The sequence below is a fragment of the Arachis ipaensis genome, chromosome B6, assembly GCF_059453495.1.
Source record: "Arachis ipaensis isolate K30076 ecotype BB chromosome B6, ASM5945349v1, whole genome shotgun sequence".
Classification (NCBI taxonomy): Eukaryota; Viridiplantae; Streptophyta; class Magnoliopsida; order Fabales; family Fabaceae; genus Arachis; species Arachis ipaensis.
The window spans coordinates 145,496,746-145,568,834 of NC_142441.1; the positions used below are offsets into that span (position 1 = coordinate 145,496,746).

The 72,089-nt window shown below is 34.3% G+C and overlaps 4 protein-coding genes and 3 pseudogenes across 4 annotated transcripts in view; 4 read left to right on the top strand and 3 right to left on the bottom strand.

Annotated features, from left to right (window-relative positions):
* The window catches only part of LOC148563052 (wall-associated receptor kinase 2-like), a 3,877-nt gene extending 1,560 nt beyond the window's left edge, over positions 1-2,317 (bottom strand). Inside the window, exon 1 of the mRNA XM_088490928.1 lies at positions 1,321-2,317. Coding sequence (XP_088347054.1) covers positions 1,321-2,200 — 880 coding nt within the window. The 5' untranslated portion in view covers positions 2,201-2,317. The remainder of the gene's footprint in view (positions 1-1,320) is intronic.
* Positions 2,318-2,755: 438 nt separating this feature from the next.
* On the top strand, positions 2,756-3,403 carry LOC148563053 (putative arabinosyltransferase ARAD1 pseudogene; annotated as a pseudogene).
* Positions 3,404-16,124: 12,721 nt separating this feature from the next.
* On the bottom strand, positions 16,125-19,873 carry LOC110263599 (wall-associated receptor kinase 2-like). Its single transcript, XM_088490929.1, has 3 exons — positions 18,994-19,873; positions 17,450-17,611; positions 16,125-17,335 (listed from the first exon to the last, which is right to left on the bottom strand). Exons 1-3 carry the CDS (start codon positions 19,871-19,873, stop codon positions 16,125-16,127), a joined length of 2,253 nt encoding a protein of 750 aa, XP_088347055.1.
* A 556-nt stretch (positions 19,874-20,429) lies between these two features.
* On the top strand, positions 20,430-21,077 carry LOC148563054 (putative arabinosyltransferase ARAD1 pseudogene; annotated as a pseudogene).
* A 12,701-nt stretch (positions 21,078-33,778) lies between these two features.
* LOC107647494 (wall-associated receptor kinase 2-like) lies at positions 33,779-37,654 on the bottom strand. Its single transcript, XM_021105698.2, has 3 exons — positions 36,658-37,654; positions 35,113-35,274; positions 33,779-34,998 (listed from the first exon to the last, which is right to left on the bottom strand). Exons 1-3 carry the CDS (start codon positions 37,535-37,537, stop codon positions 33,788-33,790), a joined length of 2,253 nt encoding a protein of 750 aa, XP_020961357.2. The 5' UTR covers positions 37,538-37,654; the 3' UTR covers positions 33,779-33,787.
* Positions 37,655-38,093: 439 nt separating this feature from the next.
* LOC148563055 (putative arabinosyltransferase ARAD1 pseudogene) lies at positions 38,094-38,741 on the top strand (annotated as a pseudogene).
* A 10,863-nt stretch (positions 38,742-49,604) lies between these two features.
* On the top strand, positions 49,605-54,332 carry LOC148563056 (uncharacterized). The gene is made up of 3 exons (XM_088491136.1): positions 49,605-51,884; positions 52,140-53,228; positions 53,496-54,332. Exons 1-3 carry the CDS (start codon positions 49,605-49,607, stop codon positions 54,330-54,332), a joined length of 4,206 nt encoding a protein of 1,401 aa, XP_088347262.1.
* The last annotated feature ends 17,757 nt before the right edge of the window (positions 54,333-72,089 follow it).

A 72,089-nucleotide genomic window follows, 5' to 3' on the forward strand; every position in this document is an offset into this window, starting at 1 on the left:
AACTAAACATAGAGTTCAAACTTTGTTATTTAGTGAATAATTATCTAATTTCATCCCCCCCCCCCTTTTTTTTTTGTAATTGAACAATATAATAGTTTAAGAGAAGTATAATACTACATGCACAATAGGAAATAGTATATACAATGAGTTATAGGACGGGTTTTTTTAGAAGTTATGTGCTTGTTGTTTTGTGTAAGATTCTCTATTGTTATTAGTATTAATGGAAATTGTTCAAAGAATAATATTTTTCGGGTAAAAAATGAGATAATTAATAAATAATATTAATTAATTTAAATATATATAAGATAAAAACAAAAAAAGTATTAATTACCTAAATATTTTTTTAACTTGTTGTGTACATTTATTATTCAATTCATGTGTGATTAAGAACTCTTTGTACAATAAATAATTCATTATTGCATATAAAAAATTGTTTAATTTTATTTGTAAGGTCTTTTGTAACAAAAGAAAAACTACTTTTGTAATAATAATAATAATAATATTAAATTTTCAAGTAAAAGAATTGTTAAACATATCAGTTTGAATTAAATATTTTTCTACAATTATATGAGTGTGATATAGTCCAAACTCTAGCTAGATAAGTTGAATAACTTACTAAGAAAAACACATCTTATGTCTTCTTTTAAATTTTGCCTTTCCTCAGTAAATTCAAAACACTCGACCCGTAAAATAATGGGAGCATGAGTGCATTAGGGTTCACATAATTAGTCAAAAATGAAAAATCGGATCACTGTCCTATCAAATGGTCTAAAAGTAATCGTTTAGACTATTAAAGATAGGTCAAAATCAAATTTAAAATATTTTATCTATTTTTTATATCAAAAAGAAAAAAAAAATTAGTTTATATACAATCTCATCTGATATAGAAGTGTGAACATAACATTAAATCAAAACAAGTCACGGAACACCAAAAATGATGATGGTATAAAAGACATTTGGGATCAAGTAAGTATTAAAAAAAAAATAGAGCTTGACGACAAAAAAAAAGTTTTGGTTATTTTAAATATATTCAATATATAAAAATTTTAAAAACTAACATTTACTTTACTTATAAATTTTTTTTATTAGTGTACTTAAAATAATTATTAGCAAGACTTAGAAAAAATTATACATTAAGAATTAAAAATAAAATTGATGATGAACTTAAAATTAATCCGAATAATAAACAATAATTTGTTAACAATGTATAAATATTAAATTAAATAGTCTCTCTCTCTCTCTCATCATCAAGTCTCAAAGTATTATAGCAATCACCAAAATCATTACATAAATAGAGGAAGATAAGTACTTATTAGTTACCTATGCAGCCAAGAGGGTGGTAAGGATTTCCTTCAAAACCTTTATTGCATTGGCATATGTAACCATATCCAGTAGGGACAGAGTCATTACGAGTGGTGTTTCCCTTGCAAGCGTAACTGGTACCTCTTTTCCGAGAAGCTTCACGTGTTTCATCTCCAACACTCCAATCAAACACCACAGGGAATTCCTCAAAAGGCAGGTTTCTCAAGTGTTCCCTGTAAAATGTGTAGTTTTCTTTTTTGACAACAAAAGAATAGCTGCAGTTGTTGAATCTCCAAGTTTGGCTGAAATTGTAAAAGGAAAATGACTTGACAAAGGTCATCCTCATTTTAGGCGGAATATCCACCTGACAACACCCAATCCCAGAACAATGTCCATCCTCAACTTCCATAGAACTGCCATAACATCTTGTTATGCACCCTGTTGAATATGTTGCATTATCGTCGTCTTTGTAGGAGCTATGAAGATAGCCATAGGTGTCGCAACCTACACTAACGAACTTGTTGTCTTCACTAGAAATGGTGAAAGAAGGAATATCTATGGAAACTCCTCTATAATAATGACCGTCACGACAAATCCTTGAGATAGGAATCGACATGTCAACTTTAGCCTGGGAAATTTTTATGTCTAAGACTTTGATATTTCCCCAGTATAAAGTTGAATTTGGGCATGTCAGCTCAAACGAACTTTGCAAGAAACAGCTTTTATGGGGGACGGATGATGAGTTCCCTATGCCAAATGGATATGGAACTCGGACACCACCACAGTCGCTTCTGCATCCTTCAAGGGTTTGATTATTTCCATCATCTGCTGCAATTGTTGCTAGAAGGACTAGTGCAACAACTATTAAGAGTAGTACTACTGTGGCCTTCAACGTCATGATGACTCACACCACTCACAAGACACAACTAAATATTAGAATTTCAAGTGTCAGTAGCCGTGAGGAGAAAATGGCTATGGCCTATGGGGGCTCTTTCTTCTTTTTATACTTCTCAACAAGGCGGGGTGATCAAATTTGTTATATAAAGTTAATTAAAAAAAAACATATTATATATAGCATATTAGCAAGTTTCTAAGAAAACGCCCCTCGCGTAATTTTCACACAAAAATTGACTTAGTTTTGGGTGTTTGCTATGGTACGATGATAAATTCATACGTACTGATACGTTTAAAATATAGACAAATAACAATAAGACATGTAGAATTTATTTTCCACATCAGCATTTAATTTTTTCTTTTTTAAATATATAATATATCACCACTTTTACTAAAATACTCTTTTAATTAAATAAAAATAAAAAAATTATTTATTTAATTTTATAAAAAGACTTAAACATCCCTCCTTTATTCCTAAACGCAAATTCTAGCAACCATCTTCTTCGTAATCTTCGTCACTTGTGCACTCTTCAATGCCTTCCCGAACCGCCACACCACCATGCTAGAATCTGAATCCGACGACAACTCCGCCTTTGACATGACAGTAAATTTTGCCTCTGCCAGTCAACCCTGCTCCGACGCCGCCGCCATAACCACTGCAGATTTCTCGTCCTCCGCCATTAAGGTTTACATGTATGACCTTCCCATTCGGTTCACCTACGGTGTCATCACCACCCGATCCGCCTCCCGAGGCGGCGGCACGCCACAGAATCTAACCTCGCTGAGCTACCCAGGACACCAGCACATGGGAGAGTGGTTTCTGTTCCTGGACATGAACCGTCCAGAGTCAGATCGGATAGGGTCACCGGTGACCCGGGTGATGGACCCGGAAGAAGCGGAGCTGGTCTACGTGCCGTTCTTCTCGTCGCTGAGCCAGATGGTGGCGACGAGCCAACAAGGCGATGGGTCGGAGGCGGCATACAGTGACGAGGAGACGCAGAAAGCGCTGGTGGAGTGGCTGGAGGGGGCAGAAGTACTGGCAGAGGAATGGAGGGAGGGACCACGTGTTCACGGCGGCAGACCCCAAGTCGCTGTTGCATGTGTGGATAAGGTGAAGAATAGTGTGCTTCTTGTGGTTGGGTTTGGGAGGTTGAGAGGTTCTCTGGTGAAGGATGTGGTGGTTTCTTATCCTCATAGGATGTGGTGAACGAGAGGGTTTTTGAACCCAGATGAAGAACAATTTTAGTTTTTTGTTTTTTAATATATTTAATACAGAAGAAGAACAATTTTAATTTTTTATTTTTTTAATATGTTTTTGTTTTGTTGTTTCAATTATTTGAAATTATAAAATTAGGATTAATTGAATTCTAAAATTTGATTAATTTAAAAGAGTATTTTTGTCTAATCAAATAAAGAAAGGATGTTTAAGTCTTTTTATAAAATTAATTAAATAAATATTTTTTATTTTTATTTAATTAAAAGGGTGTTTTAGTAAAAGTGGTGATATACTATATATTTAAAAAAGAAAAAATTAAATACTGACGTGAAAAATAAATTCCACATGTCTTATTGTTATTTGTCCATATTTTAAACGTATCGATACGTATGAATTTATCATCGTATCGTAGCAATCACCTAGTTTTGTCCTTTACTTGTGACAACTGTCCAATAAATAATTCACACTCTATACGTATATGTATGTGGAGACATTTTAATGAAGATTAACGTAGAGTTAAGGGAAAATGTTTAAATAACTAATAATTTTTTTGATTGATTGTTTACGGTATCTCCCAACCCGATAGGTCAAGAACTAATTCGTCGCGGATCAGAGCTCTATTTAAGGGTTTGTCGCTGGCCAATGGAATAACTAATAATTTTGACAATGTTTCTTACCATTAATTTTCAAAGCAATAATCATCCCATGTGTATTCAAAAAGTCAATAATAAAAATTAATTATTCGTATAATGTTGGGACATAAATTCATAGTTCATTGATTTGATGATTATTTTTAAAATTCATATATCATTTTTTTTCCCAAAACGATTTCATATACATCAATACGGTTGTGATGCGGACTGCTATACCGCCTATACATGTAATGATGACAACCATATAATTTGAAAGCTTTCGATCCCAAGTCAAGTCAAGTCAATAACTCCCTTCGTAACTTGTAGCATGGGCAATTGTAATATATATGGACATGTTTAATGGTGAAAGATGAAGCTTCTTTGCGAGATCAGAAATTCAGAATGACCAGGTTCTTTCAGGTATATATATGCATAGAAAAATATGTAGTACGGTGGTAGAAAATTAGAGGGGAAGTGTAGGGGTTGAATATTCATTCTTTTTGGTCGAAATTATATTCTTCGCGTTAGAAAGCTTCTCATTTTTGAAGCTATGTTTGTGAATATGACACGGGGATCTTCTCAAACTTTTTTCTCAATTATTATGATAAGATGTAATTTTTTTTATCATATATTTTATATACAAAATATATATATATATATATATATACAAAAATATTAAATAATAAAAAATTATACTTGACAAAATAAATAAATAAATAATTGAGAAGATTTATTCTTCTATAAAAAATATTTTCATGGATTTTAGATTATATTTGATTTTAAATATAGAATAAGATATAATACTGAGCATAATATACAAAGGACAACAATATAAAAATTAGCATTTTATATTTTATTTGGTGATCAATTAAATATAAGAAATAATAAATTATAAAAGTTTAATTTACTCTATTTTTTCATACAAGAAATTTAAAAAAATATATAATGATAAAAAAAATATAATTATATGATAGAAATAGTAAAACTAAAAAAATTAGAACTTTTGTTAGTGTTTCTATATCCTTATCAAAAAAATATAAAATACACTAATTTAATATTTTTTGATATAATATCTATACTCATATTTCATTTATCAAATATAATTTTATATCTTATATACTTCAAAAAAATTAGAATGGTCTTATCTATTAAATTTAAATTTAAAAAGTTAGAAAAAAAGGTGACAATAAATAAAAAAGGAAAATATTTCGTGTATGGAATAAATAAGAATTTCTCTTTCATAGCTTATAAATGTAATAGTGATACACACAGTTTTTTAGAAAATTTCTCTCATCTAATAAAAATTGTCACTTCCTTTATGTTTGGTCTTTTTTCCCCTCTAGGTCTCAAACACCTTGCTGTAATATTAATCAGTAACTTCCATAATTTTCTGCTTGTTTTTTTCATTCAAGCTAAGATTCTAACTTGAAGAGTTTCAAACAAGCACTCATCTTTCAGGTAAGATAGAAAGTAGATAGCAAGAATTACTTTCTCTTCTGACTTCACAAATGAAAAAAAAAACTTTTATTTTAATAAAAAGTTCTGTCAGCACAACACCAAAGCTATATGCATATCACTTTTTTCAGTTAGTTGACTAATCTGCATGTACTCTGAATTCAAGTAACCAATAGTTTTGATCCTTACACCATTGTAACTAATGCAACCTGATGATCCACTGGAAAAAAATCTTAAAACTCTAAAATTAGAGATTTTGGCAGTGTAATCTTCGTCTAAGAGAATGTTAGCACTTTTAAAATTGTTGTAGACAATTGAAATGGAAGCAACTAAGTGAAGATATAATAAAGTTTCTGCCACTTTTGTTGCGATTCTAAGTGAGTGAAGATATAACAAAGTGGTATCTAGAGCTCTGGTTGTTTATTTCTGTGCTGATTAAAAGGAGGAAAATACTTATGGAACGAATATGGTTAAATTGAATTTCCAAAATTATTCAATTTGGAAGACCCTCATGGAAGACATGTTGTATAGCAAGGACTTGTATGATCCTGTGGACGGGGATAAGTCCAAAGGTACCAAATCCGATGCTGAATGGAAGAAGTTGAATCGGAAGGCAGTTGCTTTGATTAGGCAATGGCTTGATCTTAGTGTGTATCCATATGTTGACACCGAAATGAATGCCGAGAAGATGTAAAAGAAATTGAAAGAGTTATATGAGAGGAAGAATGTGCAAAATAAAGCATTCTTGATTAGGAACCTTGTCAATATGAAGTATATTGAAGGTAAATCAATGCCGGAGCACTTGAGCATTTTTCAGGAGACGGTAAACCAACTGACAAATAATGAAATCACTTTGAATGATGAGTTGCAAGCCTTGTTGTTGTTGAGCTCTTTGCCTGATAGTTGGGAAGTTCTGGTTGTGACACTAACTAACTCAACTCCAAAAGGAAAGTTGACATTAGCAATGGTTAAAGAAAGCATGTTGAATGAAGAAGGTAGAAGAAGAGAGCGAGGTTTGACTAATGCCTCTTCCCAGTCAAAAGCACTTGTTTCAGAGTCACGGGGGAGAAGTCAAAGTAGAAAATCTTACAGTTCTGACAAGTTAGAGAATCGAAGCAAGTCAAGAGGAAAGTACAAGCCGGGGTATATCAAGAGGTATTGTAGGTTCTTGAAAAGAGAACAATCAAGGGGAAGAAACAAAGACAAAGGTAAAGATAGTGATAAAGAAACTGCTGCTATTGTTTATAAAGATGTTCTTATCACATATGATAAAAATTATGTGAATCTTGTCTGTGATGATTCCACTTGGATTATGAATTCTGGTGCCTCATGTCATGTCACTCTGAAACGTAAATTTTTCACTTCTTATACTGCTGGAAATTTTGGCAAGATTAAATTGGGAGACAAAGGAGTGTGTGATATCATTGGTATAGGTGATATGTGGCTTGAAACCAACATGGGATGCAAGTTACAGTTGAAGAACGTTAGGCATATGCCAGATATACAATTCAATCTCATTTCAGTGAAGGCATTGGATCAAGAGGGGTATTGCACTTCCTTTGCTAGTAAAAAATGCAAGATTACCAAAGAGGCTCTCATTGTTGCTAGAGAAGATAATAGTCTCACTACTCTTTACCGGTTGCAAGCAAAGTTGTGCAAAGAAGAGGTGAGTGTAGCTGATGATTCCTCTTTTGATTTGTGGCATATACGTCTTGGTCACTTGAGCGAGAAAGGACTAAGTGTCTTAGCCAAGAAGCACTCACTTCCTGTGAAAGGTACAACTTTAAATACTTGTACTCATTGTTTTGTTGGAAATCATGCTAGAGTATCATTTCATAGTTCTGGACCTCATAGGAGATCACATGTTCTAGATTTAGTTCACACTGATGTTTGCACTATAGATGCTAAGACACTAGGTGGTGCATCGTATTTGTTACTTTTATTGATGATTATTCTCGAAAAGTGTGGAATTTTGTTTTGAAATATAAAGACCAGGTACTCTGTATCTTCAAACACTTTCATGCAAGTGTTAAAAGAGAAACAGGAAGGAAATTGAAATGTGTTCGAGCAAACAATGGTGGTGAATACAGGGGTCTGTTTGAAGAGTATTGTAAAGGACATGGGATCAAGATTGAGAAGACAGTTCCTAAGACTCCTCAACATAATGGAGTTGCAGAGAGAATAAATCGCACTATCAATGATAAAGTCAGGTGTATGAGCTCTCATGCAAAGTTGCCTAAGTCCTTTTGGGGTGAAGCGATGAGGATTGCAGTAGATCTGATCAACCTTTCTCTTTCAGTTCCACTAAATGGTGATGTTCCAGAGAAAGTTTGAAGAGGGAAAGATGTCTCCTATAGTCACTTGCGAGTGTTCGGCTACAAGGCTTTTGTTCACATTCCAAGAGATGAAAGGTCTAAACTTGATGGAAAGTCAAAGCAGTGTATCTTCATGGGTTATGATCATGAAGACTTTGGTTACAGATTATGGGATCCGGTGAGCAAGAAGATAATTAGAAGCCGAGATGCGATTTTTCTTGAAGACCAAACTATTGAAGACTTGGAGAAGACAGATAAGCCAATAATAACTGTTAGACGTTCTGCTGTTGATGAACCTGGTCCCTCCACTAGACCTCCTATTGATGGGGGAGATGTACAAGTTGATAATGATGATGATGATTTGCATGATGAACCTACACCTCAACCTGAGGTGCCAGATGTTGAAGTTCTACCTGAACCACCAGTTGAGCCTGAATTGAGAAGATCTACTAGAGAGCGTCATCCTTCTCAGAAATACTCTCCTCATGAGTATGTGATGAACACTGAGATTGGGGAGCCAGAGAGCTACCAAGAAGCTATGTCTGATGAGCATAAGGAAGATTGGTTGAAGGCCATACAAGAAGAAATAAATTCCTTACATGAGAATCATACGTTTGAATTGGTGATGCTACCTAAGGGTAAGAGAGCATTCAAGAATAAATGGGTGTTCAAATTGAAACGGATGAAAATGTCTCACGGCCAAGGTACAAAGCTCGATTGGTTGTGAAAGGCTTTGAGCAAAAGAAAGGTGTTGATTTTGAGGAGATTTTCTCTCCAGTTGTGAAGATGTCCTCTATTCGAGTTGTGCTTGGATTGGCGGCTAGCTTGAATTTAGAGGTTGAGCAGCTTAATGTGAAGAGTGCATTCCTTCACGATGACATAGATAAAGAAATTTATATAGAGCAACCAGAGGGTTTCGAAGTTAAAGGAAAGGAGCACTTTGTATGCAAGTTGAAGAAGAGCTTATATGGGTTGAAGCAAGTACCAAGGCAGTGGTACACGAAGTTTGATTCCTTCATGGAAGGTCATGGGTATAGTAAGACTTCTTCTAATCATTGTGTGTATGTTAAGAAATTCTCTAATGGTGATTTTATAATTCTCTTGCTTTATGTTGATGACATGTTAATTGTTGGTCATGACACTAAGAAGATTGAAAGTCTTAAGAAAGACTTGAATAGATTCTTTGCTATGAAGGATTTGGGTCCTGCAAAGAAAATCCTTGGCATGAGTATCACTCGTGACAAGAAGAATGAAAAACTGTGGTCGTCGCAGCAGAAGTACATTGAGAAGGTTTTAGAGAGGTTTAGCAAGAGTAATTCCAAACTTGTTAGTACTCCACTTGTTAGTCATTTCAAGCTGAATTCGCAGCAATATCCTACAAGTAAGAAAGAGAAAGCAGAAATGAAGAAGATTCCATATGCATCTGTAGTTGGCAGTTTGATGTATGTTATGGTTTGCACCAGGCCGGATATTGCTCATGCCGTTGGAGTTATTAGTCGGTTTCTCTCTAATCCTGGCAAAGAACACTGGCAAGCGGTGAAGTGGATTCTCAGATACGTTAATGGTACTTCTAGAGTTTGTTTATGTTTTAGGAGTGGCCAACCTGTGTTGGATGGTTACACAGATACAGATACGGCTGGGGATCTTGATTCAAGGAAGTCTACTTCTGGTTATCTGATGACTTTTGCAGCGGAAGCTATGTCGTGGAAATCTCGACTTCAGAAATGTGTTACTTTGTCTACTACAGAGGTAGAATACATTGCTGTTATTGAAGCTTCTAAGGAACTCTTGTGGATGAAGAAGTTTCTACAAGAGTTAGGCATCAATCAAGAGAAGTTTGTATTATTTTGTGACAGTTAGAGTGCTATCCATCTCAGCAAGAATTCGACGTTTCATTCCAGATCGAAGCACATAGAGGTGAGGTATCATTGGATACGTCAAGCGCTTGAGATGAAGTCATATGCACTTGAGAAGATCCATACTGATGATAATGGTTCAGATATGATGACTAAGAGTTTACCTGCAGTGAAGTTTGATTCCTGCAAAGAGAAGGCGGGCTTGGTGGAGTAGTCTATCCCCACTTGAGTTGGTGAGGGGGAGATTTGTTGGTGGGTCCCCAACTAAGTGGGACCCACACATATTAAAAACAAAAAAAAAAATAAATGAAGAAAGCATCAAAAGCCATGGTGAAAGGGAGAGAGAGTTAGAGACTCTCACTTTTGAAAGGAAAAGGAAAAAAAAACAAAGAGCATCGGCGACGAAGGGAGAAGAAGAATTTAGGGGAAAAGAGCAAGCCTTTTTTATCCGATTGAATTGGTAAACTTGCTCCATTTCTTATGAAATTTTAGTATGTTATTCCTGGTGTAGAGATGAATATTAGGATATAACTTTCTAGTTGTATTGCCTTCTCTTTTACCTGATTTGAGATACCCACTTTGTGGAGGGTTTATGTTGATTCCATCAGTTTGATAATGTATTTTGTTGATTGTTGAGATACTGGTACACGAAATCATGATCGCACACTTTTCACACAACTCCGTGCAGCTGACCAGCAAGTGCACTGGGTCGTCCAAGTAATACCTTACGTGAGTAAGGGTCGATCCCACAGAGATTGTTGGCTTGAAGCAAGCTATGGTCATCTTGTAAATCTCAGTCAGGCGGATTCAATTGGTTATGGAGAATTGATAATTAAAAGATAAACAAAACATAAAATAGGATAGAGATACTTATGCAATTCATTGGTAGGAATTTCAGATAAGCGTATGGAGATGCTTTGTTCTTTCTGAACCTCTGCTTTCCTATTGCCTTCATCCAATCATTCATACTCCTTTCCATGGCAAGCTGTATGTTGAGGGATCACCGTTGTCAATGGCTACCGTCCGTCCTCTCAGTGAAAATGGTCCAAAATGTGCTGTCACCGCACGGCTAATCATCTGTCGATTCTCACTCATGTCGGAATAGGATCCATTGATCCTTTTGCGTCTGTCACTATGCCCAACACTCGTGAGTTTGAAGCTCGTCACAGTCATCCCATCCCAAATCCTACTCAGAATACCACAGACAAGGTTTAGACGTTCCAGATCTCAAGAATGCTGCCAATTGATTCTAGCTTATACCACGAAGACTCTAATATCTCGGACTCGGTCCCCTGTATTAGATATCCAAGAGATATGCATTCAAGCTTGTTTTCATGTAGAACGGAGGTGGTTGTCAAGCACGCGTTCATAGGTGAGAATGGTGATGAGTGTCACTTGATCATCACATTCATCATGTTCTTGGGTGCGAATGAATATCTTAGAACAAGAATAAGCTTGAATTGAATAGAAAAACAGTAGTACTTTACATTGATTCATGAGGAACAGCAGAGCTCCACACCTTAATCTATGGTGTGTAGAAACTCCACCGTTAAAAATCCATAAGTGATAATGGTGTTCATTGGCTTCGGCCCCAGAGGAGGAACCAGAATAACTAAGACGAAAATACAATAGTAAAAGGTCCTATTTATAATGAACTAGTAGCCTAGGGTTTACAGAAATGAGTAAATGATGTAGAAATCCACTTCCGGACCCACTTGGTGTGTGCTTGGGCTGAGCATTAAAGCTTTCACGTGTATAGGCTTCTCTTGGAGTTAAACGCCAGTTCTGGTGCCAGTTTGGGCGTTTAACTCCAGCGTTTGTGAACGCCAGAAAAGGGTCTCTGACCGGCGTTTTGACGCCAATTTGGGCCATCAAATCTCGAACAAAGTATGAACTATTATATATTTCTGGAAAGCCCAAGATGTCTACTTTCCAACGCAATTGAGAGCGCGCCAATTGGACTTCTGTATCTCGAGAAAATTCATTTCGAGTGCAGGAGGGTCAGAATCCAACAGCATCTGCAGTCCTTTTTCAGCCTCTGAATCAGATTTTTGCTCAGGTCCCTCAATTTCAGCCAGAAAATACCTGAAATCACAGAAAAACACACAAACTCATAGTAAAGTCCAGAAATGTGATTTTTATTTAAAAACTAATAAAAATATAATAAAAAGTAACTAAAACATACTAGAAACTACCTAAAAACAGTGCCAAAAAGCGTATAAATTATCCGCTCATCAGATACCCTAGTGCTACTAGGAAGACTTATTGTGTACCCATTATTCTAATAGTGGAAGATTTTACTAGACTAGGTTTCGTGGAATTTTTGTCCCTCTTTTGGGAGTTTTTTCACGTTAAAATTCTGTTGTTTGATTATTTAATTTCTGCCATTATATTTGCTACTTGGAGTATCTTTGGTATTGCCTATTTAATTGCACAGGTTGTGCGAAAATTATTTTTGGTGCTTCTGCTGTTAGACAGCTTCTTGTAGGGGTGCACATGGGCCGGGTGAAGACGGGTTTAATGTAACCCAGACCCGGCCCGAAATATACACCGGGTCTATTTATTAGACCCGAACCCGACCCTAGATCCGATGAAACCAATACACTTTCGGGCCACAATTATACCGAGTGAAAACCGGGCTGTTAACATTACATTACATTGATACCTTCTTGTAAGCTAGCATGTAAAAATATCCAAATTTCCAAAATTCCAACCATTATTTGACATGGTAAAATTTATTTAGAAAAATATAACAAGAACCAACCCTTCTTCAAAATTAAAGCATAACCACAATCAATACTAATATTGTCTAATAACACTAAATATTTAAATCAATACAAATAACACAATATTATGCATTAGTCTAAAGTCTTATGCATTCTAAACATAAAATATTAACTTATAGTCTTATAATGACTACTAATATAAAATATTAAGGTTTACAATACTTAAATTCCACGTAAGAATAGCCATGATCCATCACTAATAACACAAAATATTAATTGTGTATGATGACCAGGCTATTGAGCCGAGTTCGGATGACTCGAGCTATGCCTCGGACCTAACCCGAAATAATGCCCGGGTTTATTTTTGAGACCCTTACCCAACCCTAAACCCAGTGAAATCATACCAAATTAGCCGCTAAAATATTTGAGACCGGACTGAATTTTCGAGTCGAGTCGGACCATGTGCACCCCTAGATTCTTGTTTGAACCTGTGTTGAATTTTCTCAACAGATATAACTATGAAGGTATGAAATTTTAAATTTTTATTTTTAAATATTAAAATAACTTTAATAGTTTTATTATAAATAAAAGGTATACCAGAAACACGTCTAGTTGTCTAAATCTCACTCATTATAAAAATATTATATATTTGTCTAATTGTCTTTATCGTATATATTTTGATTTGTACGGAAGTCAAATCTAAAAGTTATATCTAATATTTTATATTTATACATTAACTACATTGACTTGTGTAAAGAAGACTAGCCTAAAATTTATATCTAATATTTTGCTTTTATGAAAATATTTTCATTTTAACTGATTTTTTCATGTAATATGTTAAATTTATACTTTTTATATGGGTAAAAGATTATATTCCGTAACGGATTTGGTTATTACTTTGTTTTATGTCTCTAACAAAGTAAAACTGCAGCTTTTCATGAAGTTATACGTCAAATTATTTCTTTGTAAATTTATTTCATTTATCCTCTAAAAAATCCATGGGTATATATTTTTTTTGTTTGAAAAATCTATAAATCTATTGTAGAATTCTTTGTAGGGTACTCTTATCAAATGCTCATAGATATTTGTTAAAGTATACGTGGCTGAAAATGTCAAATTTACTGCTAATTAATTAAAATTCTTTTAATCTTTTAAAATATTTTTAAATCTTATTTAAAATATAATTAAATTGAAAATATTAAGAGATTAGTACATGTTTAGTGAAAAAAGAGTTAGTTAGCATTGACTTAAATACAAGAGATAAATATAAAAGAATATTGAACACCAAATATTTCTTATTGCAATAATTAATTATACATAAAATACTAACGCTATTTTAAGAACGAGAGAACTGTAACAAATTTTTTAAAAGAATTATTTGGTTCTTTTTTTAGACTAAATAATAATGATTATACTATGTGTATATTAAAATTAATTATTAGTATAAAATATATATTAAAATATAAATATACATTAAAAATAAATTAAATTACACATATATTTATACACAAATTTATTAATAATTAATTTTAATATAAAAATAATATTTTTAAAACCATCGATATGCTAAAAAAGTATAAGTATATATTTCTCGTTAGTGAAGATGCTAAGTGAATGCTATACGAACCCGGGCTGTTGGGGATTATATAGCAATTAGCAAGTCTATGAATCAGTAATATTAGAGACCCAAATTAATTTAAGTTGGTTAAATAATTAACTCACTCGTATATTTAAATAAGTATTGAGAATTCAAATTTTTCTTTTTAAAAAATATCATAAACAAAAAAAAGTATTAGAGATATAATATCTAAAATTATTTTATATAATACAATATTTATAATTTTATACTTATGGCATTTATAATTATATATTTATTATTTCTAAAATTATATAAGTATTTTAATAATAATTAATAAATATTAAATAAGATAATTTAAAAAAATTTAAATCAATTTTTTATAAACAATTACTGCTATGAATTTGTTTAAGCTAAGAAAAGTCAAGTAAACAAGCGTGAGCGACGACTTCACATCCGACAGTGTTAATAAGTCTGAACGTGTTTTATACTTATTTATTGGAAAATTATGACATGTCCGGAAAACTCTTCTTTGTACGTACAATTATTTTCCCAAACATTTTTTACTGACTTTGCAGCAAGTGAAGGATGATTTTAACCCTTTCCGAAGTGTTTTCTTACAAATGACCAACTTAGAAAGAAGGCTAAGGATTTGGTGACCTCTCTAAGAGAGGAGCACTAATTGCCTTCTCAAAATAAATATAAAATTTATCCCATTCTTCTATTTATTTTTTGTTTTAAAATTTAAACCCATCGCAAAATAATTGGGCTGTTAAAATTAAAAAACAACTCTACATTTTCTTTTCCTTTCATACATCATTTCTTAGTGCTAATATTGGATTGAGAGCCTGCCTTGGTTGACTCGGCTTGCATTGTCATTAGATCCCAACAAATCATTTTGCCCGAAACATACATAAAAAGACAATACATTTATGACTTTTTAGTACTAACTTAATACTGTTCTAGATCCTATTAGACGTGATCATTTTTTCTTGATACGGGTACATTTCATAAAATAAAAAATAAATAGAAGAATTTTAATCCATGCATTGTTACAGAATATCAATACAACTCGTGCATTATTATTACAACTCTATTCACGTTTAGCTCTAATTGTTGCAATAATCTATTCTTCATTTCTTCTCCTTACCTTACTCTTACAAATAGCCACCATATATGGAGACTCTTTTCCAGTCCTTCGTCTCCTATTTGTAGTAAAATATTTTTCGTTTTTGCTTCATTTTTGTCACGAATCTTTGTTTAATTTTTTATGGGAGACAAATATTTGCGATGGCAAACTGCAAACGGAACTGTAGCACGGTGATAGTTGTTAGTTTCTCTTCTCTTTCTCACGGTGAAAGTGTGAATATGATTTTTGAAAAAATAGAATAAAAGAAAAAGAATAAGACTGTGATTAGTGATTACATTATTGGCCAATGAGTAATAGCTCAAATGGTATAGTCTTCCCATACTCAATTAAGAGGTTGCGGGTTCGAGTCTCCTATCTTAAAAAAAAAAAATAGTGATTACAATAGTGACAGTTAAAAAATTACATATATAAATGTCACTATATTAATGAATGGAGACCCTTAAAATTTGGGTCATAAATCAAGTGCAGTTAAATGATTAATTTGGTGTAGTGATTGCATAAAAATAATCCTAAATAAATGGTCTCGCACACTGACCATTGTTTCGATGAAGAAAAAGATTCTTCTATTAGAGTGTTTTTTTTGTAATTGTTATACCTGTAATACAAAAAAATTTTAACTTTGACACTGAACTTTTTTAACACATAAAAATTTTTAAAGTTTTAGACTTGTTATTTGACTTCTTCTTTTAATTCTTTTTTTTTATTCTTAATTCTTCTTTTTGTTATATATATTTTTTTGTTTTTTCTCTTTTTGTTTTTTCTAGAGAGAAAAAAATAGAATAAAAAAGATGAATTCAGTTATTAAAGTTTTTATTTTAGAAGCAGCATTTCTATTTTTTAAAAGATAGAACTCTACACAACAAATCTTAAGCATAATTCTAAAAAAGAAAAACAACCACCAACACAATCACAACCAGACAAAACAAATACCATAAAGGTTTTTCACCGTCATCTTCACCCATCAGAATATCACTTTAGTATGTGTGTGGTAAGCTAGCATTATCACCTTCCATCTGCTAAAGCAATTACCCCTTCTTGATCCCTGATGATACTATCATAATTTATATTTTGATGACTACTACTACTGCTATCACCATACTCATATCCTTTCGACGATGATGATATAGGAAGTAAGTGCTGCGTCTCTTCAAAATTTTTGTCTCCATTGTTAACCCACTGATGCTTTGACATTCTCCTTATTCCCTCCAATTCCATTGCCACTTCCTTCATGTTTGGTCTTTCTTCTCCTTTAAGTCTCAAACACTTTGCTGTAATATTAGCAACTTCCACAATCTCTTGCTTGTTTTCTTCATTCAAGATTCCATCTTGAAGAGTTTCAAACAAGCAATTCTCTTCTAGGCAAGATAGAAAGTAGATAGAAATATTTGTTTTCTCTTTCGACTTCCCCAACAAAAGAGGTTTCTTTCCTGTAAGAAGCTCAGCCAGCACAACACCAAAACTATACACATCGCTTTTCTCAGTTAATTGGCTAGTTTGCATGTACTCTGGATCCAAGTAACCAAAAGTTCCTTGCACCATTGTAGCTAGTGCAGTTTGATCCAATGGAACAAATCTAGAAGTTCCAAAGTCAGAGACTTTAGCAGTGTAGTCTTCGTCTAAGAGAATATTAGCACTTTTAACATCTCTGTGGACAATTGGAATGGAAGCAGATGAGTGAAGATATGATAAAGCTCCAGCCGCCTCTGCTGCAATTCTGAGACGATTTTTCCAGTTAAAATGATTTCTCTTCTTTTCATTATGGATGAAATCAAAGAGTGTACCATTGCTTACAAACTCATAGACTAGCAGAGGAACTTCTGTTTCTAAACAACAACCCAAAAGCTTCACCACATTTCTGTGGTTAATTTTAGAGACAACAATCACCTCATTGATGAATTGCATAACTTGGCCAGGATCAACTATTTTGGACTTCTTGATAGCAACAATTGTGTTATTCTCTAGAACTCCTTTGAAAACCGTGCCATAACCTCCCCTGCCAATGATTAACTTCTCGTCATAGTTGTTAGTGGCTTTCTTTAATTTGTCAGCAGTGAAAATTTTAACATGGGATGACTCTTCTCCTTGTTGTACTAAAATATGACCGCCGTTTTGCTCAAAAAACTTTTCCTTCAGTTTGATGAGTTTTTTCTTTTGGTGCGCTAAGTATAGCAAACAAGTCCCTACGAAAATAGCTATGAATCCTGCACTTGTACCTGCATGTAATCTGTTGGATACAATTCTTCAATTTTCTTTTACAAAATAATTTACGTATTTGAATATAAATATCTGACTAAATTTATAAACGTAAACGTGATTAAATTTCTTACCAATGACAATATGTGGAAGGAAATTTTTCTTGTGGCAACCATCTTCCTTGGTACCATTTCCAGATTGCCCCTTAGGACAGAAGCATGTGTAGGATCCATTTGTATTGTGACAATTATGGTCACTTACACATGAATGTTGTCCTGTCTTGCATTCATCAATGTCTGCACATTCAGAGAAAATAAAATGATCAAATTAAACAAAAGCTATGAGACTTTCACAGATTCAAACTAAACATAGAGTTCAAACTTTGTTATTTAGTGAATAATTATCTAATTTCATCCCCCCCCCCTTTTTTTTTGTAATTGAACAATATAATAGTTTAAGAGAAGTATAATACTACATGCACAATAGGAAATAGTATATACAATGAGTTATAGGACGGGTTTTTTTAGAAGTTATGTGCTTGTTGTTTTGTGTAAGATTCTCTATTGTTATTAGTATTAATGGAAATTGTTCAAAGAATAATATTTTTCGGGTAAAAAATGAGATAATTAATAAATAATATTAATTAATTTAAATATATATAAGATAAAAACAAAAAAAGTATTAATTACCTAAATATTTTTTTAACTTGTTGTGTACATTTATTATTCAATTCATGTGTGATTAAGAACTCTTTGTACAATAAATAATTCATTATTGCATATAAAAAATTGTTTAATTTTATTTGTAAGGTCTTTTGTAACAAAAGAAAAACTACTTTTGTAATAATAATAATAATAATATTAAATTTTCAAGTAAAAGAATTGTTAAACATATCAGTTTGAATTAAATATTTTTCTACAATTATATGAGTGTGATATAGTCCAAACTCTAGCTAGATAAGTTGAATAACTTACTAAGAAAAACACATCTTATGTCTTCTTTTAAATTTTGCCTTTCCTCAGTAAATTCAAAACACTCGACCCGTAAAATAATGGGAGCATGAGTGCATTAGGGTTCACATAATTAGTCAAAAATGAAAAATCGGATCACTGTCCTATCAAATGGTCTAAAAGTAATCGTTTAGACTATTAAAGATAGGTCAAAATCAAATTTAAAATATTTTATCTATTTTTTATATCAAAAAGAAAAAAAAATTAGTTTATATACAATCTCATCTGATATAGAAGTGTGAACATAACATTAAATCAAAACAAGTCACGGAACACCAAAAATGATGATGGTATAAAAGACATTTGGGATCAAGTAAGTATTAAAAAAAAAATAGAGCTTGACGACAAAAAAAAAAGTTTTGGTTATTTTAAATATATTCAATATATAAAAATTTTAAAAACTAACATTTACTTTACTTATAATTTTTTTTTATTAGTGTACTTAAAATAATTATTAGCAAGACTTAGAAAAAATTATACATTAAGAATTAAAAATAAAATTGATGATGAACTTAAAATTAATCCGAATAATAAACAATAATTTGTTAACAATGTATAAATATTAAATTAAATAGTCTCTCTCTCTCTCTCATCATCAAGTCTCAAAGTATTATAGCAATCACCAAAATCATTACATAAATAGAGGAAGATAAGTACTTATTAGTTACCTATGCAGCCAAGAGGGTGGTAAGGATTTCCTTCAAAACCTTTATTGCATTGGCATATGTAACCATATCCAGTAGGGACAGAGTCATTACGAGTGGTGTTTCCCTTGCAAGCGTAACTGGTACCTCTTTTCCGAGAAGCTTCACGTGTTTCATCTCCAACACTCCAATCAAACACCACAGGGAATTCCTCAAAAGGCAGGTTTCTCAAGTGTTCCCTGTAAAATGTGTAGTTTTCTTTTTTGACAACAAAAGAATAGCTGCAGTTGTTGAATCTCCAAGTTTGGCTGAAATTGTAAAAGGAAAATGACTTGACAAAGGTCATCCTCATTTTAGGCGGAATATCCACCTGACAACACCCAATCCCAGAACAATGTCCATCCTCAACTTCCATAGAACTGCCATAACATCTTGTTATGCACCCTGTTGAATATGTTGCATTATCGTCGTCTTTGTAGGAGCTGTGAAGATAGCCATAGGTGTCGCAACCCACACTAACGAACTTGTTGTCTTCACTAGAAATGGTGAAAGAAGGAATATCTATGGAAACTCCTCTATAATAATGACCGTCACGACAAATCCTTGAGATAGGAATCGACATGTCAACTTTAGCCTGGGAAATTTTTATGTCTAAGACTTTGATATTTCCCCAGTATAAAGTTGAATTTGGGCATGTCAGCTCAAACGAACTTTGCAAGAAACAGCTTTTATGGGGGACGGATGATGAGTTCCCTATGCCAAATGGATATGGAACTCGGACACCACCACAGTCGCTTCTGCATCCTTCAAGGGTTTGATTATTTCCATCATCTGCTGCAATTGTTGCTAGAAGGACTAGTGCAACAACTATTAAGAGTAGTACTACTGTGGCCTTCAACGTCATGATGACTCACACCACTCACAAGACACAACTAAATATTAGAATTTCAAGTGTCAGTAGCCGTGAGGAGAAAATGGCTATGGCCTATGGGGGCTCTTTCTTCTTTTTATACTTCTCAACAAGGCGGGGTGATCAAATTTGTTATATAAAGTTAATTAAAAAAAAACATATTATATATAGCATATTAGCAAGTTTCTAAGAAAACGCCCCTCGCGTAATTTTCACACAAAAATTGACTTAGTTTTGGGTGTTTGCTATGGTACGATGATAAATTCATACGTACTGATACGTTTAAAATATAGACAAATAACAATAAGACATGTAGAATTTATTTTCCACATCAGCATTTAATTTTTTCTTTTTTAAATATATAATATATCACCACTTTTACTAAAATACTCTTTTAATTAAATAAAAATAAAAAAAATTATTTATTTAATTTTATAAAAAGACTTAAACATCCCTCCTTTATTCCTAAACGCAAATTCTAGCAACCATCTTCTTCGTAATCTTCGTCACTTGTGCACTCTTCAATGCCTTCCCGAACCGCCACACCACCATGCTAGAATCTGAATCCGACGACAACTCCGCCTTTGACATGACAGTAAATTTTGCCTCTGCCAGTCAACCCTGCTCCGACGCCGCCGCCATAACCACTGCAGATTCCTCGTCCTCCGCCATTAAGGTTTACATGTATGACCTTCCCATTCGGTTCACCTACGGTGTCATCACCACCCGATCCGCCTCCCGAGGCGGCGGCACGCCACAGAATCTAACCTCGCTGAGCTACCCAGGACACCAGCACATGGGAGAGTGGTTTCTGTTCCTGGACATGAACCGTCCAGAGTCAGATCGGATAGGGTCACCGGTGACCCGGGTGATGGACCCGGAAGAAGCGGAGCTGGTCTACGTGCCGTTCTTCTCGTCGCTGAGCCAGATGGTGGCGACGAGCCAACAAGGCGATGGGTCGGAGGCGGCATACAGTGACGAGGAGACGCAGAAAGCGCTGGTGGAGTGGCTGGAGGGGGCAGAAGTACTGGCAGAGGAATGGAGGGAGGGACCACGTGTTCACGGCGGCAGACCCCAAGTCGCTGTTGCATGTGTGGATAAGGTGAAGAATAGTGTGCTTCTTGTGGTTGGGTTTGGGAGGTTGAGAGGTTCTCTGGTGAAGGATGTGGTGGTTTCTTATCCTCATAGGATGTGGTGAACGAGAGGGTTTTTGAACCCAGATGAAGAACAATTTTAGTTTTTTGTTTTTTAATATATTTAATACAGATGAAGAACAATTTTAATTTTTTATTTTTTTAATATGTTTTTGTTTTGTTGTTTCAATTATTTGAAATTATAAAATTAGGATTAATTGAATTCTAAAATTTGATTAATTTAAAAGAGTATTTTTGTCTAATCAAATAAAGAAAGGATGTTTAAGTCTTTTTATAAAATTAATTAAATAAATATTTTTTATTTTTATTTAATTAAAAGGGTGTTTTAGTAAAAGTGGTGATATACTATATATTTAAAAAAGAAAAAATTAAATACTGACGTGAAAAATAAATTCCACATGTCTTATTGTTATTTGTCCATATTTTAAACGTATCGATACGTATGAATTTATCATCGTATCGTAGCAATCACCTAGTTTTGTCCTTTACTTGTGACAACTGTCCAATAAATAATTCACACTCTATACGTATATGTATGTGGAGACATTTTAATGAAGATTAACGTAGAGTTAAGGGAAAATGTTTAAATAACTAATAATTTTTTTGATTGATTGTTTACGGTATCTCCAACCCGATAGGTCAAGAACTAATTCGTCGTGGATCAAAGCTCCATTTAAGGGTTTGTCGCTGGCCAATGGAATAACTAATAATTTTGACAATGTTTCTTACCATTAATTTTCAAAGCAATAATCATCCCATGTGTATTCAAAAAGTCAATAATAAAAATTAATTATTCGTATAATGTTGGGACATAAATTCATAGTTCATTGATTTGATGATTATTTTTAAAATTCATATATCATTTTTTTCCCAAAACGATTTCATATACATCAATACGGTTGTGATGCGGACTGCTATACCGCCTATACATGTAATGATGACAACCATATAATTTGAAAGCTTTCGATCCCAAGTCAAGTCAAGTCAATAACTCCCTTCGTAACTTGTAGCATGGGCAATTGTAATATATATGGACATGTTTAATGGTGAAAGATGAAGCTTCTTTGCGAGATCAGAAATTCAGAATGACCAGGTTCTTTCAGGTATATATATGCATAGAAAAATATGTAGTACGGTGGTAGAAAATTAGAGGGGAAGTGTAGGGGTTGAATATTCATTCTTTTTGGTCGAAATTATATTCTTCGCGTTAGAAAGCTTCTCATTTTTGAAGCTATGTTTGTGAATATGACACGAGGATCCTCTCAAACTTTTTTCTCAATTATTATGATAAGATGTAATTTTTTTTATCATATATTTTATATGCAAAAAATATATATATATATACAAAAATATTAAATAATAAAAAATTATACTTGACAAAATAAATAAATAAATAATTGAGAAGATTTATTCTTCTATAAAAAATATTTTCATGGATTTTAGATTATATTTGATTTTAAATATAGAATAAGATATAATACTGAGCATAATATACAAAGGACAACAATATAAAAATTAGCATTTTATATTTTATTTGGTGATCAATTAAATATAAGAAATAATAAATTATAAAAGTTTAATTTACTCTATTTTTTCATACAAGAAATTTAAAAAAATATATAATGATAAAAAAAATATAATTATATGATAGAAATAGTAAAACTAAAAAAATTAGAACTTTTGTTAGTGTTTCTATATCCTTATAAAAAAAATATAAAATACACTAATTTAATATTTTTTGATATAATATCTATACTCATATTTCATTTATCAAATATAATTTTATATCTTATATACTTCAAAAAAATTAGAATGATCTTATCTATTAAATTTAAATTTAAAAAGTTAGAAAAAAAGGTGACAATAAATAAAAAAGGAAAATATTTCATGTATGGAATAAATAAGAATTTCTCTTTCATAGCTTATAAATGTAATAGTGATACACACATTTTTTTAGAAAATTTCTCTCATCTAATAAAAATTGTCACTTCCTTTATGTTTGGTCTTTTTTCCCCTCTAAGTCTCAAACACCTTGCTGTAACATTAATCAGTAACTTCCATAATTTTCTGCTTGTTTTTTTCATTCAAGCTAAGATTCTAACTTGAAGAGTTTCAAACAAGCACTCATCTTTCAGGTAAGATAGAAAGTAGATAGCAAGAATTACTTTCTCTTCTGACTTCACAAATGAAAAAAAAACTTTTATTTTAATAAAAAGTTCTGTCAGCACAACACCAAAGCTATACGCATATCACTTTTTTCAGTTAGTTGACTAATCTGCATGTACTCTGAATTCAAGTAACCAATAGTTCTGATCCTTACACCATTGTAACTAATGCAACTTGATGATCCACTGGAAAAAAATCTTAAAACTCTAAAATTAGAGATTTTGGCAGTGTAATCTTCGTCTAAGAGAATGTTAGCACTTTTAAAATTGTTGTAGACAATTGAAATGGAAGCAACTGAGTGAAGATATAATAAAGTTTCTGCCACTTTTGTTGCGATTCTAAGTGAGTGAAGATATAACAAAGTGGTATCTAGAGCTCTGGTTGTTTATTTCTGTGCTGATTAAAAGGAGGAAAATACTCATGGAACGAATATGGTTAAATTGAATTTCCAAAATTATTCAATTTGGAAGACCCTCATGGAAGACATGTTGTATAGCAAGGACTTGTATGATCCTGTGGACGGGGATAAGTCCAAAGGTACCAAATCCGATGCTGAATGGAAGAAGTTGAATCGGAAGGCAGTTGCTTTGATTAGGCAATGGCTTGATCTTAGTGTGTATCCATATGTTGACACCGAAATGAATGCCGAGAAGATGTAAAAGAAATTGAAAGAGTTATATGAGAGGAAGAATGTGCAAAATAAAGCATTCTTAATTAGGAACCTTGTCAATATGAAGTATATTGAAGGTAAATCAATGCCGGAGCACTTGAGCATTTTTCAGGAGACGGTAAACCAACTGACAAATAATGAAATCACTTTGAATGATGAGTTGCAAGCCTTGTTGTTGTTGAGCTCTTTGCCTGATAGTTGGGAAGTTCTGGTTGTGACACTAACTAACTCAACTCCAAAAGGAAAGTTGACATTAGCAATGGTTAAAGAAAGCATGTTGAATGAAGAAGGTAGAAGAAGAGAGCGAGGTTTGACTAATGCCTCTTCCCAGTCAAAAGCACTTGTTTCAGAGTCACGGGGGAGAAGTCAAAGTAGAAAATCTTACAGTTCCGACAAGTCAGAGAATCGAAGCAAGTCAAGAGGAAAGTACAAGCCGGGGCATATCAAGAGGTATTGTAGGTTCTTGAAAAGAGAACAATCAAGGGGAAGAAACAAAGACAAAGGTAAAGATAGTGATAAAGAAACTGCTGCTATTATTTATAAAGATGTTCTTATCACATATGATAAAAATTATGTGAATCTTGTCTGTGATGATTCCACTTGGATTATGAATTCTGGTGCCTCATGTCATGTCACTCCGAAACGTAAATTTTTCACTTCTTATACTGCTGGAAATTTTGGCAAGATTAAATTGGGAGACAAAGGAGTGTGTGATATCATTGGTATAGGTGATATGTGGCTTGAAACCAACATGGGATGCAAGTTACAGTTGAAGAACGTTAGGCATAAGCCAGATATACAATTCAATCTCATTTCAGTGAAGGCATTGGATCAAGAGGGGTATTGCACTTCCTTTGCTAGTAAAAAATGCAAGATTACCAAAGAGGCTCTCATTGTTGCTAGAGAAGATAATAGTCTCACTACTCTTTACCGGTTGCAAGCAAAGTTGTGCAAAGAAGAGGTGAGTGTAGCTGATGATTCCTCTTTTGATTTGTGGCATATACGTCTTGGTCACTTGAGCGAGAAAGGACTAAGTGTCTTAGCCAAGAAGCACTCACTTCCTGTGAAAGGTACAACTTTAAATACTTGTACTCATTGTTTCGTTGGAAATCATGCTAGAGTATCATTTCATAGTTCTGGACCTCATAGGAGATCACATGTTCTAGATTTAGTTCACACTGATGTTTGCACTATAGATGCTAAGACACTAGGTAGTGCATCGTATTTGTTACTTTTATTGATGATTATTCTCGAAAAGTGTGGAATTTTGTTTTGAAATATAAAGACCAGGTACTCTGTATCTTCAAACACTTTCATGCAAGTGTTAAAAGAGAAACAGGAAGGAAATTGAAATGTGTTCGAGCAAACAATGGTGGTGAATACAGGGGTCTGTTTGAAGAGTATTGTAAAGGACATGGGATCAAGATTGAGAAGACAGTTCCTAAGACTCCTCAACATAATGGAGTTGCAGAGAGAATAAATCGCACTATCAATGATAAAGTCAGGTGTATGAGCTCTCATGCAAAGTTGCCTAAGTCCTTTTGGGGTGAAGCGATGAGGATTGCAGTAGATCTGATCAACCTTTCTCTTTCAGTTCCACTAAATGGTGATGTTCCAGAGAAAGTTTGAAGAGGGAAAGATGTCTCCTATAGTCACTTGCGAGTGTTCTGCTACAAGGCTTTTGTTCACATTCCAAGAGATGAAAGGTCTAAACTTGATGGAAAGTCAAAGCAGTGTATCTTCATGGGTTATGATCATGAAGACTTTGGTTACAGATTATGGGATCTGGTGAGCAAGAAGATAATTAGAAGCCGAGATGCGATTTTTCTTGAAGACCAAACTATTGAAGACTTGGAGAAGACAGATAAGCCAATAATAACTGTTAGACGTTCTGCTGTTGATGAACCTGGTCCCTCCACTAGACCTCCTATTGATGGGGGAGATGTACAAGTTGATAATGATGATGATGATTTGCATGATGAACCTACACCTCAACCTGAGGTGCCAGATGTTGAAGTTCTACCTGAACCACCAGTTGAGCCTGAATTGAGAAGATCTACTAGAGAGCGTCATCCTTCTCAGAAATACTCTCCTCATGAGTATGTGATGAACACTAAGACTGGGGAGCCAGAGAGCTACCAAGAAGCTATGTCTGATGAGCATAAGGAAGATTGGTTGAAGGCCATACAAGAAGAAATAAATTCCTTACATGAGAATCATACGTTTGAATTGGTGATGCTACCTAAGGGTAAGAGAGCATTCAAGAATAAATGGGTGTTCAAATTGAAACGAATGAAAATGTCTCACGGCCAAGGTACAAAGCTCGATTGGTTGTGAAAGGCTTTGAGCAAAAGAAAGGTGTTGATTTTGAGGAGATTTTCTCTCCAGTTGTGAAGATGTCCTCTATTCGAGTTGTGCTTGGATTGGCGGCTAGCTTGAATTTAGAGGTTGAGCAGCTTAATGTGAAGAGTGCATTCCTTCACGATGACATAGATAAAGAAATTTATATAGAGCAACCAGAGGGTTTCGAAGTTAAAGGAAAGGAGCACTTTGTATGCAAGTTGAAGAAGAGCTTATATGGGTTGAAGCAAGTACCAAGGCAGTAGTACACGAAGTTTGATTCCTTCATGGAAGGTCATGGGTATAGTAAGACTTCTTCTAATCATTGTGTGTATGTTAAGAAATTCTCTAATGGTGATTTTATAATTCTCTTGCTTTATGTTGATGACATGTTAATTGTTGGTCATGACACTAAGAAGATTGAAAGTCTTAAGAAAGACTTGAATAGATTCTTTGCTATGAAGGATTTGGGTCCTGCAAAGAAAATCCTTGGCATGAGTATCACTCGTGACAAGAAGAATGAAAAACTGTGGTCGTCGCAGCAGAAGTACATTGAGAAGGTTTTAGAGAGGTTTAGCAAGAGTAATTCCAAACTTGTTAGTACTCCACTTGCTAGTCATTTCAAGCTGAATTCGCAGCAATATCCTACAAGTAAGAAAGAGAAAGCAGAAATGAAGAAGATTCCATATGCATCTGTAGTTGGCAGTTTGATGTATGTTATGGTTTGCACCAGGCCGGATATTGCTCATGCCGTTGGAGTTATTAGTCGGTTTCTCTCTAATCCTGGCAAAGAACACTGGCAAGCGGTGAAGTGGATTCTCAGATACGTTAATGGTACTTCTAGAGTTTGTTTATGTTTTAGGAGTGGCCAACCTGTGTTGGATGGTTACACAGATACAGATACGGCTGGGGATCTTGATTCAAGGAAGTCTACTTCTGGTTATCTGATGACTTTTGCAGTGGAAGCTATGTCGTGGAAATCTCGACTTCTGAAATGTGTTACTTTGTCTACTACAGAGGTAGAATACATTGCTGTTATTGAAGCTTCTAAGGAACTCTTGTGGATGAAGAAGTTTCTACAAGAGTTAGGCATCAATCAAGAGAAGTTTGTATTATTTTGTGACAGTTAGAGTGCTATCCATCTCAGCAAGAATTCGACGTTTCATTCCAGATCGAAGCACATAGAGGTGAGGTATCATTGGATACGTCAAGCGCTTGAGATGAAGTCATATGCACTTGAGAAGATCCATACTGATGATAATGGTTCAGATATGATGACTAAGAGTTTACCTGCAGTGAAGTTTGATTCCTGCAAAGAGAGGGCGGGCTTGGTGGAGTAGTCTATCCCCACTTGAGTTGGTGAGGGGGAGATTTGTTGGTGGGTCCCCAACTAAGTGGGACCCACACATATTAAAAACAAAAAAAAATAAATGAAGAAAGCATCAAAAGCCATGGTGAAAGGGAGAGAGAGTTAGAGACTCTCACTTTTGAAAGGAAAAGGAAAAAAAAAAACAAAGAGCATCGGCGACGAAGGGAGAAGAAGAATTTAGGGGAAAAGAGCAAGCCTTTTTTATCCGATTGAATTGGTAAACTTGCTCCATTTCTTATGAAATTTTAGTATGTTATTCCTGGTGTAGAGATGAATATTAGGATATAACTTTCTAGTTGTATTGCCTTCTCTTTTACCTGATTTGAGATACCCACTTTGTGGAGGGTTTATGTTGATTCCATCAGTTTGATAATGTATTTTGTTGATTGTTGAGATACTGGTACACGAAATCATGATCGCACACTTTTCACACAACTCCGTGCAGCTGACCAGCAAGTGCACTGGGTCGTCCAAGTAATACCTTACGTGAGTAAGGGTCGATCCCACGGAGATTGTTGGCTTGAAGCAAGCTATGGTCATCTTGTAAATCTCAGTCAGGCGGATTCAATTGGTTATGGAGAATTGATAATTAAAAGATAAACAAAACATAAAATAGGATAGAGATACTTATGCAATTCATTGGTAGGAATTTCAGATAAGCGTATGGAGATGCTTTGTTCTTTCTGAACCTCTGCTTTCCTATTGCCTTCATCCAATCATTCATACTCCTTTCCATGGCAAGCTGTATGTTGAGGGATCACCGTTGTCAATGGCTACCGTCCGTCCTCTCAGTGAAAATGGTCCAAAATGTGCTGTCACCACACGACTAATCATCTGTCGATTCTCACTCATGTCGGAATAGGATCCATTGATCCTTTTGCGTCTGTCACTATGCCCAACACTCGTGAGTTTGAAGCTCGTCACAGTCATCCCATCCCAAATCCTACTCAGAATACCACAGACAAGGTTTAGACGTTCCAGATCTCAAGAATGCTGCCAATTGATTCTAGCTTATACCACGAAGACTCTAATATCTCGGACTCGGTCCCCTGTATTAGATATCCAAGAGATATGCATTCAAGCTTGTTTTCATGTAGAACGGAGGTGGTTGTCAAGCACGCGTTCATAGGTGAGAATGGTGATGAGTGTCACTTGATCATCACATTCATCATGTTCTTGGGTGCGAATGAATATCTTAGAACAAGAATAAGCTTGAATTGAATAGAAAAACAGTAGTACTTTACATTGATTCATGAGGAACAACAGAGCTCCACACCTTAATCTATGGTGTGTAGAAACTCCACCGTTGAAAATCCATAAGTGATAATGGTGTTCATTGGCTTCGGCCCCAGAGGAGGAACCAGAATAACTAAGACGAAAATACAATAGTAAAAGGTCCTATTTATAATGAACTAGTAGCCTAGGGTTTACAGAAATGAGTAAATGATGTAGAAATCCACTTCCGGACCCACTTGGTGTGTGCTTGGGCTGAGCATTAAAGCTTTCACGTGTATAGGCTTCTCTTGGAGTTAAACGCCAGTTCTGGTGCCAGTTTGGGCGTTTAACTCCAGCGTTTGTGAACGCCAGAAAAGGGTCTCTGACCGGCGTTTTGACGCCAATTTGGGCCATCAAATCTCGGGCAAAGTATGGACTATTATATATTTCTGGAAAGCCCAAGATGTCTACTTTCCAACGCAATTGAGAGCGCGCCAATTGGACTTCTGTATCTCGAGAAAATTCATTTCGAGTGCAGGAGGGTCAGAATCCAACAGCATCTGCAGTCCTTTTTCAGCCTCTGAATCAGATTTTTGCTCAGGTCCCTCAATTTCAGCCAGAAAATACCTGAAATCACAGAAAAACACACAAACTCATAGTAAAGTCCAGAAATGTGATTTTTATTTAAAAACTAATAAAAATATAATAAAAAGTAACTAAAACATACTAGAAACTACCTAAAAACAGTGCCAAAAAGCGTATAAATTATCCGCTCATCAGATACCCTAGTGCTACTAGGAAGACTTATTGTGTACCCATTATTCTAATAGTGGAAGATTTTACTAGACTAGGTTTCGTGGAATTTTTGTCCCTCTTTTGGGAGTTTTTTCACGTTAAAATTCTGGTGTTTGATTATTTAATTTCTGCCATTATATTTGCTACTTGGAGTATCTTTGGTATTGCCTATTTAATTGCACAGGTTGTGCGAAAATTATTTTTGGTGCTTCTGCTGTTAGACAGCTTCTTGTAGGGGTGCACATGGGCCGGGTGAAGACGGGTTTAATGTAACCCAGACCCGGCCCGAAATATACACCGGGTCTATTTATTAGACCCGAACCCGACCCTAGATCCGATGAAACCAATACACTTTCGGGCCACAATTATACCGAGTGAAAACCGGGCTGTTAACATTACATTACATTGATACCTTCTTGTAAGCTAGCATGTAAAAATATCCAAATTTCCAAAATTCCAACCATTATTTGACATGGTAAAATTTATTTAGAAAAATATAACAAGAACCAACCCTTCTTCAAAATTAAAGCATAACCACAATCAATACTAATATTGTCTAATAACACTAAATATTTAAATCAATACAAATAACACAATATTATGCATTAGTCTAAAGTCTTATGCATTCTAAACATAAAATATTAACTTATAGTCTTATAATGACTACTAATATAAAATATTAAGGTTTACAATACTTAAATTCCACGTAAGAATAGCCATGATCCATCACTAATAACACAAAATATTAATTGTGTATGATGACCAGGCTATTGAGCCGAGTTCGGATGACTCGAGCTATGCCTCGGACCTAACCCGAAATAATGCCCGGGTTTATTTTTGAGACCCTTACCCAACCCTAAACCCAGTGAAATCATACCAAATTAGCCGCTAAAATATTTGAGACCGGACTGAATTTTCGAGTCGAGTCGGACCATGTGCACCCCTAGATTCTTGTTTGAACCTGTGTTGAATTTTCTCAACAGATATAACTATGAAGGTATGGAATTTTAAATTTTTATTTTTAAATATTAAAATAACTTTAATAGTTTTATTATAAATAAAAGGTATACCAGAAACACGTCTAGTTGTCTAAATCTCACTCATTATAAAAATATTATATATTTGTCTAATTGTCTTTATCGTATATATTTTGATTTGTACGGAAGTCAAATCTAAAAGTTATATCTAATATTTTATATTTATACATTAACTACATTGACTTGTGTAAAGAAGACTAGCCTAAAATTTATATCTAATATTGCTTTTATGAAAATATTTTCATTTTAACTGATTTTTTCATGTAATATGTTAAATTTATACTTTTTATATGGGTAAAAGATTATATTCCGTAACGGATTTGGTTATTACTTTGTTTTATGTCTCTAACAAAGTAAAACTGCAGCTTTTCATGAAGTTATACGTCAAATTATTTCTTTGTAAATTTATTTCATTTATCCTCTAAAAAATCCATGGGTATATTTTTTTTTTGTTTGAAAAATCTATAAATCTATTGTAGAATTCTTTGTAGGGTACTCTTATCAAATGCTCATAGATATTTGTTAAAGTATACGTGGCTGAAAATGTCAAATTTACTGCTAATTAATTAAAATTCTTTTAATCTTTTAAAATAATTTTAAATCTTATTTAAAACATAATTAAATTGAAAATATTAAGAGATTAGTACATGTTTAGTGAAAAAAGAGTTAGTTAGCATTGACTTAAATACAAGAGATAAATATAAAAGAATATTGAACACCTAATATTTCTTATTGCAATAATTAATTATACATAAAATACTAACGCTATTTTAAGAACGAGAGAACTGTAACAAATTTTTTAAAAGAATTATTTGGTTCTTTTTTTAGACTAAATAATAATGCTTATACTATGTGTATATTAAAATTAATTATTAGTCTAAAATATATATTAAAATATAAATATACATTAAAAATAAATTAAATTACACATATATTTATACACAAATTTATTAATAATTAATTTTAATATAAAAATAATATTTTTAAAACCATCGATATGCTAAAAAAGTATAAGTATATATTTCTCGTTAGTGAAGATGCTAAGTGAATGCTATACGAACCCGGGCTGTTGGGGATTATATAGCAATTAGCAAGTCTATGAATCAGTAATATTAGAGACCCAAATTAATTTAAGTTGGTTAAATAATTAACTCACTCGTATATTTAAATAAGTATTGAGAATTCAAATTTTTCTTTTTAAAAAATATCATAAACAAAAAAAAGTATTAGAGATATAATATCTAAAATTATTTTATATAATACAATATTTATAATTTTATACTTATGGCATTTATAATTATATATTTATTATTTCTAAAATTATATAAGTATTTTAATAATAATTAATAAATATTAAATAAGATAATTTAAAAAAATTTAAATCAATTTTTTATAAACAATTATTGCTATGAATTTGTTTAAGCTAAGAAAAGTCAAGTAAACAAGCGTGAGCGACGACTTCACATCCGACAGTGTTAATAAGTCTGAACGTGTTTTATACTTATTTATTGGAAAATTATGACATATCCGGAAAACTCTTCTTTGTACGTACAATTATTTTCCCAAACATTTTTGACTGACTTTGCAGCAAGTGAAGGATGATTTTAACCCTTTCCGAAATGTTTTCTTACAAATGACCAACTTAGAAAGAAGGCTAAGGATTTGGTGACCTCTCTAAGAGAGGAGCACTAATTGCCTTCTCAAAATAAATATAAAATTTATCCCATTCTTCTATTTATTTTTTGTTTTAAAATTTAAACCCATCGCAAAATAATTGGGCTGTTAAAATTAAAAAACAACTCTACATTTTCTTTTCCTTTCCTACATCATTTCTTAGTGCTAATATTGGATTGAGAGCCTGCCTTGGTTGACTCGGCTTGCATTGTCATTAGATCCCAACAAATCATTTTGCCCGAAACATACATAAAAAGACAATACATTTATGACTTTTTAGTACTAACTTAATACTGTTCTAGATCCTATTAGACGTGATCATTTTTTCTTGATACGGGTACATTTCATAAAATAAAAAATAAATAGAAGAATTTTAATCCATGCATTGTTACAGAATATCAATACAACTCGTGCATTATTATTACAACTCTATTCACGTTTAGCTCTAATTGTTGCAATAATCTATTCTTCATTTCTTCTCCTTACCTTACTCTTACAAATAGCCACCATATATGGAGACTCTTTTCCAGTCCTTCGTCTCCTATTTGTAGTAAAATATTTTTCGTTTTCGCTTCATTTTTGTCACGAATCTTTGTTTAATTTTTTATGGGAGACAAATATTTGCGATGGCAAACTGCAAACGGAACTGTAGCACGGTGATGGTTGTTAGTTTCTCTTCTCTTTCTCACGGTGAAAGTGTGAATATGATTTTTGAAAAAATAGAATAAAAGAAAAAGAATAAGACTGTGATTAGTGATTACATTATTGGCCAATGAGTAATAGCTCAAATGGTATAGTCTTCCCATACTCAATTAAGAGGTTGCGGGTTCGAGTCTCCTATCTTAAAAAAAAAAAAATAGTGATTACATTAGTGACAGTTAAAAAATTACATATATAAATGTCACTATATTAATGAATGGAGACCCTTAAAATTTGGGTCATAAATCAAGTGTAGTTAAATGATTAATTTGGTGTAGTGATTGCATAAAAATAATCCTAAATAAATGGTCTCGCACACTGACCATTGTTTCGATGAAGAAAAAGATTCTTCTATTAGAGTGTTTTTTTGTAATTGTTATACCTGTAATACAAAAAAATTTTAACTTTGACATTGAACTTTTTTAACACATAAAAATTTTTAAAGTTTTAGACTTGTTATTTGACTTCTTCTTTTAATTCTTTTTTTTTATTCTTAATTCTTCTTTTTGTTATATATATTTTTTTGTTTTTTCTCTTTTTGTTTTTTCTAGAGAGAAAAAAATAGAATAAAAAAGATGAATTCAGTTATTAAAGTTTTTATTTTAGAAGCAGCATTTCTATTTTTTAAAAGATAGAACTCTACACAACAAATCTTAAGCATAATTCTAAAAAAGAAAAACAACCACCAACACAATCACAACCAGACAAAACAAATACCATAAAGGTTTTTCACCGTCATCTTCACCCATCAGAATATCACTTTAGTATGTGTGTGGTAAGCTAGCATTATCACCTTCCATCTGCTAAAGCAATTACCCCTTCTTGATCCCTGATGATACTATCATAATTTATATTTTGATGACTACTACTACTGCTATCACCATACTCATATCCTTTCGACGATGATGATATAGGAAGTAAGTGCTGCGTCTCTTCAAAATTTTTGTCTCCACTGTTAACCCATTGATGCTTTGACATTCTCCTTATTCCCTCCAATTCCATTGCCACTTCCTTCATGCTTGGTCTTTCTTCTCCTTTAAGTCTCAAACACTTTGCTGTAATATTAGCAACTTCCACAATCTCTTGCTTGTTTTCTTCATTCAAGATTCCATCTTGAAGAGTTTCAAACAAGCAATTCTCTTCTAGGCAAGATAGAAAGTAGATAGAAATATTTGTTTTCTCTTTCGACTTCCCCAACAAAAGAGGTTTCTTTCCTGTAAGAAGCTCAGCCAGCACAACACCAAAACTATACACATCGCTTTTCTCAGTTAATTGGCTAGTTTGCATGTACTCTGGATCCAAGTAACCAAAAGTTCCTTGCACCATTGTAGCTAGTGCAGTTTGATCCAATGGAACAAATCTAGAAGTTCCAAAGTCAGAGACTTTAGCAGTGTAGTCTTCGTCTAAGAGAATATTAGCACTTTTAACATCTCTGTGGACAATTGGAATGGAAGCAGATGAGTGAAGATATGATAAAGCTCCAGCCGCCTCTGCTGCAATTCTGAGACGATTTTTCCAGTTAAAATGATTTCTCTTCTTTTCATTATGGATGAAATCAAAGAGTGTACCATTGCTTACAAACTCATAGACTAGCAGAGGAACTTCTGTTTCTAAACAACAACCCAAAAGCTTCACCACATTTCTGTGGTTAATTTTAGAGACAACAATCACCTCATTGATGAATTGCATAACTTGGCCAGGATCAACTATTTTGGACTTCTTGATAGCAACAATTGTGTTATTCTCTAGAACTCCTTTGAAAACCGTGCCATAACCTCCCCTGCCAATGATTAACTTCTCGTCATAGTTGTTAGTGGCTTTCTTTAATTTGTCAGCAGTGAAAATTTTAACATGGGATGACTCTTCTCCTTGTTGTACTAAAATATGACCGCCGTTTTGCTCAAAAAACTTTTCCTTCAGTTTGATGAGTTTTTTCTTTTGGTGCGCTAAGTATAGCAAACAAGTCCCTACGAAAATAGCTATGAATCCTGCACTTGTACCTGCATGTAATCTGTTGGATACAATTCTTCAATTTTCTTTTACAAAATAATTTACGTATTTGAATATAAATATCTGACTAAATTTATAAACGTAAACGTGATTAAATTTCTTACCAATGACAATATGTGGAAGGAAATTTTTCTTGTGGCAACCATCTTCCTTGGTACCATTTCCAGATTGCCCCTTAGGACAGAAGCATGTGTAGGATCCATTTGTATTGTGACAATTATGGTCACTTACACATGAATGTTGTCCTGTCTTGCATTCATCAATGTCTGCACATTCAGAGAAAATAAAATGATCAAATTAAACAAAAGCTATGAGACTTTCACAGATTCAAACTAAACATAGAGTTCAAACTTTGTTATTTAGTGAATAATTATCTAATTTCATCCCCCCCCCCCTTTTTTTTTTGTAATTGAACAATATAATAGTTTAAGAGAAGTATAATACTACATGCACAATAGGAAATAGTATATACAATGAGTTATAGGACGGGTTTTTTTAGAAGTTATGTGCTTGTTGTTTTGTGTAAGATTCTCTATTGTTATTAGTATTAATGGAAATTGTTCAAAGAATAATATTTTTCGGGTAAAAAATGAGATAATTAATAAATAATATTAATTAATTTAAATATATATAAGATAAAAACAAAAAAAGTATTAATTACCTAAATATTTTTTTAACTTGTTGTGTACATTTATTATTCAATTCATGTGTGATTAAGAACTCTTTGTACAATAAATAATTCATTATTGCATATAAAAAATTGTTTAATTTTATTTGTAAGGTCTTTTGTAACAAAAGAAAAACTACTTTTGTAATAATAATAATAATAATATTAAATTTTCAAGTAAAAGAATTGTTAAACATATCAGTTTGAATTAAATATTTTTCTACAATTATATGAGTGTGATATAGTCCAAACTCTAGCTAGATAAGTTGAATAACTTACTAAGAAAAACACATCTTATGTCTTCTTTTAAATTTTGCCTTTCCTCAGTAAATTCAAAACACTCGACCCGTAAAATAATGGGAGCATGAGTGCATTAGGGTTCACATAATTAGTCAAAAATGAAAAATCGGATCACTGTCCTATCAAATGGTCTAAAAGTAATCGTTTAGACTATTAAAGATAGGTCAAAATCAAATTTAAAATATTTTATCTATTTTTTATATCAAAAAGAAAAAAAATTTAGTTTATATACAATCTCATCTGATATAGAAGTGTGAACATAACATTAAATCAAAACAAGTCACGGAACACCAAAAATGATGATGGTATAAAAGACATTTGGGATCAAGTAAGTATTAAAAAAAAAATAGAGCTTGACGACAAAAAAAAAGTTTTGGTTATTTTAAATATATTCAATATATAAAAATTTTAAAAACTAACATTTACTTTACTTATAAATTTTTTTTATTAGTGTACTTAAAATAATTATTAGCAAGACTTAGAAAAAATTATACATTAAGAATTAAAAATAAAATTGATGATGAACTTAAAATTAATCCGAATAATAAACAATAATTTGTTAACAATGTATAAATATTAAATTAAATAGTCTCTCTCTCTCTCTCATCATCAAGTCTCAAAGTATTATAGCAATCACCAAAATCATTACATAAATAGAGGAAGATAAGTACTTATTAGTTACCTATGCAGCCAAGAGGGTGGTAAGGATTTCCTTCAAAACCTTTATTGCATTGGCATATGTAACCATATCCAGTAGGGACAGAGTCATTACGAGTGGTGTTTCCCTTGCAAGCGTAACTGGTACCTCTTTTCCGAGAAGCTTCACGTGTTTCATCTCCAACACTCCAATCAAACACCACAGGGAATTCCTCAAAAGGCAGGTTTCTCAAGTGTTCCCTGTAAAATGTGTAGTTTTCTTTTTTGACAACAAAAGAATAGCTGCAGTTGTTGAATCTCCAAGTTTGGCTGAAATTGTAAAAGGAAAATGACTTGACAAAGGTCATCCTCATTTTAGGCGGAATATCCACCTGACAACACCCAATCCCAGAACAATGTCCATCCTCAACTTCCATAGAACTGCCATAACATCTTGTTATGCACCCTGTTGAATATGTTGCATTATCGTCGTCTTTGTAGGAGCTGTGAAGATAGCCATAGGTGTCGCAACCTACACTAACGAACTTGTTGTCTTCACTAGAAATGGTGAAAGAAGGAATATCTATGGAAACTCCTCTATAATAATGACCGTCACGACAAATCCTTGAGATAGGAATCGACATGTCAACTTTAGCCTGGGAAATTTTTATGTCTAAGACTTTGATATTTCCCCAGTATAAAGTTGAATTTGGGCATGTCAGCTCAAACGAACTTTGCAAGAAACAGCTTTTATGGGGGACGGATGATGAGTTCCCTATGCCAAATGGATATGGAACTCGGACACCACCACAGTCGCTTCTGCATCCTTCAAGGGTTTGATTATTTCCATCATCTGCTGCAATTGTTGCTAGAAGGACTAGTGCAACAACTATTAAGAGTAGTACTACTGTGGCCTTCAACGTCATGATGACTCACACCACTCACAAGACACAACTAAATATTAGAATTTCAAGTGTCAGTAGCCGTGAGGAGAAAATGGCTATGGCCTATGGGGGCTCTTTCTTCTTTTTATACTTCTCAACAAGGCGGGGTGATCAAATTTGTTATATAAAGTTAATTAAAAAAAAACATATTATATATAGCATATTAGCAAGTTTCTAAGAAAACGCCCCTCGCGTAATTTTCACACAAAAATTGACTTAGTTTTGGGTGTTTGCTATGGTACGATGATAAATTCATACGTACTGATACGTTTAAAATATAGACAAATAACAATAAGACATGTAGAATTTATTTTTCACATCAGCATTTAATTTTTTCTTTTTTAAATATATAATATATCACCACTTTTACTAAAATACTCTTTTAATTAAATAAAAATAAAAAAAATTATTTATTTAATTTTATAAAAAGACTTAAACATCCCTCCTTTATTCCTAAACGCAAATTCTAGCAACCATCTTCTTCGTAATCTTCGTCACTTGTGCACTCTTCAATGCCTTCCCGAACCGCCACACCACCATGCTAGAATCTGAATCCGACGACAACTCCGCCTTTGACATGACAGTAAATTTTGCCTCTGCCAGTCAACCCTGCTCCGACGCCGCCGCCATAACCACTGCAGATTTCTCGTCCTCCGCCATTAAGGTTTACATGTATGACCTTCCCATTCGGTTCACCTACGGTGTCATCACCACCCGATCCGCCTCCCGAGGCGGCGGCACGCCACAGAATCTAACCTCGCTGAGCTACCCAGGACACCAGCACATGGGAGAGTGGTTTCTGTTCCTGGACATGAACCGTCCAGAGTCAGATCGGATAGGGTCACCGGTGACCCGGGTGATGGACCCGGAAGAAGCGGAGCTGGTCTACGTGCCGTTCTTCTCGTCGCTGAGCCAGATGGTGGCGACGAGCCAACAAGGCGATGGGTCGGAGGCGGCATACAGTGACGAGGAGACGCAGAAAGCGCTGGTGGAGTGGCTGGAGGGGGCAGAAGTACTGGCAGAGGAATGGAGGGAGGGACCACGTGTTCACGGCGGCAGACCCCAAGTCGCTGTTGCATGTGTGGATAAGGTGAAGAATAGTGTGCTTCTTGTGGTTGGGTTTGGGAGGTTGAGAGGTTCTCTGGTGAAGGATGTGGTGGTTTCTTATCCTCATAGGATGTGGTGAACGAGAGGGTTTTTGAACCCAGATGAAGAACAATTTTAGTTTTTTGTTTTTTAATATATTTAATACAGAAGAAGAACAATTTTAATTTTTTATTTTTTTAATATGTTTTTGTTTTGTTGTTTCAATTATTTGAAATTATAAAATTAGGATTAATTGAATTCTAAAATTTGATTAATTTAAAAGAGTATTTTTGTCTAATCAAATAAAGAAAGGATGTTTAAGTCTTTTTATAAAATTAATTAAATAAATATTTTTTATTTTTATTTAATTAAAAGGGTGTTTTAGTAAAAGTGGTGATATACTATATATTTAAAAAAGAAAAAATTAAATACTGACGTGAAAAATAAATTCCACATGTCTTATTGTTATTTGTCCATATTTTAAACGTATCGATACGTATGAATTTATCATCGTATCGTAGCAATCACCTAGTTTTGTCCTTTACTTGTGACAACTGTCCAATAAATAATTCACACTCTATACGTATATGTATGTGGAGACATTTTAATGAAGATTAACGTAGAGTTAAGGGAAAATGTTTAAATAACTAATAATTTTTTTGATTGATTGTTTACGGTATCTCCCAACCCGATAGGTCAAGAACTAATTCGTCGCGGATCAGAGCTCTATTTAAGGGTTTGTCGCTGGCCAATGGAATAACTAATAATTTTGACAATGTTTCTTACCATTAATTTTCAAAGCAATAATCATCCCATGTGTATTCAAAAAGTCAATAATAAAAATTAATTATTCGTATAATGTTGGGACATAAATTCATAGTTCATTGATTTGATGATTATTTTTAAAATTCATATATCATTTTTTTTCCCAAAACGATTTCATATACATCAATACGGTTGTGATGCGGACTGCTATACCGCCTATACATGTAATGATGACAACCATATAATTTGAAAGCTTTCGATCCCAAGTCAAGTCAAGTCAATAACTCCCTTCGTAACTTGTAGCATGGGCAATTGTAATATATATGGACATGTTTAATGGTGAAAGATGAAGCTTCTTTGCGAGATCAGAAATTCAGAATGACCAGGTTCTTTCAGGTATATATATGCATAGAAAAATATGTAGTACGGTGGTAGAAAATTAGAGGGGAAGTGTAGGGGTTGAATATTCATTCTTTTTGGTCGAAATTATATTCTTCGCGTTAGAAAGCTTCTCATTTTTGAAGCTATGTTTGTGAATATGACACGGGGATCTTCTCAAACTTTTTTCTCAATTATTATGATAAGATGTAATTTTTTTTATCATATATTTTATATACAAAAAATATATATATATATATATACAAAAATATTAAATAATAAAAAATTATACTTGACAAAATAAATAAATAAATAATTGAGAAGATTTATTCTTCTATAAAAAATATTTTCATGGATTTTAGATTATATTTGATTTTAAATATAGAATAAGATATAATACTGAGCATAATATACAAAGGACAACAATATAAAAATTAGCATTTTATATTTTATTTGGTGATCAATTAAATATAAGAAATAATAAATTATAAAAGTTTAATTTACTCTATTTTTTCATACAAGAAATTTAAAAAAATATATAATGATAAAAAAAATATAATTATATGATAGAAATAGTAAAACTAAAAAAATTAGAACTTTTGTTAGTGTTTCTATATCCTTATCAAAAAAATATAAAATACACTAATTTAATATTTTTTGATATAATATCTATACTCATATTTCATTTATCAAATATAATTTTATATCTTATATACTTCAAAAAAATTAGAATGGTCTTATCTATTAAATTTAAATTTAAAAAGTTAGAAAAAAAGGTGACAATAAATAAAAAAGGAAAATATTTCGTGTATGGAATAAATAAGAATTTCTCTTTCATAGCTTATAAATGTAATAGTGATACACACAGTTTTTTAGAAAATTTCTCTCATCTAATAAAAATTGTCACTTCCTTTATGTTTGGTCTTTTTTCCCCTCTAGGTCTCAAACACCTTGCTGTAATATTAATCAGTAACTTCCATAATTTTCTGCTTGTTTTTTTCATTCAAGCTAAGATTCTAACTTGAAGAGTTTCAAACAAGCACTCATCTTTCAGGTAAGATAGAAAGTAGATAGCAAGAATTACTTTCTCTTCTGACTTCACAAATGAAAAAAAAAACTTTTATTTTAATAAAAAGTTCTGTCAGCACAACACCAAAGCTATATGCATATCACTTTTTTCAGTTAGTTGACTAATCTGCATGTACTCTGAATTCAAGTAACCAATAGTTTTGATCCTTACACCATTGTAACTAATGCAACCTGATGATCCACTGGAAAAAAATCTTAAAACTCTAAAATTAGAGATTTTGGCAGTGTAATCTTCGTCTAAGAGAATGTTAGCACTTTTAAAATTGTTGTAGACAATTGAAATGGAAGCAACTAAGTGAAGATATAATAAAGTTTCTGCCACTTTTGTTGCGATTCTAAGTGAGTGAAGATATAACAAAGTGGTATCTAGAGCTCTGGTTGTTTATTTCTGTGCTGATTAAAAGGAGGAAAATACTCATGGAACGAATATGGTTAAATTGAATTTCCAAAATTATTCAATTTGGAAGACCCTCATGGAAGACATGTTGTATAGCAAGGACTTGTATGATCCTGTGGACGGGGATAAGTCCAAAGGTACCAAATCCGATGCTGAATGGAAGAAGTTGAATCGGAAGGCAGTTGCTTTGATTAGGCAATGGCTTGATCTTAGTGTGTATCCATATGTTGACACCGAAATGAATGCCGAGAAGATGTAAAAGAAATTGAAAGAGTTATATGAGAGGAAGAATGTGCAAAATAAAGCATTCTTGATTAGGAACCTTGTCAATATGAAGTATATTGAAGGTAAATCAATGCCGAAGCACTTGAGCATTTTTAGAAGACGAGATGCGATTTTTCTTGAAGACCAAACTATTGAAGACTTGGAGAAGACAGATAAGCCAATAATAACTGTTAGACGTTCTGCTGTTGATGAACCTGGTCCCTCCACTAGACCTCCTATTGATGGGGGAGATGTACAAGTTGATAATGATGATGATGATTTGCATGATGAACCTACACCTCAACCTGAGGTGCCAGATGTTGAAGTTCTACCTGAACCACCAGTTGAGCCTGAATTGAGAAGATCTACTAGAGAGCGTCATCCTTCTCAGAAATACTCTCCTCATGAGTATGTGATGAACACTGAGACTGGGGAGCCAGAGAGCTACCAAGAAGCTATGTCTGATGAGCATAAGGAAGATTGGTTGAAGGCCATACAAGAAGAAATAAATTCCTTACATGAGAATCATACGTTTGAATTGGTGATGCTACCTAAGGGTAAGAGAGCATTCAAGAATAAATGGGTATTCAAATTGAAACGGATGAAAATGTCTCACGGCCAAGGTACAAAGCTCGATTGGTTGTGAAAGGCTTTGAGCAAAAGAAAGGTGTTGATTTTGAGGAGATTTTCTCTCCAGTTGTGAAGATGTCCTCTATTCGAGTTGTGCTTGGATTGGCGGCTAGCTTGAATTTAGAGGTTGAGCAGCTTAATGTGAAGAGTGCATTCCTTCACGATGACATAGATAAAGAAATTTATATAGAGCAACCAGAGGGTTTCGAAGTTAAAGGAAAGGAGCACTTTGTATGCAAGTTGAAGAAGAGCTTATATGGGTTGAAGCAAGTACCAAGGCAGTGGTACACGAAGTTTGATTCCTTCATGGAAGGTCATGGGTATAGTAAGACTTCTTCTAATCATTGTGTGTATGTTAAGAAATTCTCTAATGGTGATTTTATAATTCTCTTGCTTTATGTTGATGACATGTTAATTGTTGGTCATGACACTAAGAAGATTGAAAGTCTTAAGAAAGACTTGAATAGATTCTTTGCTATGAAGGATTTGGGTCCTGCAAAGAAAATCCTTGGCATGAGTATCACTCGTGACAAGAAGAATGAAAAACTGTGGTCGTCGCAGCAGAAGTACATTGAGAAGGTTTTAGAGAGGTTTAGCAAGAGTAATTCCAAACTTGTTAGTACTCCACTTGCTAGTCATTTCAAGCTGAATTCGCAGCAATATCCTACAAGTAAGAAAGAGAAAGCAGAAATGAAGAAGATTCCATATGCATCTGTAGTTGGCAGTTTGATGTATGTTATGGTTTGCACCAGGCCGGATATTGCTCATGCCGTTGGAGTTATTAGTCGGTTTCTCTCTAATCCTGGCAAAGAACACTGGCAAGCGGTGAAGTGGATTCTCAGATACGTTAATGGTACTTCTAGAGTTTGTTTATGTTTTAGGAGTGGCCAACCTGTGTTGGATGGTTACACAGATACAAATACGGCTGGGGATCTTGATTCAAGGAAGTCTACTTCTGGTTATCTGATGACTTTTGCAGCGGAAGCTATGTCGTGGAAATCTCGACTTCAGAAATGTGTTACTTTGTCTACTACAGAGGTAGAATACATTGCTGTTATTGAAGCTTCTAAGGAACTCTTGTGGATGAAGAAGTTTCTACAAGAGTTAGGCATCAATCAAGAGAAGTTTGTATTATTTTGTGACAGTTAGAGTGCTATCCATCTCAGCAAGAATTCGACGTTTCATTCCAGATCGAAGCACATAGAGGTGAGGTATCATTGGATACGTCAAGCGCTTGAGATGAAGTCATATGCACTTGAGAAGATCCATACTGATGATAATGGTTCAGATATGATGACTAAGAGTTTACCTGCACTGAAGTTTGATTCCTGCAAAGAGAAGGCGGGCTTGGTGGAGTAGTCTATCCCCACTTGAGTTGGTGAGGGGGAGATTTGTTGGTGGGTCCCCAACTAAGTGGGGCCCACACATATTAAAAACAAAACAAAAAAAATAAATGAAGAAAGCATCAAAAGCCATGGTGAAAGGGAGAGAGAGTTAGAGACTCTCACTTTTGAAAGGAAAAGGAAAAAAAAAACAAAGAGCATCGGCGACGAAGGGAGAAGAAGAATTTAGGGGAAAAGAGCAAGTCTTTTTTATCCGATTGAATTGGTAAACTTGCTCCATTTCTTATGAAATTTTAGTATGTTATTCCTGGTGTAGAGATGAATATTAGGATATAACTTTCTAGTTGTATTGCCTTCTCTTTTACCTGATTTGAGATACCCACTTTGTGGAGGGTTTATGTTGATTCCATCAGTTTGGTAATGTATTTTGTTGATTGTTGAGATACTGGTACACGAAATCATGATCGCACACTTTTCACACAACTCCGTGCAGCTGACCAGCAAGTGCACTGGGTCGTCCAAGTAATACCTTACGTGAGTAAGGGTCGATCCCACGGAGATTGTTGGCTTGAAGCAAGCTATGGTCATCTTGTAAATCTCAGTCAGGCGGATTCAATTGGTTATGGAGAATTGATAATTAAAAGATAAACAAAACATAAAATAGGATAGAGATACTTATGCAATTCATTGGTAGGAATTTCAGATAAGCGTATGGAGATGCTTTGTTCTTTCTGAACCTCTGCTTTCCTATTGCCTTCATCCAATCATTCATACTCCTTTCCATGGCAAGCTGTATGTTGAGGGATCACCGTTGTCAATGGCTACCGTCCGTCCTCTCAGTGAAAATGGTCCAAAATGTGCTGTCACCGCACGGCTAATCATCTGTCGATTCTCACTCATGTCGGAATAGGATCCATTGATCCTTTTGCGTCTGTCACTATGCCCAACACTCGTGAGTTTGAAGCTCGTCACAGTCATCCCATCCCAAATCCTACTCAGAATACCACAGACAAGGTTTAGACGTTCCAGATCTCAAGAATGCTGCCAATTGATTCTAGCTTATACCACGAAGACTCTAATATCTCGGACTCGGTCCCCTGTATTAGATATCCAAGAGATATGCATTCAAGCTTGTTTTCATGTAGAACGGAGGTGGTTGTCAAGCACGCGTTCATAGGTGAGAATGGTGATGAGTGTCACTTGATCATCACATTCATCATGTTCTTGGGTGCGAATGAATATCTTAGAACAAGAATAAGCTTGAATTGAATAGAAAAACAGTAGTACTTTACATTGATTCATGAGGAACAGCAGAGCTCCACACCTTAATCTATGGTGTGTAGAAACTCCACCGTTGAAAATCCATAAGTGATAATGGTGTTCATTGGCTTCGGCCCCAGAGGAGGAACCAGAATAACTAAGACGAAAATACAATAGTAAAAGGTCCTATTTATAATGAACTAGTAGCCTAGGGTTTACAGAAATGAGTAAATGATGTAGAAATCCACTTCCGGACCCACTTGGTGTGTGCTTGGGCTGAGCATTGAAGCTTTCACGTGTATAGGCTTCTCTTGGAGTTAAACGCCAGTTCTGGTGCCAGTTTGGGCGTTTAACTCCAGCGTTTGTGCCAGTTCTGGCGTTTAACGCCAGAAAAGGGTCTCTGACCGGCGTTTTGACGCCAATTTGGGCCATCAAATCTCGGGCAAAGTATGGACTATTATATATTTCTGGAAAGCCCAAGATGTCTACTTTCCAACGCAATTGAGAGCGCGCCAATTGGACTTCTGTATCTCGAGAAAATTCTTTTCGAGTGCAGGAGGGTCAGAATCCAACAGCATCTGCAGTCCTTTTTCAGCCTCTGAATCAGATTTTTGCTCAGGTCCCTCAATTTCAGCCAGAAAATACCTGAAATCACAGAAAAACACACAAACTCATAGTAAAGTCCAGAAATGTGATTTTTATTTAAAAACTAATAAAAATATAATAAAAAGTAACTAAAACATACTAGAAACTACCTAAAAACAGTGCCAAAAAGCGTATAAATTATCCGCTCATCAGATACCCTAGTGCTACTAGGAAGACTGATTGTGTACCCATTATTCTAATAGTGGAAGATTTTACTAGACTAGGTTTCGTGGAATTTTTGTCCCTCTTTTGGGAGTTTTTTCACGTTAAAATTCTGGTGTTTGATTATTTAATTTCTGCCATTATATTTGCTACTTGGAGTATCTTTGGTATTGCCTATTTAATTGCACATGTTGTGCGAAAATTATTTTTGGTGCTTCTGCTGTTAGACAGCTTCTTGTAGGGGTGCACATGGGCCGGGTGAAGACGGGTTTAATGTAACCCAGACCCGGCCCGAAATATACACCGGGTCTATTTATTAGACCCGAACCCGACCCTAGATCCGATGAAACCAATACACTTTCGGGCCACAATTATACCGAGTGAAAACCGGGCTGTTAACATTACATTACATTGATACCTTCTTGTAAGCTAGCATGTAAAAATATCCAAATTTCCAAGATTCCAACCATTATTTGACATGGTAAAATTTATTTAGAAAAATATAACAAGAACCAACCCTTCTTCAAAATTAAAGCATAACCACAATCAATACTAAAGCATAACCACAATCAATACTAATATTGTCTAATAACACTAAATATTTAAATCAATACAAATAACACAATATTATGCATTAGTCTAAAGTCTTATGGATTCTAAACATATAATATTCTTTTTAGTAGTCTTATAATGACTACTAATATAAAATATTAAGGTTTACAATAATTAAATTCCACGTAAGAATAGCCATGATCCATCACTAATAACACAAAATATTAATTGTGTATGATGACCAGGCTATTGAGCCGAGTTCGGATGACTCGAGCTATGCCTCGGACCTAACCCGAAATAATGCCCGGGTTTATTTTTGAGACCCTTACCCAACCCTAAACCCAATGAAATCATACCAAATTAGCCGCTAAAATATTTGAGACCAGACTGAATTTTCGAGTCGAGTCGGACCATGTGCACCCCTAGATTCTTGTTTGAACCTGTGTTGAATTTTCTCAACAGATATAACTATGAAGGTATGGAATTTTAAATTTTTATTTTTAAATATTAAAATAACTTTAATAGTTTTATTATAAATAAAAGGTATACCAGAAACACGTCTAGTTGTCTAAATCTCACTCATTATAAAAATATTATATATTTGTCTAATTGTCTTTATCGTATATATTTTGATTTGTACGGAAGTCAAATCTGAAAGTTATATCTAATATTTTATATTTATACATTAACTACATTTACTTGTGTAAAGAAGACTAGCCTAAAATTTATATCTAATATTTTGCTTTTATGAAAATATTTTCATTTTAACTGATTTTTTCATGTAATATGTTAAATTTATACTTTTTATATGGGTAAAAGATTATATTCCGTAACGGATTTGGTTATTACTTTGTTTTATGTCTCTAACAAAGTAAAACTGCAGCTTTTCATGAAGTTATACGTCAAATTATTTCTTTGTAAATTTATTTCATTTATCCTCTAAAAAATCCATGGGTATATGTTTTTTTTGTTTGAAAAATCTATAAATCTATTGTAGAATTCTTTGTAGGGTACTCTTATCAAATGCTCATAGATATTTGTTAAAGTATACGTGGCTGAAAATGTCAAATTTACTGCTAATTAATTAAAATTCTTTTAATCTTTTAAAATATTTTTAAATCTTATTTAAAACATAATTAAATTGAAAATATTAAGAGATTAGTACATGTTTAGTGAAAAAAGAGTTAGTTAGCATTGACTTAAATACAAGAGATAAATATAAAAGAATATTGAACACCTAATATTTCTTATTGCAATAATTAATTATACATAAAATACTAACGCTATTTTAAGAACGAGAGAACTGTAACAAATTTTCTAAAAGAATTATTTGGTTCTTTTTTTAGACTAAATAATAATGATTATACTATGTGTATATTAAAATTAATTATTAGTATAAAATATATATTAAAATATAAATATACATTAAAAATAAATTAAATTACACATATATTTATACACAAATTTATTAATAATTAATTTTAATATAAAAATAATATTTTTAAAACCATCGATATGCTAAAAAAGTATAAGTATATATTTCTCGTTAGTGAAGATGCTAAGTGGATGCTATACGAACCCGGGCTGTTGGGGATTATATAGCAATTAGCAAGTCTATGAATCAGTAATATTAGAGACCCAAATTAATTTAAGTTGGTTAAATAATTAACTCACTCGTATATTTAAATAAGTATTGAGAATTCAAATTTTTTTTTTTAAAAAATACCATAAACAAAAAAAAAATATTAGAGATATAATATCTAAAATTATTTTATATAATATAATATTTATAATTTTATACTTATAGCATTTATAATTATATATTTATTATTTCTAAAATTATATAAGTATTTTAATAATAATTAATAAATATTAAATAAGATAATTTAAAAAATTTAAATCAATTTTTTATAAACAATTATTGCTATGAATTTGTTTAAGCTAAGCAAAGTCAAGTAAACAAGCGTGAGCGACGACTTCACATCCGACAGTGTTAATAAGTCTGAATGTGTTTTATACTTATTTATTGGAAAATTATGACATGTCCGGAAAACTCTTCTTTGTACGTACAATTATTTCCTCAAACATTTTTGACTGACTTTGCAACAAGTGAAGGATGATTTTAACCCTTTCCGAAGTGTTTTCTTACAAATGATCAGCGTAGAAAGAAGGCTAAGGATTTGGTGACCTCTCCAAGAGAGGAGCACTAATTGCCTTCTCAAAATAAATATAAAATTTATCCCATTCTTCTATTTTTAAAATTAAAATTCTTCTATTGATTTTTTGTGTTTTTTTTTGTTCACTTGATTTTTTGTTTTTAAATTTTAAACCCATCGCAAAATAAGCAATAAAATTTAGATATGAAAGTGAGATGAGTGATATACTTTAATATTGTAATTTTTAGTGTTTTTTAAAATTGTGAAAGGTACACAAATCGAGAATTTCGATTTGTGTTTAAAAAATTTAAAAAATTTGGGATACATAAACTGAAAGATCTGATTTGTGTTTAAAAAATTAAAAAAATTTGAGGTACACAAATCAGAGGGTCCGAATTCTATACTTTAAATTTTTTAAATTTTTTTTAACACAACCAATTCATGTACCTCTCACAAATCGAACCGTCCGATTTCTATACTTCTAACAGATCGGACGATTCGATTTATACTTCTCTAATTAAACAATTCCACATTTAAAAATAAAACTCTAATAATTCACATTTAAAAAAATACTATTACCACTCCAATATCAAAAACAAAAATCCCGCAAAATAATTAGGCTGTTAAAATTAAAAAACAACTCTACATTTTCTCTTCCTTTCGTACATCATTTCTTATTGCTAATATTGGATCGAGAGCATGCCTTGGTTGACTCGGCTTGCATTGTCATTAGATCCCAACAAATCATTTTGCCCAAATCATACATTAAAGGTCAATGATTTATGACTTTTTAGTACTAACTTAAATACTGTTTGATATGGTCACCATTAATACAAATCATAACCGACCATCATCATAACTCGTCTTTGCCGTTATTGATCGGCCCTTATGAATTATAACTCGGCAAAATTAATTATATCATAACCGACGTCTCAAACGGTATGAATAAAGTCGGTTACGAAATCAATTATCAAGAACGGTCAAATAATCATCTAGAATATAACGGACGATTAAATATCTATAAAAGTAAGGTAAAGTATCTTTTTCTCATTCATTCTGAACTGAACACTAGAACTGACTTAAGCATCGGAGTGCCTTTGCAGGTACACTCCACCCCCTCTGTATTGCTCGTGCTCTCATACCTACAAGGAACACCAGAAGCTCGGACCCTGAGGGACAGACGTCCAACCTTGCAGCATATAGCTCGGCTGACTTCCAGAAATTAAGGCCGAGCTATTTCTCAAGCAAGATCAATTGGCGCCCACCGTGGGGCCGAGGAAATCGTATTTTTTCTTTTGGTCCCATCACCTTCGCCTGCACCCATGGCTGACGCACCACCTCCCTCATTGTCCGAACTTATGCGAATGGTAGCTGATCTACAACAAGCCAATCAGCGAATAGCTGACGAAAACCAAATAATGGCCGCCCAAATTGCTGAAATAAATCATGCTCGGATTGAACACAACGATACTCATCGCCAACGAGCGGAAGACGAGGAACATCAGTCCCAACCGACCCATGTTTCAGAAACCACTCAACGAAAAGAGCAGCAGCCCGAGGACGAGAAAGAAGAGTCCGAGGACCCTGTAGGCCCCTTCACAGAAGAAGTAATGAACTTCGAACTGCCAAAGAGGTTCACTCTGCCATTGACCCTCACGCCTTATGATGGACTCGGAGACCCGAGAAAGTTCCTAAAGAAGTTCCGATCAATAATGATCGTCAATGGTGCATCAGATACAGTTTTATGTCGTTGTTTTCCAAATTATTTAGACGGTCTTGCACTTGATTGGTTGTATGCTTTGCCTGCAGGTTCCATTTCTCGCTTTCATCAGTTGGCGAAGTTATTTGAGGAGCATTTCGCCGGATCTGCATTATACTTGCACGATTCTGATTACCTGAACACTATCAAGCAAGGACCAAACGAAAGCTTAAAAGACTATATGACTCGGTTTACCAAGGTCGCAATCAGCATACCAGATCTCCACCCGGAAGTCCATCTGCACGCAATTAAAAGCGGCCTCCGACCCGGGAAGTTTCAGGAGACGATTGCAGTAGCAAAACCGAAAACTCTAGCAGAATTTCGGGAGAAAGCAAAAGGACAAATCGACATCGAGGAACTCAGACAAGCTCGGAAGTCTGACAAGTCACACTTCCGTGAAGAAGATAAGAACTCATCCATTAAAAAAAAATTTAAACTAACACCTCGTTTTGATTCTTACACACAGTTCAACACTAAGAGGGAAGATATAATAAAGGAGATCTTGAACTCCAAACTAATCAAGCCACCAAGAAAGGCTGGCACATACCAGGATGCAAAGAACGTGGACAAGTCAAAGTACTGCGCTTTCCATCAGAAACATGGCCATAATACCGATGATTGTGTGGTCGCCAAAGATCTTTTAGAACGACTAGCAAGACAAGGACACCTAGACAAATACATTGGTGGTCACATGCAAAAGCGTGGCACTAGTTCCACAACAAACGATCTCCCTGACCAAAACCGAGGAAAAGAGAAGGCATCTTCAAACCAATATGAAAGACCACGAGGTATAATCAATTGTATTTCAGGAGGATACGCAAGTGGAGGATACTCAAGATCGGCAAGGAAAAGATCATTCAGAGCAATATGCTCGGTAGACGGACCGAAACAAGATGCACCAACCACTAAACAACAACCAGAAGTCACTTTCACACACGCCGACTTTAACTCCAACATACAAAATTTGGATGACCCAGTGGTAATCACACTCCAGCTAGGAGACCTATTGGTGAAAAAAGTCCTCTTGGATCCCGGGAGCAGTGCTGATGTTCTGTTTTACTCCACATTTCAAAAGATGAAGCTCAGCGACAACGTGCTACAGTCCACAGGAGGCGACTTGGTCGGCTTCTCAGGAGAACGAGTTCCAATACTCAGATCAGTGTGGTTACAGACCACACTGGGTGAGCAACCCTTTTCAAAAACTAATGATATTCAATATTTAGTAGTCGATTGTTTCAGCCCATATAACCTTATTCTTGGCCGACCTTTTTTGAATAAATTCGGCGCCATTGTATCCACAATTCATCTCTGTGTAAAGTTTCCAGTGCAGGGCAATCAGGTCGCAACAATCCATGGAGACCATAAGGAGGCGCGACAGTGTTACAACATCAGTATGAAATTCCAAAACCGTTCAGCACAACAAGTCAACAATGTCGACCTCAACCAGAAGGAAGGCACACTGGCCGACCTCGACCCAAGAGCTGATTTCCTCGAGCGCCCCAAACCATCCGATGACTTACAAAAAGTATATTTTAATAATAACCCTAAGAAATTTACATATGTAGGTACATCAATCAACACGGCCGAGTTACAGACCATAACATCCTTCCTACAAGAAAACGCCGAGCTTTTTGCCTGGAAACCTGTTGACATGCCCGGCATTGACCCACAAGTCATCAGTCATAAACTAGCAATAAACTCGTCAGCCCGACCAGTCCAACAGAGGAAACGAAAACTCGGCGAAGAAAAAAGGAAAGCATCACTGGAGGAAACACAAAAGCTCATCAACGCCGAATTCATCAAAGAGATCAGATTCACTACCTGGCTAGCCAATGTGGTAATGGTAAGGAAACAAAACGGTAAGTGGCGCATGTGCGTCGATTTCACTGATTTAAACAAAGCATGCCCAAAGGATTCTTACCCTCTACCGTCCATAGACTCTTTAGTGGACAATGCATCGGGCTACGCTACTTTAAGTTTTATGGACGCGTATTCAGGGTATAATCAAATACTCATGCACCCCTCCGACCAAGATAAAACCGCTTTTATCACTGATTTCGGCAATTATTGTTATAAAGTTATGCCATTTGGATTAAAGAATGCAGGTGCAACTTACCAACGTCTTATGGATAAAGTGTTCGCCAAACAAATCGGCAGGAATATCGAAGTTTATGTCGACGACATGGTCGCCAAGACAAAAACCGGAGATAACCACATCACAGACCTAGCAGAAATATTCGGCCAAATCCGCAGATACAACATGCGCCTCAACCCCGAGAAATGTGCCTTCGCCGTTCAAGGGGGTAAGTTCTTAGGCTTCATGCTGACGTGCAGGGGAATAGAGGCAAACCCAGACAAATGCCGAGCAGTGCTAGACATGGCCAGCCCCAAAACAGTAAAAGAAGTTCAGCGCCTCACAGGACGCCTTGCTGCACTTTCCAGATTTGTTCCCTGTTTAGCTTCAACTTCTGTTCCTTTTTTCCAAACAATAAAAAAGAAAAGTAAATTCGAGTGGAACGACGATTGTGAGAGGGCCTTTTTAAAATTAAAAACAACACTCTCACAACCGCCGATTTTACAAAAACCCCTACAAGGGGAGGATTTATTTCTATATTTATCGGTTACTGATTGGGCAATAAGCTCAGCCCTTGTTACAGAAAGAAACAAAGTTCAGCATCCAGTGTACTTTGTTAGCAAAACTCTACAGCATGCCGAACTTAATTATCCAAGGATTGAAAAGCTCGCGCTGGCACTCATATTCTCGGCGCGACGTCTCCGACCTTATTTCCAAAGCCACGTTATCCATGTCAGAACAGATCACCCACTAAGACAAGTGCTATACAAACCAGAAGTTGCAGGGCGACTAATTAAATGGGCAGTCGAATTGTCTGAGTTCGACATCAGATACCAATCCAGAGGACCAATCAGGTCACAATTCCTGGCAGATTTCATTGCCGAACTTACCATACCATCTGAAGAAGATCATGCAAAACAATGGATTTTATTTGTCGACGGCTCCTCAAATCAAGAAGGATGTGGTGCAGGAATTCGTCTTGAGGCCGACGACGGATTCATATTGGAACACTCAATACACTTAGCTTTCAAAGCAAGCAACAACCAATCCGAGTATGAAGCACTACTCGCCGGACTCAGACTTTGCTTAGACCTTCAAATATCGACGATCAAGGTATATTGTGACTCTTTGTTAGTCGTACAGCAGGTAAATGACCTCTTTCAGGTAAAAGATCCTCTACTCTCTAAGTACCTGCAATTAGTAAAGAAACTTTCAAAGAAATTTATCAAATTTGAAATAGAACATATACCTCGAGAACAAAACCAGAGAGCAGATCTCTTATCTAAGCTCGGCAGTACTCAGTCCACGCTAACCACACTACAATAGTTCACAATAACATCACCCACTGTTACTCTGATAAACGTATTAAGTGTTTCACAGGAAACAGATTGGAGGAGGGACTTCATACAATATCTAGAAACAGGTGTTGTACCAGAAGGGGTCGAAAACAGCAAAAAATTTCGACGGCAAGCATCCTTCTTCACAATCCTCAATGGAGAACTGTATCGAAGAGGTTATACTCGGCCACTACTCAAATGTCTCAACAAGTCCGAAGCAGAAACAGCTTTAGCCGAAGCACATGAGGGAATCTGCGGGACACACACAGGAGCTCGGAGCTTAGCATCAAAGGTCCTCCGGGCTGGGTTTTTCTGGCCGACTTTAACCCACGACAGCAAACAGAAAATCAGGACATGCAACAATTGCCAAAGACACGCACCCCTGATACACATACCTGCCGAACAGTTACATCACGCAGACATCAGTTGGCCATTCAACCAATGGGGTCTAGATATACTCGGGCCGTTCCCTACGGCACCGGGCCAGGTAAAATTTCTTATTGTCGGAATTGATTATTTCTCCAAATGGGTGGAGGCCCAACCTTTAGCAAAAATAACATCACAACAAACAATCACATTTGTTTGGAAGAACATTATTTGCCGTTTCGGCATACCTCAGCATATTACAACTGACAATGGTCGCCAGTTTGCCGATCAAAAATTTCAAGCTTTTTTGCAGAATCTAAAAATAAAACAACACTTCGCCTCTGTGGAACATCCCCAGACGAACGGCCAAGCTGAAGCCGCAAACAAAGTCATCTTACATGCACTAAAGAAGAAACTAGACGAGGCTAAAGGACTCTGGGCCGAATTAATACCTGAAGTACTTTGGGGATACAACACCACCCCACAAACATCAACAAAGGAGACACCATTCTGATTGGTATATGGCTCAGAGGCCATGATACCCCTGGAGATCTCCCAGAACTCTATCCGAACTTATATCGACAATCAGGACGAAGCTCGGAAATCCGAGCTCGATGTCATCGAAGAAATAAGAGACATAGCCACATTGAGGCAACGCGCAGCGCAGCAAGCTATAGCTCGACAATACAACAAAGCGGTGAGAAACAGAACCTTCGCCACAGGAGATCTAGTTCTCCGCAAAACCGAAAATGCTCGGAAACTACCAACACATGGAAAGCTCGCAGCCAATTGGGATGGCCCATACCGAGTTTCCAAAGCACTCGGCCAAGGAGCATACAAATTACAATCACTAGATGGTAAACTCTTACCTAATACATGGAATGTATCTTCCTTAAAGAAATTTTATAGTTAACAAGACAGGGACAGGCTTGTACTCTTTTTCCTACTACCAAGATTTTATCCCAAAGGGTTTTGCTTGGAGAGGTTTTAACGAGGCTAGCCTACCTGCACCTTTGTATGTAAAAGGTTCAAAACAATTCCAAATATACAAGAGATGAACAAATGTCCTATCCTTTCTATTATATCAAATCGATCTTATCAAACTATCAATCCAGCTCGGACATATGCCAATACTCGTCCAAGCTCCAAACGCCAATTATCAAATAACTCTAAAACGCAAATAAACTCGGAAATATATCCGAACAATGCAAACAGCTTTTTACAAAAAGCATCAAATTTTCAAACAAGTCAATTTTAAAAGGCTCAAAAAACAAGAGCCATACTGTTATCCGCTTACAAAAAACAGTCAGATTACAAGAACAAAAAACAAATTCACAAAAGTCTTTTCATAACAACCTAAACATTATCGGCCGCATCTTCCGCATCCCCATCATCATCAATCAACTGACCATCTTGAACTATTTTCCCAGGATCCATACCAGATAAATCGGCATCCGGAACCAAAAACTCTACCTGCAACCTTGCCCTTTCAAAACCTTCAACAAACGAGTCCAAAATCTCATCCGCCTTTTTCTTCTCCAAATCCTTAAACTGAGCAGTCACCTCAATCAAACGACTTTGCATGTTCACCAGATCGCTTTCCTTCTTCTTCAAATCCTCGACATCCTTAGCATAACTTTCCTTAGTCTCCTTCAGCAACTTCTCGATCTCAGTCAAACGAGCTTGAAGCTCAGCAGCAAGATTCTTACATTTAACCAACTCCTCCTTCAAAACAGATACCTCACCTTTCTCAGCAGCCACTTCCTTATGTTTCAATTCCTGACTTCGACCCAGACTTGCAAGGCGCAGCCCAACAACCTAGAGGGCAAAATAAACTCATAACAAAACCAAAGGAAAAATAAGGAAAACATCAGTAACTTATTACCTGCATATATTGCCCAACAGCTATATCCCCGACCTCCTTGGCAAGAGTCACATCAGCCGACGATTGGCAATACTCATCCACAACAACCATGTAAGGATACTCCTTTCCCCACACCGAAAACGCCTCACTTTCCTCAGAAATCTCGTGCAGCCTTTTTTGATTCCCCATAAAAGCCTGTAACTCTTCAAGAGGAACCCCAAACTCCTTCTCATTAGAATCATCTGATAATTCCACAAGCTCGGACTTCTTCCTCTTCTTCGCGATAACTTTCCTCCGCCCTTGACGAGGCTACGAAACCTCGCCAGTACCAACAACCTTCTCAGCATTAGATGACGACACCTCTTTCTCCAAATTTTTATTTTTAAACCGCATCCTCAACGATGCAGCAGACACGCCAGGATACTTCCCACCTGAAGAAAACATATCGTGTTAGAATTCTTCAGCAAGAAACACAGACATTAACATAAACCCTAGAAACTCACCTAGATACTCTACAACAGCACCCTTATCCTCTTCCCACTTCAGCAACTCATACATCGACATCAAATTTTTTCGATCAACATTCTCCACCAAAAACTCTATCAGACACTCATTCCTCGGCGATATAACCTCCGGACCGAGTATATTTTGCGGCTCCGAGCACCAGAAGAGGGGAAATTTCTCAGCAAGGTTTTCATCAATAAAAAATGGAAACTCCTCTTCTGAACTCCTAACTTTAAAATACATCTCCTTGAAGTCTTTAAAAGAAGACTTGTACAGTTTAAAAATCCCAAATCCCGGAGTGCTATTGAAGTTTACCCAACCTCCCTTCCAAACGCCTTTAGCTTGAAATAAAGAAAAGAACAAATCCACAGACGGCACTTCCTCCAGAAACTCCATCAAAACCTCAAAAGATCGAAGGAAAGCCCACCCATTTGGATGAAGCTGTGAGGGAGCACAGTTGAGCTGCTTAAGAACTTGACACTCAAACTCCGTAAACGGAAGCCTAACCCGCAACTCTTCAAGCACACAGCTATGCATGTAAAAGAACCCAAACTCCCACTCTCGGTGATAAACCCTATCATCCACACTACACGGTAACAACTCCACCTTGACTCCGGAACCTACCCTCACTATTTTATTCACATCCACCTCCCTCACCGCGGCTTCATCAGAAAAAAGTGACACCCGTGATTTAACATCTTCCCCTACCCAATCATACGACCAATCCACCCTATCCTTTTTCTCTTTCTCAAACCCCATTAGATCGAAAGGCAGTAGCAGAAGAAAAGAAAGAAGGAAAAACACAGGAGAAAACACAGAAATGGATCAGAAAGAGAAAAGGAGACTCATACCTCTCTTACTCATTCTCCAAAGAAGCAAGCATATAACCAACAGCCAACAAAACACCCAGAAAAATCTGAAGAGATTCGAAGAATTAAAGGGACAAAATGTTCCAAATAATCACCCCCCACTCCCAAAGCCACATCAAACAGTGAACCAAACATTGGGAAACCGCAAAAATTAAATGCAACCATTATTCCTTCTCTTTCATCAGGAAATAACGGACACGACTCCCCACGTACCCACATTTCAAAACACTGAACCATCTTTTAATGAAGTAAGTTGATCTGGGGGCTCATCCACTAACCCACACAAGCCGAGTTATAACTCATCAAAAAGTAAAGCTCAACCTGCTTCATTAAAATCCTCCTCAGGCTAAGCTTGGGGGCTGTGATATGGTCACCATTAATACAAATCATAACCGACCATCATCATAACTCGTCTTTGCCGTTATTGATCGGCCCTTATGAATTATAACTCGGCAAAATTAATGATATCATAACCGACGTCTCAAACGGTATGAATAAAGTCGGTTACGAAACCAATTATCAAGAACGGTCAAATAATCATCTAGAATATAACGGACGATTAAATATCTATAAAAGCAAGGTAAAGTATCTTTTTCTCATTCATTCTGAACTGAACACTAGAACTGACTTAAGCATCGGAGTGCCTTTGCAGGTACACTCCACCCGCTCTGTATTGCTCGTGCTCTCATACCTACAAGGAACACCAGAAGCTCGGACCCTGAGGGACAGACGTCCAACCTTGCAGCATATAGCTCGGCTGACTTCCAGAAATTAAGGCCGAGCTATTTCTCAGGCAAGATTACTGTTGTAGATCCTATGAGACGTGATCATTTTTTCTTGATACGGGTACATTTCATAAAATAAAAAATAAATAGAAGAATTTTAATTCATGCATTGTTACAGAATATCAATACAACTCGTGCATTATTATTACAACTCTATTCACGTTTAGCTCTAATTGTTGCAATAATCTATTCTTCTCCTTACCTTAGCTTGCTCTTACAAATAGTCACCATAACATGTATCATTCTAATAATGCACAACTATTTCGTAACAATCCTTATCAATAATACACCATAAAGACATATCTATTCATCTATTATTGATGATTTTACTTAGTATTTTCTTCCACTTCTTGAAAACTTCTTCAGACCAAAAAAGAATAAAGAGTCAACCGCACAAAATTATTTTGGTCTAGTTTTCTATCACCACATATTTTTCTATGCAATACCTGGACTTTTCTAGTAAGATGCTTGATCTTTCACCATCTCAAACAAATAAAACACTTCGTACATTTGTTGTCGAATGTGATAGTCATGGTCTTCTCCGAAATCATCATTACAACTCGGAGTTATTGAATTGACTTGGCTTGGATAGGTTTTAAACTTAGTTGCCGTCAACGATACATGCGTAAGGGTTCTTGTTCTCTGTGGGGGAACCAAAAATTTAATTTCATGAAGTGGGGGGCATCAAATGAATACAAAATTTAAAATAATACGCTAAGTCTTTAGCTAAAATATTAATATTTTTTTATATCTTCAATGCTTCAATCTTTAAATCTTATTATTTGTTATATTAAAATTCAATCTTTAAATTCGTTAAAATAAATAAATATAAAAGAAAAGCAATTTTAAACTCTTGAAAAATTATACTCTTGTCTAAATTATACAAAAGAAAAAATTATTGAAATACATAAATAATAGGGTAAATTACTGAAATAAATCAAGTGAAGCCCAAAAATACTCAGATTTCTCAAAACGAAATTTTTTTCGTGAAAATGTCCCAAGACACATTTTTATGTAAATCGAATTTAATAAATTCGATTTACAGAAAATAGTACTAAATCGAATCAAGTAGATTCGAATTTTGCATGCAACCTGAGAAAGGCCATAAATCGAAACAATAAGTTTCGAACTAGAAATGACCATAAATCGAAACAATTGCATTCGATTTATGAATGCATGTAAATCGAACCAAATGAGTTTGATTTACAAGGATTCGAGAACAACAAGGTAATTCGAATAAAATGGATTCGATTTAGTGTTTGTTTCAATATGTGATTAAATCGAATCAATTTAATTCGATTTCCACATAACTGATCTCTATATAACGTAAAATTTTTAGAATAGTGAGATTCATAATGGCTAGTGATGAGAGTTTTGTAGTTCTTGTGCACTATAGAGGGTCCATTAAGAAAAAAACGCGATCAGGTATTAAGTTTACTGATAAGGACCCGTTGAGTGTTTTTCTCAAACCTTCCACGAGTTTTGCCGAGTTTAAGAATACTATACTCTAGAAACTAGGTCTGCTTGGCGTCAAACAGGTGGAGAAATTGTTCTATAGAACTGTGCATATAAGTAGTTATCGTTAGTCACCATAAATTGTAAAAGATGTAAATACTAATTTACTTATCGTCAGAGTTAAAACAAAAGATACTCACATCCCCATGCTGGAGTAAATCTATCCTAAGTCTCCAATGCACTACACGAGGCCCCTTGTCACTCAACGTCGGCTGATAACCTGACCATTTGAAATGCACAATATTTAATTAATAATAAAGTAAACCCTCATATATTCTTAGATACACAATACGTAGTTGAAGGGAGAATACCTGGACGCCAACGGCCAGTGGAAGACATCAAATCCATCTGGCCGAAAACCAGGAAATCTCCAGAAGATCCACGACTGGAGGAGCTGCAGTGGACCTGCCAACTTAACAACATTTCTGTTTGTCACACGGTACATGCATCTGAATAGCCATGACAGGGCAGCTGACCCCCAGCTGTACTGACCCATGTCCTCTAGCCTGACAACATAGGGTAACCAACGAATGTGGAAGCGGGTACCCGACTTATCCCCGAACAACAGTGTGGATAGGAGCATCATGATGTACGCACGGATATACCTCCTAACTGTCTCATCATCTGCCCCCTGCGGCAGCTCACTAAATGTCTCCTGAAACCATGTACACTTCACCATGAACTTGTCGATGCAGTTCGTAGGAGGCAAAACACCCAACAGCTCCTCAAACCATACCCACGCTGGCCGGCCTCCCTCAACATATCGCGCAAAATCCGTAAGACATCCATTAACATACTGACCGTCGATCGGGAGCCCTAACTGGTATGCCACATCCTGGAGCGTGATCGTGCACTCCCCGAACGGTATGTGAAAAGTGTGCGTCTCAGGCCGCCATCTCTCCACGAATGCACTGACCAATGGCTGGTCCAATCGAAACCATGTCTCATTCAATCTCGCAAGATGGTATAATCCTGCCATTTGTAAGTACGAAACGATCCTATCATTCAACGACATACTGTGTTTCCGTCTCATGCTGCTGATGCAGCGATGGAGCTGCACAAAGATAGAAAATTCCTTATCACAACATGCACAATATAATCTTCAACAAGCGAAAAACATGAAAACGATAAACACGACATGATCTTTCTTTAAAAACTTGTTTACAATAACAGAAAATTATTAAAAAACTTAAAAAAATCTAACCTTTCCTCACATCTCTAGTCATAACTATCTAAGTCAAAGAAATTAAGAAATTTTTTTTCTGCTGCTACTCATTAACTAAGTCTTGTCGCACATAAGAATAAGAACTTTAAAAATCTAACATATCTTACATTCCAAAACAACCTTCTTAGTTATCATCTCCACTTATCAAAATCTAACCACCTAATTACTCACTAGTCTATACCATGCAGTTTAATTAAAAAAATATTTTAAATCCTAATCTCTAATTATAGACTCTAATAAACTACTACACCATACATGTTAAGATTAATAGAATAAATATTATATGCTTAAAAAAGGAAACTTTTTTCATTAACCTCGAGGTGGATGGCGCTAGCAATATGCACGACTCCATCTAGTTAATATAGACGATTCGGGTCGTCTTCCATGTTTCCAGCTTCGATCTTTTCTTAGCGGCTATCCGTAAATCTCGGCTCTGGAGTGGTGGGGTTAGGTGTGGGATTCGTTTTGTTTGTAGTTCAAATGAATGAAATTTGATTTGTTTATATATGGTGAACGAGCATAAATCGAATCCATTGGATTCGAACTACTTGGGATGCAAAATGCTTGTAAATCGAATCTATGGATTTCGATTTACCATGAACTTGCTTCACGTGCCTAAATCGAACTCATTTGATTCGATTTACATGCCTTCATAAATCGAACGTAATTGTTTTAATTTATGGTCATTTCTAATTGGAAGCTTATTGTTTCGATTTATAGCCTTTTTCAGGTTGCATGCAATTTGAATCTACTTAATTTGATTTAGTACTATTTTCTGTAAATTGAATTTATTAAATTCGATGTATATAAAAATGTGTATTGGGACATTCACAAAAGAAATTTTATTTTGGAGAATCTGAGTAATTTTAGACTGCGCTTAGTTTATTTCAGTACGCAATTTACCCTAAATAATATATATATAGCATAATTAACCTCTTGTCTAAATTTTATACCCTTGTCGAATGTTGAATTGTTCATTTCTATTATTATTATTTTCTTCCATTTGCTTTTTCTATTTGCTAACATACTGCATGCAGAAAATATTTAAAATAGAAAGGAAGATACTTGTTGATAGCTACAGCTTTCTTTTTATTTTATGTCAATAAAAATGGTAAGATTGAAATAAAATAACCTAATAATAATAAGTGTGGTTGGACTAATTTTTAGTATAGAGAAAGTATATGTTCAATCCACGGTAAATCGTATAATATAATATATTAAATGAAAAAAAATAATTATACTACGTATATACAAAAAGTAAACATCAATTAACTATCGTATTTTTTAATGTGTATTTAATATCTCATAATTTAAAAAAATACTAAAAAATTATCAAAATTTATTATCTTTTATTATTAATTAGTTATTAATATTTAAAAATGTCGGTTAAAATATATTGTTGAATTACTAAATTAAAAAAATAGTTCATATCTAAAAGACTAAAAAATTTAAAGTGATAACCAAAAATAATAAATTCTAATGACCTTTTATAACATTTATTATTTTTTATTATATTTCTATAGACATTCTATATATGGAGTGTTTCAGTTAAAATTCATAAATATATGTTTTACAATCAATTCTTTTGTCGTATTTTTTAATTTTGCTTTAAATATTCGTATAATAATAATATATTTTTCGTTTTAAAATTTTGTTTTTTTTTTTATTAATTCACCCGTATTTTTATTCTTTTAATTACATAATGCTTGTTCCCAATCAAATTTGAATTTTTTATTTGGTCTTGCATTGATTGCATTTCTCCAGTCTTTTACAATGTATCACATTTTATGAAGTTTCTTCTTACATTGGGTGGTATTCATGCATTGACCTAAGTGATAATTTTATGATGTGAGATTTCAACGTATGTAGAGATAGTAATTAGTAAGCTATATTTTATCAAATGATGGTTGAATCTATTTAGATATTTTGACTCGTAGAATAAAATGTTGGTAAAATTAACTTTTTAAAGGAGTTTGTTTTATGATTCAACAATCGCAAATCGAGCTTTATAAGCCAAATTTATTTTCCGGTATGTTCAAACTTTCTATAGCTGGCTGATGATAATTTTCAAAATAAAATATACAATGAGATTTAGTTCTTTTAATTTAGTACAATATTCAAAAATTTACGAATTATTCATCCACCATGTTAACTTTTTTTTCAACAAAAAGGTCATTCTAAAATTTACTGTAATATTAATGACAATTTTGATTTTTGAAAAAAAATTTTAAAAATTAAAATAATACTTTATTCAATGTATTCTTGAGCAATTTTTTTTAGATAGAGTTATTGTTATAATTATTAACCACCAAGAATACTAAATATTTTTTTATAACAATTAAGTGACAATGAAAAATACATTTAAACAAAAACAAGTATTTATTATAAAAAAATACTCTATTAAAATAATTATTTTTAGTGGCCATTAAAATTGGTCATTTTTCTTGTAGTGATATATATATAGCCACAAATTTTACTACGATAACAATGCCATAGTATCATAACAATAATATTACAATTGCAAATTATTGTTGATGTAAAATGGTCATTAATGTGAGATTACTTGAGACGAGAAGTTATTTAATCTCGCAATTAATAGTGTTGAATTCAAATTTTAGAATTAGTAGCGGAGAAAAAAAATCTATCCAAATAGTTTAATTTTTTTTTATCGGTAATGCTAGAAAGATTAATAAAATTGAAAGAGTATGCAAAGATAAAGAACATTTTATTATGTATTTTTTCATTGATTAAATTATGAAAGTAAAACTAAATATATATAGTATTGCCTACGAAAGATAAAAGTAAAGATAAGATAGGAAGGTAACATAAAGATAAGATAAGATGATAAAGACTAAAATTAAAACTGAATTTATGTATTCTGTTGGGCTGAATTTGTGGGCCGTGAGACTTCTTTATTGTTGCCATGGGCTAAGGTAGAAGAATAGTTGAATACGCCCCGCAAGCTAGAGGATAAAAGATGTCAAGAACACCAAACTTATTGAGACTAAGATGGAAGGATTGAGGAGACAAATGTTTGGTGAAGATGTCAGCTAACAGCCCAGAAGAAGGGATAGAGAGAAGTTTCATCACTCCAGCGTGTGCTTTTTGTCGAATCAAGTGACAATCAACCTCTAAATGTTTGGTCCGTTCATGAAAAATCGGATTAGCAGCAATATGAAGAGCATGATTATCACAATATAAAATTGGTGGGCGGATAGGAGAGATGCGTAAAATTGTAACACATTTAATATCCATTGAAGTTCATAAGTTGTATTGACAAGTGCACGATATTCTGCTTTAGTGGATGAGCGGGCAACGGTAGTTTGTTTCTTGGTCTTCCAAGAGACTAAAGAGTTACCTAAGAAAAAACAATAGCCTGTTAAAGATCGTCGAGTATCAGGACATCCGGCTCAATCAGAGTCACTAAAACCGAGAAGCTGAATTTCTGATTCTCTTGGAAAAAAAAGTCCTTTGCCGGAGCTAGTTTTTAGATATCGTAAGACATGCTTGGCAGCTTGAAGATGAGATTCAGTAGGAGATGCCATAAATTGACTTAATTGTTGAGTGGCATACATGATGTCTGGTCGCGTAGTGGTAAGGTAGATAAGACGCCCAACCGAATGGCGATACACAAAAGGGTCAGATAGCAGGGGACTTTTGTCTTGATATAGTCTTGTGGAACTATCCATTGGAATAGAGGCAGGTTTAGCGCCTAATAAACCAGAATCCTCCAAAAGATCAAGACAATATTTTCTCTGAGATAAACAAATTTTCTTTGCTGATTGAGCTACTTCAATACCCAAAAAATATTTTAATGGGTCCAAGTCTTTAATTCGAAAGTGTTAGTGCAAAATAGACTTAATAGCAGCAGGTTCAGAAATGGAGTTACTAGTGAGAACGATTTCGTCAACATAGACTAGAAGTATAGAAATTTGAGCACCAGTAAATTTAACAAATAGACTATAATTAGATAAGGTCTACTGATATCCATGAGATAGCAAAAGATGAGAAAGTTTGTCATACCACATATGACTAGATTGTCGTAAACCATACAATGACTTTAGTAACATGCAGCATTGATTTGGCCGAGGAGATGTGAACCCGGGTGGCAGAGTCATGTAAACATCTTCAGAAATATTCCCATGTAAGAAAGTAATCGACATTTAACTGATGTATGGGCCAATGCTTCATAGAGGCCAATGCCAAAACTAATCTGATAATGGCAGGCTTGACAACAGGAGAGAAGGTTTCCAAGAAATCAACACCTTCAGTTTGGGTGAATCCTTTGGCCACAAGGCGAGCCTTATATCGATCAACTGAACCATCAGACTTGCATTTGATGCGATAGACCCATTTACAGCCAACCGTCTTAACACCTGTAGGACAATCAACAAGACGCCAAGTTTTGTTCAATTCAAGAGCATCCGCCAATTAGGGTGTTGATTGGCATCCTTAAAGAACTTTACCTCAATGTCAGAATGCAGAGATAAAAGAAACCTTTTATGTGAAGATGAAAGAGAAGAAAAAGACATGACTGAAGATAAAGGATACCTGCACTTTGAGGAAGATTGATTTGTAGAGGTCAGAGAGGAATTGCACAAGTAATCAGAGAGATATGCTGGAGGTCGGTGAGATCGGTCAGAATGATGAGGATGGGATTGCTCAGGTGGTGAAGAAGGTGACGGAGGATGAAGAGGTGATGGTGGACTAGTATCTAGTGCAGAAGAAGAGGAGGGTGTGGGTCTCGAAAGAGATTCGGTTGTCATGGGTAGTGAGGAAGAAGAAAAGGTTGTTGGAGAAAATAAAGAATTAGATGGAGATGGGTCAATAAGTATGGGTGAGGGTTCAACTAGAAGGGTTGGTATTTTTGGGTTATGTGTGTTGACAGAAAAATTGTTTGGTTCAGAATTTGTTGTTAGGTTGGAAGGAGAAATTGGGTCATTTGTGTGGACCAAAAGAAAGACTAATTCCTAAAATATAACAGTTCGAGAAATTTCAATCTTTTTGTCATCCAAAAGATAAATGATATATCCTTTAAAACTATTTTGAAAGCTAATGAAAACACCTTTTTTGTCTCTTGGAACTCTATTTAGCAAATAAACAGCATGTTTAACAGCATAAGACCAAAAAGATAATGGTAAATTAGATTGAAACATAAGAGCACGAACTATATTTAAAATATGTTGATGCTTGCGTTTTTACCCGTTCATTTTGTCGAGGGGTTTCAACACAACTACATTGATTAATAATGCCCTTTGAAGCATAAAAATCATGTAAAATAAATTCTGGCCCATTATCGGAATGGACAGTTTTGACTTTAGAGTTGAATTGTGTTTCAACTAAAGCAATAAAATTCTTTACATGATTTTACACTTCTCCTTTTGCTTTTAACAAAACAACCTATGTAAAGCGACTAAAATCATCAACGATAGTTAAGAAATATTTATGATTATGAATAGAATTTTGTCGAAACTGGCCCCAAATATCAAAATATAATAAATCAAAAATTGCATTAGTTTTATTAAAGTTTTGAAAAAATGAAAGTTTCTTCTATTTAGAAAAATGACAAATATCACAAGTTTTATCATGATGCATAGAAATAAAAGAAAATTTCTTATGTAAATAATTAAGTCTTTGTTCAGAAAGATGGCCCAACTGAAATGCCATAGGTCGGATGGTGTAATGGTTGATTTTGTTTTGATAGTATGAATGAAATCTGAAGTTGATGGAGTGTGAGTGAGAGTACTTTCAAACACATACAAGCCTTCTCTCATTCTACCCAAACCAATCATCCTCAAAGTGTTGGCCTGTAAAGTGCAAGAAGAAGATGAAAAAGCGAGTTGACATTGAAGATTGGAAGTAATTTTGGATACAAAAATAATGTTAAAATTGAAGTAAGGCAAATAAAGAACATCATGAAGGATTAAGAATGAAGAAAATTGCACAACACCCTTATATAAAGCAGTGACTTTAGTGTTATTTGGTAAGTGAATGATAATGTGAGAGATTTTGTAATATGAAATAACCCAAGATAAATTTGATATAACATGTTTTGTGGCACCAGAATCAATAATCCAAGAATTGAAAAAGGTATTTTTGTTGGAAAAATTATTTAAAATAGAAAATGTGTTTAAAAAACAAAGATAATGAGTACTCAGACTAAGTAAAAACCCATTTTGATTTGATGAACCATTATCTCCATATTCTGAAGAAGGAGACTTAGCCTTTTTGAGAAGTGCTATGAGAGCTTGTTGTTGGGTTAGTGAGAGGTCCAAAATTGGATTTGAATTGGCTGGGCTGCTAGGTATGCCCTTCAACATGACCTAGGGCTACTCTCTCATCATGAACTGGAGGGGCGATTGAAGGAGGAGTGGCGGCGACAGCATTGACGAAGGCAGCGGAGTGATGTGGACTACCAGGGTGACGTGGATGCGCTGGCGGGTACCCGTATTTCGAATAGTAGACTTCAATCGTGTGGCCACTATGACCGCAATGCATGCAGAACTTAGAAGAACCACCATGTCCCGCGCCAGAGGAAAAACCACCGCGACCCTTGCCGGAGGAAAAGCCACTACGACCGCGACCGTGACCTTGTGAGGGGCGCCGCGAATCGACGACTGCAGTGATGGAACGTGGATCGTCTAGAATCCCAGTGACAAACTTGTAGCTGTCGTTCATGTTGGATGACCAATGTAAAAACTCTGGTTACTAGAGGTAATGGGTCTAAGAGAAGTACTTGAGATCGCACCATCGAAAATCGTTCATCCAATCCCTTAAGAAAGCAAATTATGAAATCTTGTGATCTGTGTGATGTTGCTGAACATGGATAGATCGAAAGAGGACGACGAGTTCCTCCCAAAGAGACTTCAGTGAGTGCGTAGATTTCTTCTTACAACTCAGCGATTCGGAGAAGATCGCTCTGAGCAAATCGTTCTTTCAAATCGGTCCAAACAGAGGAGGCAGTAGCAAAATAGATGACACTTTGTTTACAGAAGGGGACAAAGAATGGAACAACCAAGATAAGACCAAATTGTTGCAACGTTCCTAAGCCGAGAAAAGAGAATCATCAGGTAGAGGAGAGGAGATAGAACCGGTAAGAAATCCATATTTGTTTTTGGAAATCATAGGCATAGTGAAGGATCTATTCCATGAATGGTCTATGAGAATAGGGGTAACCAAGATTGAGGTAGAATTTTCGCTTGGATGAATATAATAGGGATTGGTTGTATCCTGAGCTAAATTGAAAGGTTGATTATTCATGGTAGGCGGGGGAGTTCAAGGGGTTTTAGGATCTGAATCGGTTGGTTTATCCATACATGTCAGCAGAGCTCAAGAGAAGCTCTGATACCATAATAAAAATTGAAAGAGTACATAAAGAGTATGTAAAGATAAAGAACACTTTGTTATGTATTTCTTGATTGATTGAATTATGAAAGTAAAACTAAATATATATAGAGTATTGCCTACGAAAGATAAAAGTAAAAATAAGATAAGAAGGTAACATAATAAAGATAAGATAAGATGATAAAGGCTAAAATTAAAACTGAATTTATGTATTCTATTGGGCTGAATTTGTGGATCGTGAGACTTCTTTATTGTTGGTATGGGCTAAGGTAGAAGAATGGTTTAATAAAGACAAAAAAATAGTTCAGAACTTGTCTTATTTAGTATTAATTAAGTATCGTAAAAATTAATAAATGTTAAATAAGACAACTTATAGTTATTTTTTTGCTAATTTTCTTTGGTTACCAAACATTTTCGTTATTTTATATACTAGTGTATTAATGGATATTAACGTGTAAATACTACAATTGTAGTTAAGTTTTTCTCCACCCCATGACTTGGTTTTGAGTTTCATTATATTATTAAAAAAAAAAAAAAAAAAAAGAAGAGACTTAGAAGGAAGTAGTGGAGTCTATAAGAAAGACTAGCTGATCCAAGTTCAAAGTCAAAATCAACTTAAACTAGAGTAAAAAATTTGGAATGTATAATAATTTTTTGGGTCCATCTAGTGTACAGGTGTGTTTTGGTACAGATTTACGGATTTTTGTTTTTATTTGGTTGTTTATTGATTTAAAAGTGTATCACTAAAAGTGTTGCTTAAAGAAAAAGTGTTACCCTTAATCGTTAACTCGGCTCTGATACCAGTTTTTTATAATTCGTTTTTTCCTTTTTCGAAATTTCTATTAACTCTTCATATTTTGCTTTAAATAAGTTTATAATTTGTATTGATTCGGTTGGTGGTGCCTTATAATTTGCAATTTCATAATCAAGAGTATTGCCCATTTCTACTATTACTATTTCTGATTTTATTTTCATAATTGTTCAATCTTGTTTTAGTTTATAATATTCTTTTTTGCATGGATTAAAATCTTTTATCTATTTGTCTTTTTCTTTAATATAATTTTTTAAATCCTCAAAAACTTCTTTTATTTCTACACTTTCTGTTGTTTCTAAATATCTTTTTAATTTTTCAACTTCATTTTCCATTTTTTCTTTTAATAGCTTTATTTCTTTTAAGTCATAACTTTGATTTCCAGGCATTTATAAATTTTTTAAGTTTAGCTCCAACTTGTTTATATTTGTCTTTATTTCTATTCTTTTTATTATAAGGTCATTAATTTCGAATTGAAGATTATTTAATTCCTTTTTATACTCCTTTATTTTACTTTTTAATTTTTTCGCCCTTTTTCTTTTTATTTTGTTTTCTGGTCTTTCAATCTTTGTATACTTCATTATTTATCTTAGAATTTCTGCAAATTCTATCATCGATTCATCACTATTTTCTAGAGATTCTATTAATTTTTCTAACTCTTCAACTTCTCCTTTTAACTTGTCATAGATTATTTTTAGAGCTTCAAATGCTCTTTGATTTATTTCAGAAAACTGTAAATAATTCAAACGATTTTCTTTTTCAAAGAGCTCTTGTTTCTTGTCTTGATAGGTTACATATATTTCTTCTTTATTTATTGTCATAGTTTAGTGTTTAGGGTTTCATTTAATTTTTCGACCTTCTTTGTTAGTTCTTTTATTTCAGAATTTTCTTCTTTAATTTTTAATTTAGATAAACTTAAAGGGCTATTAATTTTAGATTCTCTTATTTGAAAATTTGATGAAACTAATTTTCCTGATGGTTCTTTTAGTAATAGAACTGGGTTTTCAATAGCTTTATATTTTGGTATTTCTGTTTTTACAATTTTCTGAAATAATTCGTCAACATAAATCCTTTCTCTGTTTTTAAATATTATACTATGATGGCTATTTGTTAAAGCATAATTTATTGCATATGTAATTGAAAATGGTTCATCATCTTGTTCCATTAGATTCTTTCTGTGAAATTTATAAGCTAAACTTATAGATCTCCCAAGATTTTCAGTTGATAAAGGTATAGCGTATCCAAGATGGGCATTGAATTTAACATTTACATTTGCCAAATTTTCATGAACAATTCCAATTATTTGATCTATTGGATCATCAGTAATTCTTTTATCACAGATTGCTAAGCTTATTGGTGAATTAATTCCTTTCATATATGTAGATTTGATTAAGACTTGTATAGTGCTAATATGAATCCATCCAATTTTAGATCTTTTTTGTTGATCCTTAATTTTCTCAATCTGTTTACTCAATTCTTCATCATTTATCAAAGCTATTTCAAGTTCTCCATTGGCGGATTTTATTTTTATAAGGGCTTCAAGTTGAATTTTTTCGTAGTATATTATATTTTTTCTATTAAAAACTTCTTTTAAAAGATTTTGTTTATTAAAATTTTCATTTGATTTGAGATTTAACTCTGTTTTTAGAACAGCCTGTTTTTCATTATCTAATAAGGCAGATAATTTATAATAGTCAGATTCTTCCGTTAGTTCTAAACTTTATAAATAATTCATAACTAAGAGATTAGGATAAAGGCGTACCTTTCTGGAGAAAAACTTCTTTTATTTAGAATATTTTACATAAGATGTTTTTATCTCCAGAGGGGAGATTATAGATACTTACTCTAGAGGGGAGTTTAGAATTGGTTTTTCCTAAGGGAATTCTTCTTCAGACTCTAGAATCGCCTCGGCAGCTTCCTCCTTGTTTTCCTAACATATGAGTACTCTTAGCCTCCTGCTTTCTATTGTCTGATGCCTCCTTCAATTGCCTAAGCAACCTATTTATAATGGTTGGGTCTGATGGACAATTCCCATCCTTACCCTTCTTATGACGTCATTGCTTACGTCATGGTTTATTATCTTGCACCAGCTACATTGTTGGTGCTGTATGACCTAAGCGCTTACGTCACTATGCAATAATGTTGAGAGATGCTTCAGATGTGCTGTCCTCCTCTTTCATCATGTGACCTTCAGATGCGTTGTCTTCTTCCTTTATCATGTGGGTTGATTCCGTTTTATTGTTGCTTTCTTCAGATAACTCTGAGACACATAGCTGGCACTTGTGGTCTTCTCTGTCTTTTATCAAATAGCAGAGATTCCTCTTTATCCCTTCAGGGAGCTTTTCTAAGAGTCCAGATAAGTTGTAGAATGCTGATTCAAATTCCACTAAGAGTCTCATCTCTCTTTCTTCAATTTCATTCCTTTTACTAGACACAAGCAAAGTATTTCTGCTTTTATAATTAATTCTTGTGTGAGATTCCCTTGTTATCTTTTGAGTTCTTTCGAAGACCCTTGCTAGTGTGCTGGCTAGCCTTCCTTCATGACTGTAGATTGTTAAATCTTGAACTTGATCAATTGGTTGAAAATTTCCTGGGAAGACGGACATGAATATTACTTGGTGTGCTGGAACCAAGCATTCTTCTTCTTCATTAAAAATAGGTTGACTGTTCGTAAATTTTAGAGATATATCCCTTGGATTTACGTTGTCAATCATATTTTTAAATCTCTTCACTGCATCAACGAATCCTGCAGGAAACTCACTAATAATTTTTAGATCATTAAAAATTAAAATTGTATCAATTAATCCATACTGGAAAAACTGATAGGTGTCCGATGGGGATGCATCTGGAAATATAACCAGCTTTGTTAGCTGTTCTTTGGCAATAGGATAATATCCCAAAATTGCTCTTTTTTCTTCAGTCCAGTTCAGGACTATATTAAGGGTTTCTCTGAGATTTGATCTACAGACCCTTTTCTTTTCTTTGATTTCAGCCCTTGTAGGAATGTTTCTTATTATCCCTGTTCTCTGGGTTTGAATTGGAGCTTTATCTGCTCTTTTTAGGGTTTGCTCTGGATGAAGAGCTTCATATTCCCTGAAAGATTCCTTTGCTTCTTCCAGTGTTAAAAACCCTCCTTTATGAATTATCCTTGATTGATGTGTAAATGGTGCTGCTTTTTCCCAGGCATCATATACTCCTTTCATGGGGCCATTATAAATTACATAATATTTTTTATCTTGGGTGGATTTTTTGATAATTTCAGCAATTGTTTTATTTTCTGGAATTTTTTCTTCACCTGATTTGTCCACCACGCTTAGCTGGCTGAGCTCTGATGGTTTTGGTTGTTGTGTTGAT

Bases quoted from the DNA above. Each gene is read 5' to 3' on its own strand.
- LOC110263599 (XM_088490929.1), bottom strand. From the start codon at position 19,873: ATGACGTTGAAGGCCACAGTAGTACTACTCTTAATAGTTGTTGCACTA. The intron at 17,612-18,993 runs GTAACTAATAAG...CTGAATGTGCAG, and splicing joins CCACCCTCTTGGCTGCATAG to ACATTGATGAATGCAAGACA. The intron at 17,336-17,449 runs GTAAGAAATTTA...GATTACATGCAG, and splicing joins CCTTCCACATATTGTCATTG to GTACAAGTGCAGGATTCATA.
- LOC107647494 (XM_021105698.2), bottom strand. From the start codon at position 37,537: ATGACGTTGAAGGCCACAGTAGTACTACTCTTAATAGTTGTTGCACTA. The intron at 35,275-36,657 runs GTAACTAATAAG...CTGAATGTGCAG, and splicing joins CCACCCTCTTGGCTGCATAG to ACATTGATGAATGCAAGACA. The intron at 34,999-35,112 runs GTAAGAAATTTA...GATTACATGCAG, and splicing joins CCTTCCACATATTGTCATTG to GTACAAGTGCAGGATTCATA.
- LOC148563056 (XM_088491136.1), top strand. From the start codon at position 49,605: ATGGCTGACGCACCACCTCCCTCATTGTCCGAACTTATGCGAATGGTA. The intron at 51,885-52,139 runs GTAAGGAAACAA...TTTGGATTAAAG, and splicing joins GGCTAGCCAATGTGGTAATG to AATGCAGGTGCAACTTACCA. The intron at 53,229-53,495 runs GTATATTGTGAC...AGTGTTTCACAG, and splicing joins TTCAAATATCGACGATCAAG to GAAACAGATTGGAGGAGGGA.